We start from the raw sequence: 72,089 nt of genomic DNA, 5'->3' as shown, positions 1-72,089 counted from the left end.
TTAGCCCCACACCCAAATCCCTGTAGCACCTCATGACCCGGCTAGGAGCACTCCAAGCTATGTCATCAGTGCCCACATGGATGAGAAGCATGGAATAGTGGTCTGTGGGCTGGAGGAGCTTAAGGATCTTCTCCGCAATGTCTCGGATGTGGGCCCCCAGGAAGCAGCAAACTTCCTGGGCTAAGGGGTTGAGGCGGCAGATTACCCCTTCAGTTCCCCTCAGGACAGAGTCTCCCATGACAAACACTTTGCGTTCAGTCAACAGTCCAGTCAAATATCAGCCAAAAAATGTAAAATATTGCCAAGAGGTCTAAATAATACACAAATTTTCTACTAATAAATATATCAAAAAGCAATAAAAATATTCTGTCAAGAAAACTACAAAAAGTGTAGGGTTTTTTGTTGTTAAATTGCTATTATCTTTGGTCAAAAATATGCAGTCAGTTGACTGGCCAATTGATGGTATTTGAGCAGTGAATTGACTGGTGTGCCAACCTTAGTTTTTAGCCTTAAGATATGATGTCTCCAAATGTGAGCCAGCTAACGCTAATCAACATTTGAACAACTTTAAGTGCAACATGTAACAAGACCCTAAGAGTATTTTATAGACTTTTTTCTGAGCTAAGGGACTCCAAAAGGTACCAAACATTTTGCTATAACAATTTCAAGCTGCTCTTATCAGATAGTTCCCAAATGAGTACATGTGCCTTAGATTCATTTGGAAAATGCAGTTTGTGAAACCAGCAAGTTATTCATAGCCAAATTTTTTAATGTTGGAATGCCTGTGAGAGAAAAAGCCTGGAAAGGCCATATTACATCAACCATAGCATGTTTCAGCCAGTATATGTGGGATTTTTAAAGGTGCAGCTTAGCATTTTCCCACTTCTACTCAATGAAACTAACAGTAAAACTCATTGACTTTCCAAGGAAATAGAATAATGCCAATGCTAAGTGCTTTTAAAAATCCCTGTCTCAAAACTTACTCCTTTTGGAAACACAGGTGCACAGGAAAAGAAACCACCAGGTTTTAACTGCAATCCTGTCTTTCTGCAGTTGATTCTGAGATCCATCTTCTCACTCCTCACTTCTTGTCCCCTGAGTCTCCAATTCCTGCTCTTTTCTTTGATCTGGCTCCTGATGGATTAGTTTGTAGCTTTAGCTTATACATGGTCAAAATGGAACTCATATCCTACTCCCACACCCCCCATGCTCTATCATGTTGACAATGAGTTCTGCTGCTGTTACTGAGAGCCATTTTGGGGTCCTCTCTCTCCCCAAACCTTCAGCATGTAAACAAATCATATTCTGCCATCAGATATGGTTAAACTCTAATGGTATTTTCTCCCTTCACTTCACCTTGTTCTGGTCATCATATGCCATCCTAACCATTATCATCTCTTCTTTCTTGGCTCCCTGAACACACAGGTTGGAGAAGGCGAAGCTACACTTTGTGGAGACTGGAGTGGAATACTAACTTGATGTGTGGAGGAAAAGTTCTGATAAGATGAGGGGAAGCAGAAGCTTTAGATATAATATGGAGAAACCTAGCTGCAACATCTTAACTAAAATTGCACCATTTTGTTTCCCTGTTTTTAGGTATCAGGAGTTTGGAAGTGGTGGTAGGGTGGTAGCCAGACTGCCATGGTAACTTCAAATAATTTCAATCATTTCTATTTTAATTTGTATCACATTTTAGATATATCTGCTGCTTTGGAACTGGCAATGGAGAGGGAAAAGGACAGAGCTTTTGCTTTTCTAACTAACAAAGTTAAATGCAAAAAGTTGAAACAGTAATTAATACCAAGTCATAAACTCTTGCAAATACAGGTGAAAAATGCTAACAGATGCTTAATGGTAAAGAGCATAATTGTAGAGCATAAATAGTAGAAAAGGTAGATAAAACAGCAGCCTTCACACCTTCTTATTTCTGCATAGCTTTTGAAAGTTCACATGGTAAGAGCCAGCAATGCTAGCTACCAGCTCTAAATAAAATTGGCATTGTCAGGTCTCCAGGAATGAGGATATCATGAAAGAAACAAATGTCACGGTGTAATTCAATTCCACATATTTATCATGTAAAGGGACAAACCAGATATTTCATTATTAAGCTGGTACTGAAAGAAGAATAAAGTGACTTACAATTTCTGACATCTGCCTTACTCCAGAGGTATCATAGTTAATTTATTCAGCAACATAGTAACCGAGACAGCGGTTGTGATACCTCTGAATATCACTTGAAAAAAAAGTTTATCAACTTGGAAGCTAGGGCTGATAAAAGATGATGAAATTTTATGTGAAAAAGAAAAAAAAACAATTTAATAAAAACCAGAACGTTTCATAGAAAAATAGTTTGATGAAAGATGCATGAGAAAGTTTACTCAGATACAGGACTGAATTCCTGGTGAGAGGAAAATAGGACCCCCTACCTAAAGCCTGGCAGTGAGGACAACAATCTGTAGCAGGCTGCATGTTTCATGGGCTACAATTCAGCTGCAGGCTGTAAGTGATTGCAAACCTGCCTAGGAAGACTGGACCAGCTGATGGGGATAATTGGCTGGTCCAGAGGAAGTTACAAGCTCAAGGGAAGATTGCTGACAGGGTGAGGGCTGTGAGGCAGAGATTGCAGCACTGAGCCAGAGAACTCTCTCAGGGTCCAGGAAAGAACCTTTTACTGTTGATGGCTTTGTTTGTCTGAGGATTTATGGTTTATGTTTGGCCTGGTGCAGCAAGTTTGCCTCAAGGCAATAAAAGAGTGTGTTGCCACCTCCCATCTCACTATACCATCTTCTTATGGCTAGGCCAAATAGATAGGACTTCCACATTGCTCTAACCAGAGATTGTACCTGGTGCATAAAGAGTGTAAAAATCTTACTTCATTTCTGTATAACTGCCGCGCGGCATTCTCACATTTATGTGACCTTGTAGTCTTGGCTGTTAATCAAAATGAAAGCTTTGTAGTTTTCTACGCTTGTATCAAGCTACACATGCACATTTTATAAGTTTCTTTTCTTATCTGTAAGTGTCATACCTGCAGAAACGAAACTTATGTAGAAAATCTACCTAGTAACTATTGTGTAAAAGAAACTATCCTATCCCTGTATGCTTAGCTTATATCATAGTTAGTGTCATAGAGGCAGTCCAACCAACATCTATAAAGAGGCAAAGAAGCAGGAAACAGCAGAGATAACGACTGGACAACCCTTCAGGATTGATCACCCTGTAAGCCAGTCCTTAGCCTCCCCGCCTGGGCGTATCCCAGCGAAAACCAAGGCCTCGAAAAGCCGACAATCGACAGCGATCCACCGCATTACAGTTTTATTATTTTTCATCCTGTTCATGAGCTGTTGACCAGCCCTAGGACTAACTAGTGGGCAGCCACACCTATCATTGGACTGGTTCCAGTGGTGGAAAGCAAGGGCTTACTAGTGAACCCTGTGGGCCAACAGACTCCCTTTGTATCCGGCATACTGTAACTGAAGAAACATTGGAGACTCCATTTCTTGACTACCTCTTTTCGTAGCTTAGACAGCATATCTATGCTTCTGTACTTGTATTTACTGCAACTTCGTTCCAGCCGGTCTCCCCTCTTATTCATAAGAGGGTGAGGCCAGGTGAGTGAATAAAACAAATTTTTACTTTACTTTATACTCTGTAATAACTTCTATTACTAACATCCCATCTCAATGAGCTGTTGACCAGTTCTGGGACTTAAGGAGTCGGCAGCCGCACCTATCATTGAACTAGTTCCAGTGGTGGAAAGCAAGGGCTTACTCCGGAACCCCGTGAACCAACAGACATCTTACAAAATTATTATAAAAAACTAACAACTTACTCTAATTTGTCTACTTGTGCCAGCTTGGCAAACCTCGAAGGCGGTCATAAAGCTGCCTCCAATCCCGCCCCACAAGCCACGCGCTTGCACAGCTCCGTAAAGCCAGCGGCTCCCCAAGCAGTGCCGGAACTGCTAGCCCGGCATTTTGCCACAAAGAGAAACTTGCCTCAGTTCGTGGAGTTGTCTTTTTTAGTAAATGCTACAATATAAATCCCAACATAAGATTTCTCTCTATTCCTAGATGAAGTTTTGATTCCTCAAATAAAACCTTTTTATTGAAACTCCTGGCTTCCCTTTGTCCAGGTTGTCACTTGGACTTCCTTTGTATCCAGGTTGGAATTAGGGGGCTGTACTTTCCACAGTGAATTGGCAGAAATCAGACAGTAGTTTTCTACATGGTTCTCATAATTTTAACTGAGTGGCTCAGCCAGAATAATTATGGCATTTGTTGAAACCTCAGAAAGTTATATAAAATTTATTAGTGATGTATAACATTTTATAAATATCTTCATCCAACCAATAGATTTGAATAGTAGAGATACTGGAGATATACTTATCAAACATTGTAGAATTTGAATACTTCTTCGAATCCTATTTAATTTATATAGAAACCTATCAGTTAGAGTCTACAGGAATGACTCATAAAGGAAAATAGATAAATGGGGAATGGAGCCCCCTTTGTTTACAAACAATATTCAATCAAAGCCTCTATCTCTGACATAACACAGTCTGGAAAAATGTGACAGTCTCCTTTATCAAACCATATTTATTTTCTCTTCATAGCAATTCCACTGTTGGTCTGCAATTTCTTTTCTAATTAGTTTCTTGGCATGTACAAAGGCAGAGCTGTTTTAATTTTATTCAGGGTTTTCGTGCATGCTTTTCTACAACAACCTGTTTTTCTGTGTCTGTGTTTATTGTATTACTCTCAGCCATGGCATGTTTTCTCAGTAAGTAGCTTGCCAAATCTTCACTGATGCTTATCATGTTCCAATTTGTTCTCATATTTAGTCCCTTCCTTAGTTTCCTACACAAGTAGTATAAAGCTGACAAGCTCAGTAGCATTTTGTAGATATGTAGATGGAGAGTTGGTGGTCTTGCATGTAATATAACCAAAAATAAAAGGGGCAAAACACCATTTATAGGGGAACGCAGCACATGGCAAATATACTATTAAAGAGTTGTTTCACTCAAAAGCAAGACCATTAGTAATGACATTTCATTCTGAAAAGCAGATTTAAACAAAATAGTTTTTTTCTAAAAGATAGCAGTTACCAAACACTTGCATCAAAAAGCAGCAACACTTGTTGTTATTCACAATCTCCCACACTTTTTTGATTAAAATCCTTTGAGAAAACACACAGATTCTGTAGTGCCCATGATACATGAGCCAAGAACATTAACTATCTCTCCTGTTTTCAAACCTATTTAAAAACATATGTAACAAATGTCTCAGACATGCCTAAACCGCAAACTGGTTGATACAACCCTTCTCCTTCATTGCACTACTTGCAACTGTTTCTTTCTTCCTCCCAGGTAGACCCTCTCCACTTGTATCATGCATAATACTTATAATTTAAGCATTTCAAAGCAGGGAATCTATCTTCATTGTCTTATATGTCCTGAGAATACTTTGGTTGCTATAAAACAACAAAATACAAATATTATGAATTTAAGCAGCTTGTTGGGTTTATGCACCAGGCAGGGACAGGGAAATCAGCACTCCCAATAAAGGCTGCCCTCCAGTTCTTTTTGCTTTTCCATTAAAGCCTCAACACATAATAGTCCTTATTACCCCTAAGCACTTGTCTCTAAGCCTTAATACTCTGTATACCAAGTTGTCAGAACCCCTTTCTCCCCATGCCTACCTCCTAAGTGCCTATGCCTAGCTCTTTCCAACTCATACCAGGTGCCCCCATCTCACACTTTCTATTGATTGGTGCCATGCCCCTGTTCCTTCCTTGACCCTGTATTTCTACAGTCTAACCCTCTGCCTAAACAGACAAGAAACCTTATATGACAATTCTTGTAGGGCACATGTCTAAGGAATTATATGGCAGGGGGGGCTTGTTGCTTGTTACACTTAGGACATGTTTAGTTTAGATCATAGTAAGCAGTACTATAAGATAGAAAGTTTTCTGAGAAATCACATCATAAAGCTTACTAAAAATGCTTAATTAACAAAAAATGCCTTAAGCACTGGAGCCATTAAAGACGGTGTGCTGCTGTGTGCTGAAGGGTCTGGGACCGGGAAACAGCTGATTGTCAGTTCCATCCTCTGCACTGCACTCGAGGGGTTGGGATTGACAATCAGCTGTATTACCTCTGCAGAGCAGTTGGATGTTCAACATGTTAGGTAATATGACCTGGAGATGCTCCTTGCCAGAAAAGTTCAAATTTTGCTACACCATAATGCCAGGCACTTGAATTAGTGTTTTAAGTGCTGTTAACATGCCCTAAATCTAACATGCAACAAGACCCTAGGTATATTCTAAAAGGGCTCAGGAGGTATAATAGGTATACTAGAGCACACAGGTGTCCCTAAGTGCACTGTCTTGTCACACTAGATATTTTTAAAAAGAACATAAGCTATTGCCAGTACATGTAACCAGCCATGCCTTAATATTGTGCATTTCTATTACATATAAAAGAGATTTTTCTAAGGCTACCTTAATTTTCTTCATTTTTGCATTCATTCTATGTACAGCATGAGGCAGGCATGCCATGGGAAAAGCAGCATGGTCTCATGTTGTTACAGTCTATACCATAGTACAGACATAGAAAGGATTAGACTAGGCCCATATGAGGTACTAAATAAATGTGCATTAGGCTATACTAATGTGCAGAAGCACAAGTGCATGCTTTTTTAGTGACAAGCACATGCTTTATTTTACTGTGTGTTAGTATATTAGCTTTTTTTTAAAAAAAGAGAGTAGGATACTGTGCATTAAAACATGTGTGTAGATGTGCCCACCATGTATTAGAATACAGACAATGCATGCAGCATAAGTTGGTGGTTCGCAACTTTGGAATGCCTGGCACTGCAAATTAGTACTGTGCCTGCTGCTGCTTTGGTATTAATTATAAATAAAGAATTTATTTATTATTTTATTTAGCAAATGCAACTCCTCAAAGCCAAGCAATAGCCTCTTAATTAACTGATTTCAATGGATGTAATGGATCAGCATGTTGCACACCCTGTCAGTACCCAGGTCCTCCAGGGGAAACAAATGATCCTATTAGCAGACTGAGAAAAACTCAGAAAGAGCCTCCTCATGGAATCCCAGTCCCTTCACAACTGACAGCCCCAGTGTTGAACAGTCCCCTGGCTTTCTTCCAACAGGGCCTCCAACACTCAATCAACATCATCTGTCTGCAAGAGACACACATTGAAACTGAGAAAGCTGGTCATTATACATCAATGACTAAATAAAGGTAGTTGTCTCACAGGTAAAAAAATAGACTTTTCTTACCTGTAAATAATAGTACAATATAATGCAGTGTAATAAACTGTAAACTGTTTTTTAAACTGCCTCAGGCTTGCTGTTGCACATTCTGCTTTATGGTCATAATTCCTCTGTCTGCATATGGAACCATATATATGTGCCATGCTTTACATGTGAAAATAATAAGCTCTATGACTCAAACAGTTTTAACAGTCTAAAACCCCAATCCAAAAATCAGATCCACAGAGATAGATCATGAGCGATGACATAGCGTGATTCAAAACAATGTGTTTTCAAGCAAGGGCAAGGGTATACATGTAAAATAATGTCTTTGTTCAAAATAGTTTATTCTTGAGACCTATACCATGTTATTTCCTTTTTGTTACAATAAACATTTTTCAAAGGAGGTAGCCACCTCCGCACATTTCCTGCTACAAAGGATTTTTTTTTAAGTTCTCTCACCTCTATTCTTTGTAGCAGACCATTAGTATTTGGCAAAGAGAATACTCTCTGCTAAGCAGTGTGCCTGTTCACTGTCCCATGAAATTACATTCAACTTTTGCTGAGATATAAACCTTGCAAAATTGTCCTTTTCCTTTTCTTTTGAGTTCTTCAGAAAACTTTTGACAAAAAAATAACTAAATACAGAAACACTCTAGCCAGACTCAAGCAGCCACCAAAGCAGCAGCAGGCACAGTACTAATTTGCAGTGCCAGGCATTCCAAAGTTGCGAACCACCAACTTATGCTGCATGCATTGTCTGTATTCTAATACATGGTGGGCACATCTACACACATGTTTTAATGCACAGTATCCTACTCTCTTTTTTTAAAAAAAAGCTAATATACTAACACACAGTAAAATAAAGCATGTGCTTGTCACTAAAAAAGCATGCACTTGTGCTTCTGCACATTAGTATAGCCTAATGCACATTTATTTAGTACCTCATGTGGGCCTAGTCTAATCCTTTCTATGTCTGTACTATGGTATAGACTGTAACAACATGAGACCATGCTGCTTTTCCCATGGCATGCCTGCCTCATGCTGTACATAGAATGAATGCAAAAATGAAGAAAATTAAGGTAGTCTTAGAAAAATCTCTTTTATATGTAATAGAAATGCACAATATTAAGGCATGGCTGGTTACATGTACTGGCAATAGCTTATGTTCTTTTTAAAAATATCTAGTGTGACAAGACAGTGCACTTAGGGACACCTGTGTGCTCTAGTATACCTATTATACCTCCTGAGCCCTTTTAGAATATACCTAGGGTCTTGTTGCATGTTAGATTTAGGGCATGTTAACAGCACTTAAAACACTAATTCAAGTGCCTGGCATTATGGTGTAGCAAAATTTGAACTTTTCTGGCAAGGAGCATCTCCAGGTCATATTACCTAACATGTTGAACATCCAACTGCTCTGCAGAGGTAATACAGCTGATTGTCAATCCCAACCCCTCGAGTGCAGTGCAGAGGATGGAACTGACAATCAGCTGTTTCCCGGTCCCAGACCCTTCAGCACACAGCAGCACACCGTCTTTAATGGCTCCAGTGCTTAAGGCATTTTTTGTTAATTAAGCATTTTTAGTAAGCTTTATGATGTGATTTCTCAGAAAACTTTCTATCTTATAGTACTGCTTACTATGATCTAAACTAAACATGTCCTAAGTGTAACAAGCAACAAGCCCCCCCTGCCATATAATTCCTTAGACATGTGCCCTACAAGAATTGTCATATAAGGTTTCTTGTCTGTTTAGGCAGAGGGTTAGACTGTAGAAATACAGGGTCAAGGAAGGAACAGGGGCATGGCACCAATCAATAGAAAGTGTGAGATGGGGGTCATTTTGAAAATTAGTATTTTACAATATATATATAGGGATGAAACTCATTATTTATATTGCAGGTTGTCCTAGGCATTAAGTAAACATACATAAAATGTTCATAGAAAATTGGGTGGGAAATATACAAATGATCTAGTAAACCTCAAGCCTGCTTGAAGAATCAGCTTTTGGTAAACTACAGGTAGAGGACAAATATCAGGCTTCAGAAACTTTAGCTAGGTGCAAAAAAAAATCTAAATTATTTTTTTTTAACTAATGGAAAAAGAATGCAGGATGTACAATTTTGCATTGTATCCAGTCTTTGAAGGAAATAAAAAGCAAAGGTCCAAGCTGTCTCCATCTGAAAGGTCTATTGTGTTAGTGGGATTTAGGTGCACTGAATTCTGTAGATAGCAGCACACAAATAATAATGTGAAGTCACCTTTGACTTGCCAGCCTGAATGCCCAGGTATCCATTTAAAGCTAGGTCACCATAGAGAAAGACTTCAACATAGCAAGACTCAAACTCATTGCTTCCAACTTCAGCTGCAGCTCTAATAATAAATCTTATCTACTTTTGCTGCCATGCCCCAGCAACCAGATAAAGGCTTATTGAATGCAAACACTTCATACGCAAAATGATGATTATTTATTCAAGATATTGGTGATTGTTTTACTGTGGGCACCATGATAGTATTGTTTTGGTAGTATCGTATTTCCTATCCCATATCTATCACCTGTTCCCCAGTCTTGCTCCCAGGTCCTACAGCTTTGTGCAGATGGGAAGGATACCTGTTCCTCCCAACAAGCACTGCTCCAGGTTTTGTGGTCCAGTGAAAGAATGCTCACCTTTTCAGGCATTTTGGCCCTATCAGCTCACATGGATGATGGTGATTGATACACCATATTAGTATCTATTGCTAAAGAATATATGAGCATCCAGATTGATTGGTGTTGATTAGTGTGTTTTTAAAATATATTGAACATCAGCTTCTGGACCTGGATCAATGGCAGGCTGCTAACTGACTTCAGTAAGGGGTTGATCAGGTCTAGATTCCTCTTCTTTCTTCAAGACAAAACCTCCTTTGTACATACAGGAGTTTTAGCACATACCTGAGACTGTAAATAAATGGCCATGTATTAGGCAACATGTTAGACCCTAACTCCATGCAACACCCAATGACTAAGGAGACGATGATACAGGCTCATGGATCCTATTACCCATTAGCCAGAGCAAGCAGGGAGCAAACACCAGCACACATTGCTCGCAACAGCTTTATTCAAATTGGAGACAGCTTTGGGTGAGCTCCCTCACAAACACTCAGTCTATAGACATGGAGAGCAGCACTGAACATTAGTTTTTTCACATTTTATACACCTTGGTTCATACATATTAACATTCACTCCACCTTTGTCCCTCCTCAGGTTCCAGCCATTTCTCTTCCCATCTCAAGCTCCACCTCTGTTTACTGTTTGCTTCATTAGCATGGAATTGCTTATACATTTCCTTTATTTACATGTCTCTCTTCTAAGAGCACATGCGTAAGGCCATGAACTCAGGTACTCTCAGTCAATCAAGTTTTTCTGTTTCTTTCTGACTCCTTCTTCAGCTCCAAGGTCTTGCTCCTGCTGTATCTCCTGACGATAGTTGGTGGGCTGCATCTTGTTCTTCTTACACAAGGAATCATGTATCCTGCACACTATCCCATTGTTAGAAAACTACTTGCCTAAGCATTTGCAAGGTTATTTTAATATATCATCCTGCCTTGTGACCAGTAGCTCTACTGAGACAGGAAAAAGCCTTTTGTGGCAGGGCGGCCTCCAGGGATGCCGTGACCTACCCTGGGGCCCTACCTACCCGTGCCAACTCGGGTCTTGAATGCACCCTCTATCTTGCCCGCCACATCTTGTTGGTAAATATTTAATGGGAGGCTGCCTTCCTGCCCTCCTTGGCATGGTGCCTGCCTTGTTGTACCAGAGCCTACTCCAATATATGCGCCCTCTCCCGGGGCCTGCTCCAATATACGCGCCCTCTCCCGTGGCCTGCTCCAATATACTTGTGCCTCTCGCGCTCCCCGCCCACACTGGGGCCTCTGCTTGTGCCTCTAGTGCTTCCTCGCCCACACTGGGGCCCTTGCCCGCGCTTCTCGCGCTCTCCGCCCGCACTGGGGCCCTTGCCCGCGCTTCTCGTGCTCCCCGCCTGCACTGGGGCCTCTGCTAGCGCCTCTCGTGCTCGCCCGCACTGGGGCCCTGCTTGCGCTTCTCGCGCCCGCCCGCACTGGGGCCCTCTATGCCCGACTCAGGCTTCCCTGAATTGGGGCTCAGGCGGCCTTAGCCTCACCTGGCCCCCCAGACCCACCTCTTGGGCCTATGCCCCACTGGGGCTTCTGCCTACACTGAGCTCTTCCCGAAGCTGCCCACACTGGGCTGGGGTCGGGACACCCCCAAAACGCGGCACCCCCTGTTGTGCCAGGAACACCCCCACTTTACTGGGGAGCTCCTAATGAGGCCTCCTCCACCCCTACAGCCTCACCCGGTCCTCCAGTTGTAACAATAACCCAAAACCAAAATCTCTCTCTCCTGGGTTACAACACAACTTCCAACCACAACAGAAAACTCCCCCTTCTGGGTTCCAACACAACTTCCACGCACCACAGAAAACCCCCTCCCTCCGGGGTTCCAACATCAGTTCCAAGCAAAACCTGGCTCACACTCTCACGTATTGCCTTATCAGGGTCTCCTCCACTCAGTACTGCCAAGCAGCTGCTCTCCAGCCACCAGGCTTCTCTAATGTTCTGCTCAGCTTGCTCACACAGAGCTCCCTCCTTCACTCAGGCTGCCAGCAGGGGAACTGCCCTCTGGCCTCAGCCTGCTCTGCTTATAAAGGCCAGGCCCTGCCCTCTGGCGGTCAGCTGACCCAATCAGTTGTCATGGCAACTGGCACCTTCTGCCTTGGTGAGTGGCAGCTAGGCCCCTCTTTCTACTATTCAGGACTATTATTCCTACACCTTTGTATTCAGCTGCAAATCCAGTGCTCCCCAAAAATCCAAATTATTGTCACCTTAACACAACTTATTTTCCTCTCTTCCCTATTAGGACTGTGTGAAGTGGCTAGTATTCACTTCGGATTCAGATTCAGCTGATTCAGGGCCAGTAATTCCATTTGGTGATTGGACTCTCCTGAATTGATTTGGCTGAATTGGCCGAATCTCTAAATTGAACAGGCCTCAACCCCTGCCTGCTCTCCCATTCTTGTCAATGCCCCTAAATCCAGCTTTAAAAAACAAAAAAGCCCCCACTCACCAGATCCTGCCAGGCAGGGAGGTGATCCCTTCTGCAGCCTGCTGGCCCATGCTGCATTTGGAGGCTCTGCCACAAGCCCCCAGAAGCCCACAAGGTCACTGCAGCAGCTGGTGAGTGGGGACTTTTTTTTTTTAAAGAACTGGGACCTGGGTCCGGGCAGGGTAGCCATGGGTGAGGTGGGGCTGGGAGAGTGGGCAGGGGTCAGGGGGCTTGTGGCAGCAGAGCTTCTCATGCAGCGTTGGGTAGTGGGAGGCAGTGGGGATTGCCCTCCTCACTTGGCAGCAACCGGTGAGTGTGGGCTTTTTTTTTTTTAAAGAGCTGGGAGCTCAGGCTGGTCAGGGCAGCCATAGGGGGATGGGAGAGCAGGCAGAGGTCAGGGGGCACTCATGGAGGCTGGAGGAGTAGGCAGGGGATGAGAAATGGAAGGGGTCCCCCCATGGCTCCCTCCCTCCTCCTCCAGCCTCCCCTCCCCAACCCCCTACTTACTAGCACAGAGTCCAGCTCCAGCTCCTTGTGGCAGTGAGCAGGGACTGCCCAAATCTCTGAAGCTCTTCAAATCTTTTCTGAATCAATTCAGAGAGCTTTGAATCAATTTGGACCTTTTTATTGGTCTCTTGATTTGATTCAGATTCAGAGATTTGGCTGCTGAATTGGGCTGAATCTCCTCCAAATCGAATAAGCACCTGAAGCTTCACACAGCCCTACTCCCCATGTAACATTTACTGGCTATGTTTGATATAACATCATGCATCCTTCTACTACATTTCACTGTAAAATCGTGAAAAAAATGCAAGCTTTTAAGACAGCGAACAAACAATCTCATACTACAAAGTTGTAAAACTAAGCATTAAAAAAACCTGAAGTATTTGGATACCTGCTTTTAAAAAAGATTATTTTTTTATAGTACTTGCTTTGGGACTCCTGGTCAATCTTTCCCTTGCTCTATGCCCATTGCTTTAAGATGATATGTATCGGTAAAACTACTTATTTTTTGTTTTGAATTAAGTGTACAGTACATTGGCTTACATACAAAAGTTCTTTGACACACTCATATTATGCACAGATTTTGTTAATGAATGGAGCCCTTTTCAATTTAGCATTCAGTTGTGTTGTCTAATTTGATAAAACAGAAATCTGAAATCAAGTCAAAATCTAATGCAGGATGAATTTATGGTTAAGCATGTATGGACCTCCATGAAGTTCTGAAGTACTACAGAGAGGAAGATAGTGCCATGAAAGCAAGAAACAGCAATGTTGTGGTGAATGATAAGGATTCCTTTAAAAAGGAACAGAACAATCTCAATAAACTTATGAGGAATGAATAATCAAAATGAATATTATGAAGATGAAATAATACCCAAATGTCAAAGTGAAAACAAGATCGCTTTCAATGACTTGAGATCCCAGTATAATTCTTGGATTATAAATGAGTCTTTTTAACTCCTCTGGGAAGCTATCTAGGATTGTATATAAATAAAACAAGTAAAAGGAAAGAATTTGAATAATTTAGAAAGTTTTAAAGGTTATTTTTCTACCCAATATAACCAAAGAACTTTTATTATAATATAATGTAGGGACATAGGGAAAAATTCTGATTAACATTCTATATTTCAAACTCTCATGCATCTGTGAAATAACCAATTAAAGTACATTTAAATAACTTAACCAACAAATCCAAAGAGCTTAAAAGTTAAGACTAATTTTTCTGCATTGCCTCAAATTCCCTCCTTCTTTTAAAAATAAATCTTTCAAGTTCCTTACAATGAGTGGACAGAGCCAGGCATACAGTAGAGTCATAGATGTTAGGGTCAGAAAGGACCTTAGTAGTGTCGCGCCCCTAGCACCGGTGCACCCTTGACCTGTGAGCCTGGGTCGGCATGACCAGCTTGGCGCGAGGAGGGGGATTTATGACCGGGCAGGTGGGTGATAACAGTGAGCAGGAGTCAGTATGATTTAAACACAGCGTGATGGTTTCACAAAAGATTTATTTTACTTATGCTTCTGATGGCTTGCAGCATAGGCAGAGAAGCTGATTGATTTAGTTACAGCATGCAGAGATCATGTTACCCAGCATTTACAGGGTGGGTAAAACAGTTGCTTCCAAGCGATTCATATAAGCTGTTGCAGTCTGCAGATTACTAAGAGCTCTTGATAAGAAAGATAACGCCAAAGACAGAGAGATAAACTGACCGGTAAGACGAGATACGCCAGAAAGATAACGTAGGCGGAGAGATGCACGATTTGTTCTTCTTGAGTGTATACACAGTTCTCTGCTCACCATTCTCTGCTTTGGGTGGAAGTTCTTTCAAAGTTATACTTTCCGCAGGTGACCAATTACTATACACTAATCATAAATAATTAATGAATTGGCACTTGTGCTTTCTTTGTTTGCTCAGGTTTCATAAAAAGGGGGGTTATTTTTACTTGGGTGGTACTGGTTCTGTTTGGTCACAGGAAGGTGCACGTAGCATATTTAATTTTACAACTTCATTAAAGTAGTTTCATTTTTATCTGGTCACTATGGGTACCGATATCTCTTGTGCTGAACTGTCAAGGCCAGTTTCCCTCTCTCTAGTGTGGGAACTCAAGTGATTTGAAATGAGGCACAGACAGGGGTGTGTATATGCAGCACTGTTAATACAGAGGCATAAATTACAACCACAGAGTTTGTTGTGTTAGCCTCTGACCTTTTGTCATCTAACCTTTTGCCATCGGCATCTGAAATCAAAGACTTTGCTCTTTGACAAGTAGGTCATTGAGTCTGACCCCCTGCCCTGGCAGGAAAGAGCTCTGGGGTCAGATGATCCCAGCTATGCGCTTGTCCAGTTTCCTCTTGAAGACCCCCAGGGTAGGGGAGAGCACCACCTCCCTTGAAAGCCCATTCCAGATTTTGGCAACCCTTACTGTGAAGAAGTTCTTCTTAATGTCCAACCTAAATCTGCTCTCCATCAATTTGTGGCCATTGCTCCTAGTTACTTCAGGGGATGCCCTAGGAAATAGAGCATCTCCTATTCCCTGCTGCCCTCCCCTGATGAATTTATAGGCAGCCACAAGATCACCTCTCAGCCTTCTCTTGCGAAGGCTGAAGAGATCTAGGTCCCTCAGTCTCTCCTCATAGGGCCTTGTTTGGAGGCCTCTGACTATACGAGTGGCCTTCTGAACCCTCTCAAGTTTCTCCACGTCCCTCTTGAAGTGTGGTGCTCAAAACTGGACGCAGTACTCCAACTGAGGCCCAACCAGTGATGTATATAGAGGAAGCATAAAATGTTTGTCATGCATCTGCTAATGCATGATAAAGTGCAGTTAGCCTTGTTGACCAGTTTGTCACATTGATGAATCATGTTCATCTTGCAGTCAACTATGACTCCAACAATATTTTCTGCTGCTGTGCTGCTGAGAAGGTCCTCCCCCAGTCTGTAAGTGTGTTGGTGGTTCTTTTTGCCCAGGGGCAGTACTTTGCACTTGTCTTTGTTGAACTACATCCTATTTCATTCTGCCCATTTTTCCAACCTGTCCAGATCTTCCTGGATCTGTTTCCTACCCTCTGGTATGTTAAATTTGCCCCATAATTTCGTATAGGCTGCGAACTTGGACAGGGTACCCTCCATGCCCTCGTCACAGTCACTGATGAAGACATTGAATAGCACCAGTCCAAGGACCGAGCCTTCTAGGACTTCACTGCCCACACCTTTCCAGGTCGATATTGACCTGTCTACCACCACTCTCTGGGTGCAACTCCTAAGCCAATTTACGACCCATCTGACCATGTAATCATCTACATCACAGCTTGTTAGTTTATTTACAAAATGAGATACTGTATCAAAGGCCTTCCTAAAGTCTAATAGTTGACATTTACCATGACTTCTGTGCCTAAGCATTCTGTGACCTGGTCATAAAAAGAAACAAGGTTAGTTAGGCAGGATCTACCTGCAATGAACCCATGCTGATTTCCTTTCAGCATTATTTCCCCTGCTGGGCTCCCACAAATGTGATCCTCAATGATTTTTTACAGAGTTTCCCCAAGGATAGAGGTGAGACTAACTGGCCCATAGTTTCCTCCTCCCCTCCTTGAAAATAGGGACCACATTGGCCTTTTACAGTCCTCTGGGACCTGTCCAGAGCACCACAAGTGCTCAAACAGCCATGACAGTGGCTCTATGACACTGGCCAATTCTTTCAGCACCCTTGGACAAAGTTTATCCAGGCCCACTGATTTGAACATATCCAAGCCCTCCAAATGCCCCTTCACTAAGTCTGTGCTAACAGTTGGTGGGCTGGTGTCCCTCCTGTGTCTATCTATGATCCAACTGGGAGATTTGTCTTAGTCTGTGTCTAGGAATACAGATGCAAAAAACCCATTGAAGAGCTCAGCTTTGTCTCCCCTCTGTCACCACTTGCCCTAGTTTGTCCTGTAGGGGTCCTATGCTACCTTGCACCTTCCTTTTTCTCCCTATATACCTGAAGATGGACTTTTTGTTGTCCTTAATTTTTGACGCCAGCCTAAGTTCTAATCCTGCTTTGGCCTTCATAACTGATTTCCTGTAAGTGCGAGCCAGGGAGGTATACTCCTCCTTGGTAGCTATCCCATTTCCACAGCTTGTATACCTCTTTCTTTGCCCTTAGGCTTTCCTGGGCTTCCCTGTTCAGCCAAAAGGGCTTCTTGGTATCTTTGCCCCATTTTATGTGCAATGGGATTGTCTCATTCTGCACCCGTAGGATGGCTCCCTTGAGGAACGACCACCCTTCCTGGACCCCCATTTCCCCAATGCTTTTGAGCCTTAATGCCTCACTAACTCCAGAGCACACTGAAGTTAACTTTACTGAAGTCTAGCACTTCAGCCCTGCTGGGTAGTTTACCCTGCTGATTATTTAGTACTGTTTGACTTACAACTTACTGAAATGAGTAAAAAGATTTCCACTTCATTGGACTTGGGATCTAGCTTGTTCTAGTGTACAAGAGTCTGGAGTCTCAGATATTTTCACCCACACATCTCAGTCCTAATCTTCAAAGGCCTTCCACCATTCCCATAGTTTAGGCCAGTGGACATCTGTAGAAATATAGATACAATTTAATACCTTTTTACTTTGCCTAATCAAAGCATTAATTAGTATTCAGCAGATTCTGCAAAGGATAGAACACTGAGAAATTCATATTTATCACAATATCTAAGTGAGTTAGTTTAAAAAAAAAGTTCAGAAATCTCAAGTTATTCTCTTGGTCAATACCCTATGAGCTGCTGAATTTAATGAGAGCCATATAAAATGCTCCTCAGTTTAAAGAGACAATGATATAGGAGCATCAACAGGGGAAAGAAAATGAGGGAATGAACAAAAATGGGATTCCAGAGGAGTTCCAGGACTCTCTAACTAGCGAGTTAGTGAGATTTGGTTGTGGGTAGTGTGGGAAGCGGAGGGGAAAATAATAGATCTAAGCACGAGGCAGGCAAACTATTAAGTCTCTGTTTTTCTTACAATCTATGACCACTGTCCTCTCATGTCCTGATTATTTCTCTCTATTTTTTTGAATACCCTTATTAGCCATTGTGTCTTTTTTTTTATCAAGATTCATACCTTTCATCAAAGGGCTAGTCAACCTGTCTAAAATGCAAGCTCCATATCATCTTACGTGCCTTTCCACTATCTACAATCTGCCCAAGTGACCATCTCTTTTGTCTTTATCACAGACTGCCTTCTGTCCCTTGTACTCCTGAATCTTTTTTTATTAGTTGCTTACCTTTTGTTCATTAAAATTCCTCTTTAAAAAGCATATTTTTTCATGAAAATGACAAGTAAAGTCTGCCTAGCTTTGAGAGAAGATGTTCTTCTGCCCTTCTGGTGTTTGGCATCTTTCCTGGTTTGTCTTAAATAAAATGATCTCTACCTCAAAGATGTATATTGCCCTCTTTTTTAAAAACAGACACAAGTACATTGATAACATTTTCCGTAATTCTTTAAATCAACATTTCTGGATACAGCTTTCATTTGCTGCAGATTTACTGAGACACTATAAAATTATAATTGTGTAATAATTAGACACTCAGTACTGGAAGCTAAATAAATATTAACTGATTATGAAAAACATTCATTATAATAATAGTGTTTAATCCTTCTGAATGTGTTTTTAATAATACTTTTGTATTTAACATAGGCTGAATGACTTATCAAATGTAAATTTAAGATGCTTTATATTCTCAACATGTTTGGCTTTCATCCATTAGTGTTAATGGGATTTGAATGGCACTGAGTTCAGCCTAGACCCCAAGTACAAATGTGAGAACCTTAATTAGGTTTTTATTAACATCTTCAATTAAATGAGTTATTTCATATTTAAGATATTTGTTCACATAGTTTGATTTCAGCTAGATATTAAACATTTTTCAGTCCTTGTGAAATAATATATGGTCTCAGACCAAGTTGGTAACTGGGAAAATTACTTACATTATTCATGATTTTTTAGTTAATGTTTGAAAATATTTTAAGTGTGAATTATGGGACAGCATTTGCAAGTTCTAATTCTGGAACATCCAACTGGTTTGCTAAAATGTTACTGAGTAAGTTACCATACTTGGTTCAATTTCACCATCTGGAAAATGAGGAGTCATCCAGTACCCTTATAATATTGCAGTGAGGAGGAATTATCATTTTTACAACTCTTTCAAATAATGAAAACTGCTATGCACTATATTATAATGTAGCCTACTTTGCTCCAGAAGGGAGGCAAAGCCCTCCATGCACCCCTTCTTGCACTACTCAAATCTCCAAATCAAGTGTAATGGCATAAACAAATTCATTTCCCTCTTCCTCAGGCCAGGTATTGAGCAGGGGAATAAGCTCTGCTCTGACAATCTGGCAACTAGTACACCTAAGCCATGGGTAACTGGTGCTGCTTTAGTTGTGGGGGGGCATGTTCCCCCCAGCCCCGAGATCAGTCAGTGACTGCGAATGGGTCCCCCACAGTCAATCTTGTTGGATGGGGGGGTGGGGGGTGCCCTCTGTGGAAAAGCTTACCAACCAGTGAGCAGCTGTGCTGCTCCCAAAAGCAGCCACGGTGCTCCTAGAAGTAGCCATGGCGCTTCCGGAAGTGGCTGTGGCCTACATCTGGAGCTTACATTTCCTGGCTGGTGCTCACAGGGGGGGCACCGGTGCTCCCACCTGACCCCCCCTCCTGTCACCTGAGTAGGAAGCGTGACCTGAAAAGGGGTGCACCAGCACACTCAGGGGGTGCACATGCATCCCCATCAACCCTCTATGCATCGCTACTGACCTAAGCCAAGGTAGTGGGTGTCATAGTATAAGGCTGAAGAGGCCAACATAAATTGCTGCTCTGGAAAAAAAGGGAAGCAGAGAGGGAGCTTGTCATGGTGGACCTTGCCTCTCTGTATCCTTTTATAATCTCCCAAAGAACTGTAAATACCCCGACTTTCCTGCCTGCCATGTCTTGGATGTTATTATAATATGTTCTGCTTTATGATGTCACTTGTTGGGAGGGTTGTTATATATATATTTGTTGTTTTATTTTGCTCTTTAGGTGTCTCTATTAGGAATCCCGGTATTATAGAGGAAAACTTCACTCGATTATTCCCACACACTTGCCGATATATATATTCACAATCAGATGCAGATTATCACTTGTCTTTATCTTTATTCTTTACAACACTATACAAACTTTCATAATCTTTAAACAGCAGTGGTCCTTTTTTTTTTTTAACAATTATATCAACTTTGTAATTCTATCTACATACTGTCCTTATTTAACCTTTATCAGTTGGGTTGGACTGAACTTGGTGTTAATAAACAAAGTCCCTTTAACTCTGGTTTGTCCATTTATTTCCTTTTTTTTTTTTTTTTTAGAGCAGGCTTTTCTCTTCAATCCTTGTTATTTCTCTCTCTTTACTTTTGCTCTCCTGAGTGTGTACCTTTCATCTGGTGCATGCCTGAAGCCTTGAATCCTTGTGGTCAGCACTCAGTTGTTCTCACTAAGCTTGTGGGAGTGAGTCAATTCACTGTTCTCTTTTTTTTTTGTTCGTTTACTTTTCAGCGCTGCTGCCGGCCATGTCTCCAGTGCCTCTTCAGGGATCCTCCCCTCTTTCTCAGAGCTCCGCTCGCTCCAGTGGTGAGAAAAATCCCGAGGTAAGTGTCTTATCTCCTGGAGATCTTCTTTCTCCCTCACTTTCTCCTTCAGATGCCCTTTCTTTCTTCTCCCTTTCTGAGACTCCCTTCTCCTCGTTCTTTTCTTTTCCCGGAGCTTCTATCTTAATATGGTAATAGCTCCGGAAGCGGCATTCTCCAGCTCTTTTTGCTGCGTCGCTGTTTACTCTTTCACAGAGCTGTTTCATGGAGGTGTGTTTTGGAGGTGCAGTCTTCCTAGAGCACTGAAGTTTACACTGCATCATTTGATCAGATTGATGTAGTCTTGTATAAAGCAGACAAAGATATGAAGACATATCACAAATGAATATGCAATGTTCCAAAATAGGTATGTTTCAAAAACCTTTCCTGGTGAATACTACAAAAATAAGTAGTATTTTTCTTTACATTTTTAAATCACATGTTTACGAATAAATTTATTTTAATATAAAATCTCTTCTTAAATGTTATTCGCACTCTATTTATTTTCATTAACCAAGAGTGCTTCTGAACATTATTACTTTTCAAGGAAATTACAAAGCTGTTCAATAGTCAAATCCATGTTTCCATTTAGACACACTCATTAACAAGTTATCTGACCATCTTAAAGTGGTGATTGTCAACCAGGGTGTTGCAGCATCATGGGATTCCTGGAGATCCTTGCAAGGGCTATGGGGTACACGTTGTTAGAATACTCCTAGGTGTGAAAACATGATTCACAAGATAAATCCAGAGATTTCAAGTAGGAATCCACAGTGTTAAAAACTTTCTGACTGCTGCGGTCTCTCTCAGTTCTTTGTGACAAAAAAATTGCTCTATTATTTTCCCATCATCAAAAAAATCTGTGAAAACTAAGAGCCTGAATTTTCCAAGGGGAGCCTTGAGTCTAATGAGGAGTGCCTTGAGTATAAAAAAGTTGAGAACCACTGGCATAAAGGCTCTGAAGCAGTCTGCAACCAGTGGCCCCTATTGAGACAAAGCTGGACTAGTTCTGGATAATGGATTACTCAGCACTGAAAGGCAAATGTCCCCATAGCTAAAGGGGTAGCAAATGCTGCTGTACTGAGAATAGTAAACCCTTTCCCAGAGCAAATCACAATGCAAAAGGAGACATTTAGCTGCTTTGCACAGTGCAACAATTAATTGCCAGAATATTTCCTCTGTTCCTGTTTCTAGGACACTCATAATCACACAGCTGAGAATCCAGCTTTAGTTCTGTTTCTGCATCTGCCCTTAAAAATAGTCTAGTGAATAAGCTAACAGTTCATTTGTTCCATAAGTTAAAACTGAAGTTCACAAAATCAAGAAAAAGTAGATCATTACAGCCTAGGGACAACTTTGTGTTTGCAATCAGGATGTCATTGTGGGCAGTAGTTATGTAGGCAGAAACTGAGTCAGGTGAAAAAATAGATAAGCAAGTGTGAGAATCAGTTCAAACTGCAACTGAGATTTGTTAATAGAATGTGTGCAACAGGGAAAGCTAACCCAGATGCCAGCTTGGAGTCCAAGACACCCTCCTATTTCAGTCACAGTGGTTAGGTACAGACATTCAAGAAGCCTGAGCTGGAATCAGTTTAAGTTATGCAGTTTCCTGTAAGTGGTGCAGCTTAGCTCAGTAGCAAACAGAATACACATTCATCCTTGGGGAGGGTGGGAGGGCGCCAATCTTAGACAGGATTCTGCTATTTTTGATCAGTCTATGTGTGCTGAACTTCTTTTCTGTTATGGCTATAAACTGGTTTCCGATTACTTAAACTGGTAAAAATGTAATGCCTGTTCCTGGCCAGTACGTCCTGTCAGAAACCAAAGGAGAACTTAAAACCACCCTAGAACTGTGGCTAAGTAAACCTTTAGCACCAGGATGCTCAACCCCTACCCTGTGAACCAGATCTGGCACATAGATCCATGTTAGCCAGCCTACAGGTCTCTCATGTAATCTGCTGCTAAATTTCCAAGCCCCATGTAACTGGATTGGTCCCAGTGGAGCCAGGCCTGCATGGAGGGATCAGGGCCCAATCCAGCCCCATAGAAATGGCCTAGCCAGGCCCTGATGCAGCCCCAGGGGTGGGTTCAAGACCAGATGCAGCCTGGATAGACCTGGTTTCACTCGTCTGGTTTGCAGGCTGAAAAGGTTGAGCACCGCTGCTTCAGCACAATCTAACAGAAAGTGAGAGGACAAAGACAACTTGTATTCTACGCAATCCTAGTTTGATAGCAGTCAAATGCTTGGTGAAATTTTTTTAAGCAGGTGTGCTAGTAAGTATAGTTTTGATTTTTAATGAGTGGGGTCTAATCTTGGTAGACCTTATTAGCTATTACATATTAGTAACATATTATGAAAATACTTTGAGTTGATATTTTCTATTTGGTGTCTTGACCAGGAGACCATTCTTTCTTTCTACCCAAAACCCTAAGCTGTCAGCAGAACAGTTTAAACTTTTAATTTGCTAGAGTTTGCCCTTATCCAACAACCGCTATGAAATATAGGGAAAAACTCCCTTCAAGTAACTGAAGCGAGAGTCTCCCTCTGCGCGATTCAATTAATTCTTGGAGGCCTTATAATCTGTCTGGGAGAATCAGGCCCTTGCCATTTAAATAAATGGAATAAAATTAAACAGGCTACTAATGCTAAGTAAACCATCCTAAGGAAAGAAAAAGATAAAGATAATGAAGAAAACTAAAAAAACAAGGAAATTACAATGCATTATTAAAAAAAAAAAAAAAAAAAGCAAGCCACAGCACAGTATTTGGGGGCTAGAAAGAAGTAAAATGATATATTCTAACCAGTATACTCTTTCCATGGTATTCACTCATGTTTTCTAAATCAATCATGTTTTCCTTATCATATGAGTTTTTTTAAGTCCTACCATGTCACACATTAGGGGAAAGCAAGGCTTGGGACATGTTATTACTTCTTACAACATCTGGTACCTAACACGTTCTTCTTTGATCAACAGTATGTCATGTGTTATAGTGTAGCAGATTGTATAGTTCATCCTTACTGAACCTTCACCCTCAGGGCAGCATGTGAAAGGCAAACTCCATCTGCCTCAGAGAAGACCAAAATAGTTTGAAATGTAGAAATTCAAACTTGCTCAATAGCTGTGATCATGACCAGAATTCATATTAAATAAATTCACTTCTTGCTGCTTTGGCAAAATAGGACCAGACTTCTTTTTCACAAATGGACATTTTAATACTTCCATTAAAAGTAGGGTGAAAAGTGTTATTTAAAGAGACACTTAAAAAAGGAAGAGTGAATTTAATTCTTATGAGTGTGGGTAAGAGCATATGAAGCGAGTATTTCACAATCTTCCCCACAAAGTTCTACCCACTATAACTTCATCCTAACCATCTGAACATTAATATTGCACTTCTGGGTCCTCTTAAGACTAGTCATTCTGAACTGTTGTTTTAATGTTTGTAAAAGGCAACTAGGAAGAAATCACATCAACTGTGTATGAGCTTAGTCAGGATTTGAAGCATAGTTTCTAATATTGAAAAACTAGTACCCTTTCTTTTTTCTTCTCTCCATTTAATATTTATATATTTTTTACATTAAATTTAAACATGAGTCATATCCAACATATCCTGAGCTAAGACTGACTTATTTTACATATCAGTATTTTAGGAACAGTAAATTGCAAAATATATAAAAATTACTCTGTACATTAACATGTAAGACCAAAATCTATTTTCATCTACACTGGTATATATCCAGAATAGTTCAGGCTCACTGAATTCATTCTAATGGGAAAATGAGTCTTCAAAATGTCTTTCTCTTTTTTGCCCACAGTATTGAAGTGACCCAAACTTTAGTGAAATCAATGGAAGGACCCTTATTGGTGCTATGTACTTTGGATTAAACTCTACAAATCATACTATTAAATGAAATAAACCATGATATCTGTATGAATTTATGTAAGGTCTAATTTGCTCTCAGATGCTTGTACACTTCATGAAGAGCAGGCCTAAGTTATACCTAGGTTTCCAGGATCAATGGGTGCTGTTACAGGTTACCTTTAAAACATTTTAAATCTGTGGAATGTTATGCAGTCATAATGTTAGAATAACGTTAGGGGAGTCACAGGTTAAAGCTTAATGCCATCTGAGACCTACACAACTGCCGCTTACCACTAGGGGGCTTGGAGAGCATGGAAATGGACAGAAGACAGGACTATCAGTCTTCTGGGTTGGGGAAGAAAGGGGGAAGGTGCCATATAACTCAGAGGTGGAGAAGCCATGGAGGCTGTGGCTTTCTTCACTACACTGACAGCAGGTACTAGCCATAACCACAGGTGGGAAGGGAAAAGTCTTGAAAAAAAACAACTGTTTGACATGAATAACAAGAGGGAGATTTAAAAAGAAGTAAAGAGAAAGGAGTGTGTGTGTGGGGGGGGGAAGAGAATAATAAAAAATAAAGTACAAAACCTTGCATGTGTTTCACTGAATTGGGATTGGGTTAGGGGGTGGAGAGGGATTAGTTAGTTCTCACTCCTCAGCAAAGTTAAGATCCAGAAGGTTTGCTGCATCCCACACTGAGGTTGAGCTGAGACCCAGAAAGCTTGCTGCATGCTACTCTGGGGCAAGGCTGGGTTAGCATTCATACTAGGGCAGGGTTGAAACCCAGCAGTTTCACTGCATGGTCAGCATAGGTCCACATTGCAGTCTTCTGGGTGGTTTCCATTCTCTGGTTCATTCTCTTCTCCAATGTAGGTCAGGATTGCTATTGTTGTCTGCATGGGGGTGCTAGAGCAAACAGCAAGCTGGTGAGCTGCACCTGGGTGTTCAGTGTGGTCAGGGTGTATTGGGGTTACACCCTAGGAGTGGGACAGAGTGTTGGTTTGGGGCCAGCATCACCTTCAAAGCTAGTACAGTTCAGGAGGGTTGAAAGTTTGCCCATGGAGCAAAGGAGTGGAGAGGGCTGGGAATGGTGCATCTTGGGATGCTGGAGGAATGAAAATAGAGCATTTTCTCTCCCCAGACTAATGGTATCCTGGAATGGATCAACAATAACCCTCACTTGAATTGGCATAATTTTAAAAAGGTTTAGAGGGTACTTATCATGGGTGAATGTTCCTTTATGATGGATTAAAGGCAACCTGTAACACTATCTGTGGTGGTTCTGCTTATGTTCGAGCTTTAGCCCTCTTTCTGTGATGTTTGGGTCCCTGAAGTATATTTTGACTCTTTCCTGCCATGTCTTGATTATTTCTCAATGTTATTAGTCGGGAGTTGTTACTTATTTTCTACCACAGTCAGACAATGGCAATCTATGTGGGGATTTACTGTGTCACAAGCTCTCTAGAATCTCTTCCAGACAACACCTGAAATTTAAGTCATTGATTGAATCATAGGTTTTTCTAGGTTAATCACTTTTCTTTATTTTTACTATTTTTTTAATCATTTTTTACACCTATAACTAACCCACAGTTAGACAGACTGTGGTTACTGTATGCTGGTCAGGTACATCTTAACTTTTGACTTCATAAGTCTTCAGCTGTCTCACTTCACTCTCATGTAATACACAGTATAGAGTAATTGAAACTTAATGGTTGAAATAAACAGGAATTTCTTTGTGTGTGTGTGTGTGTGTGTGTGTGTACAGGACACCCTGCCTCTAGGGGAGATCTTATTGCACCAAATCTCTCTGGATATTCCTGTTTCTTTAAGGGTGAGGGAGTAGCTGTCCCTCAGGCTCTCTCACCCATGAAACTCTCTAGAGTCTGATTAACTTTACTATACATCCACACACAAATAAGGAAACAACAAACACTCATTTTGTTTTGACCTAGAAGGTAGCTGGGTTTCTTTCCCCACCGTTGCATCAGCCAACATTCCTGCGCCATTTGGAGCCTCTCTTTGGAGATGAACCTTCTGTTCTGTCTACTCCTGGCTTAACAAGACCCAGTCGAGTTACTTGCTTCTGTCAGGACTGGTCTTAGGGGTCCTTTTCACTCCAGCAGCCTTGCTTCCTTCCTTTTATTTTTTCTCCATTACTCGCTCGGCATGCTGCCCCACCCTTTTCTGGGCCGCTCTATCTTAAACAAGCAGCTTCTTCAGAAGTGGCATTCTCTTTTTTTTCGCTGCTTCTCTGGCTTGCTCATTTTCGATCCCTCCAGCAGGTATCCCCCAGTTAGCTGGTGTCTCTTCACACCACCCCATGTACGTTCCTGTTATTATGTATAGTGGTGTGTGTGGGTGTGGGGGTGTGTATGTGTGTATGCTCCTGCCAGTAGATGGGGTTACTTTGTGTTGTATTTGTCTCCTGTTGATGATTCCTGTTATGCCTGAAGAACATTCATTCTTTTGATCATACAATAAAGATGACTGGCCTGTTACTTCTTATGTGATCTTCCTGGGAAAAAACCCCCCCATGCAATACACAAAACTTGCCATCTCAGTCTTCTGCTCTTTCTCTTCCCTTTTTTTACTACATGACAACATCAGGAGAATATAAGGATTCATTTGGAAACAGGTTTTGTGGACTCCAAAGGTAAAATTTCATAGTTTCATAGTTTCTAGGGTTGGAAAGGACCTGAGCAGATCATCAGTCTGACCCCCTGCTGTGGCAAAAAAGAGTACTGGGGTCAAATGATCCCAGCAAGGTGTACATCTAGCCTCCTCTTAAAGACCCCCAAGGTAGGAGCCAGCACCACTTCTCTTGGAAGTTGGTTCCAGATCCTAGCTGCCCTGACAGTGAAGTAGCGCCTCCTGATATCTAGCTTAAATCTACCCTCTGCCAGCTTGTGACTGTTATTCCTGGTCGCTCCTGGTGGTGCTTGGGGGAACAGGGACTTCCCCAATGCCTGCTGGTCCCCTCTGACTAGTTTGTAAGAGGGCACTCAGCCTTCTCTGGTGGTGGCTGAACAGATTCAGGTCCCGTAGCCTCTCCTCGTAGGGACTGCCTTGCTGCCCCCTGATCATGCGAGTGGCCCTCCTCTGGACCCTCTCCATGTTGTCCACATCCCTCTTGAAGTGTGGCACCCAGAACTGGATGCAGTACTCCAGCTGTGGCCTGACAAATGCCACATAGAGGGGGAAGATCACCTCCTTGGACCTGCTTCAGATGCATCTGTGGATGCATGGCAAGTTGCGGTTGGCCTTCCTGACTGCATCCCCACACTGCCAGCCCATGTTCATCTTGGCGTCAATGATGACTCCAAGATCCTTTTCTGCCTCTGCACTGATGAGAAGGGAGTTCCCCAGCCTGTAGGTATGGTGCCGGTTGTTCCTCCCGAGGTGCATCACCTTGCACTTGTTGGTGTTGAATCCCATCCTATTCTCATCTGCCCACCCCTGTAACCTGTCTAGGTCCGATTGCAGCCTATTCCTCCCTTATTTGTATTTATACAAATACAAATGGCTCATGTACAATACAAATTGGATTTGTACAATTCAATTGTAATCTTCCATTTCACTATAGTCTCCTAGGTAAACATGATTGAATTATAAATTATGCTTTGCAACAGAAAGAAACTGATTAAGAACTTCAAGGCATAGCTTTTGAATTTAAACGCTTTGCAGAACACTCCGTTACAGAAAAAAGCTGATAGTGGCTGATACAAAGCAATTTCAGAGCATCCTAATTTAAGGCTAATGTAACCTTTTTCACTCAAGATTTTTCTAATCAATAGATATATTACCAATACATGCTGACTGATGTTTCAATATAAAGTTTATATTTACAGTACTCAAGCATATATATCATTTCCTCTCAGATTATAAAATTATCACATAATGGCTAGATACAGACATACACAATTCCAGTGTGGAATTGATCTAAATTACACAATTTTCTGTAAGCCGTGTAGTTTAGATCAGTAGTGAACAGAACATAGATTTGCTCTTTAGTGGGGCAGGGGAGAGGATGGGAGGGGGAAGGGGCAAATCTTAGACTGAGTTCTACCATTTTTAAACTAGTCTATATGTACTGAACTTCTGTTCTGTTCTAGGTATAGACAAGTTTCTGATCATTTAGTCTGGTAAAAGTGCAATGTCTGTACATGGCTATGAATACCATACAGTATATTATTGCTCAGAAGAAAAGCGGGGAATGCAGAAGGGCAGTTTAGTACTATGCTTCAAAAAGTAACATAATTTAAATGTTTTAGCATTTTTCTTAAATCTATGCAATAAGTAGAGCTGTTTCTTTGATAAAGACTTATGTCAATAGCATAATATTCAGCTCTACTGAACTCTGCTTGGTGGAAAAAAAAATCCAAAATGTAAATCAAGTACAACCAGTTCAAAGGATCTCACTGATGGAAATCACATTTGGTTGCCATTTTTTTAGTGCTGTTCACTGTCATATTAGAAACAAGCGGCATTGTTTGCTGTTCAATATTTTGTTATTCAAACAGGTTACAACACATTCAGGTTTTGAATATTCATCTTTTTAAACAATGGCATGCAGCATGAGGTACTATGTTAGATATTATGGCATAATTATCTACGTTAGTTAATTCTGGCTCATGCTTCCAACCAATTTTTCAGTACTATAAGTGCATCTACAATGATAATCATTACTATATCAGCAACTAGAACATTTTTCTTCCTGCAATGTGCAGTGCATTTGTCAACCTCTACTAAACAAAATCAAACAAAAACCACTGAATGTATCTTCCTATTATTTTCATGACTTGGATTATGCTTTGGATTTGTTGAGTTGTTTTTCATGATTCATTCATGATGTATTATTCAGGATATCTGAAAGCAACATAACTCAAGCACTCATTAGCTGAAACCACTTCATTACAAATTCTAATGTAGTATTTAGACACTTCACTACCTTCTAAACCCTTCTCAGCCCTGGGTTATTTTTAAGTCATAGGACATTAACAAAAAAGAAGTGTTTTCATACAGCTCATAGGTGAAGTTGAACTTTAGGTACTGTGCACAAAATAGTCTAGTTTTGCTAGTAGTTGTAATTATTACCTTTTAAAAAGCAATATTTCTGGACCTAGATATTGTTATATGCCTTTACAGAGTACAAGTCTTCCCCCATCAATTAGTTAAACACTAAACATTTTTTTTCTTGCCAGATTAGGAGAGTCCATCATTACTAGTATTTGTTATAATTTGTACAGCAGTAGCACTTAGGAGCTTCAGTCACGTAGTGGGACCCCATTGTGTTAAACATTGCACAAATGCTTGACAAAAAGATGGTACCACCCCAAAGAATTTACAACAATCCTTGCCCAAGTACATAAAGGTAATGATTTGAATCTTTCCACCAGATGGTGTTTTGTTTGTTTCCTCTTGATCTCCTCATTATTTGTAAAGTAGGTAAAACACTTGAGCTCGGATCCCACAATCATATTTATGTGCTCAACACCCCCCCCCAAGTCAGTAGATGAGCTCTGTGGAGGTGGAAATATTTTTGCAATCAGACTTGTTTACCCAGATCAGCTGGTATTTTTAAGAGAGCTCATGGACCAAGCACCCTGGTTTGTTTTTCTTGGTAGGAGTAAAATGTTCTCCAACATGCAAGTGTACTTTGTATTATTTCTGTTCTTGACATTTTAAAGTTTATTCTACCTCATACCAGTGTTCCAGAAATTATAAAACCAACTTTTAGTGTGTTCAGGATTAATATGATAAAGTATAACCTCCCTGGTTAAAACAAAATAAAAATGTCTAGAAAAGTTAACATTGTACTATGATTGCATATGCAAAAATAGGACAAATTGAAGTTTCAAATTAAGTTATCTGCAACTCCTTTAATGTAGGAGTGCACCAGCTTTTGTCCAGATATTAACACTGCTGTGACTAGAAAGCTACAATGATAAATCTTCCTCTTCATACACAGTTTCAAATCAAGTCTCAGTTTTCAGAACAAACCTGATGTTCTTCATTGCCTGAAGCCAAATAAAACCAGAACATAAGAATATTGTTCCAGTTTCTTAAAAGAGTTTCCTCCGTTACCTTTATTTCTTGGTCTGTCTCAGTCCATCTGCGCCTATAATCTTTCATTTCTTACTCAGGCCTGTGGCTGCTCTTTTTGCTCTAAATGCGAATAATTTCAGCTAGTGCTTCAGATTGGCTGCTAAATGATCCCCTTTGGTTTTTTTTAGCCTCCTTGCTGAGTTTCTAGTGCACTTCTTGCCAAGAACATACAAAAAAGGTCCTCTTATTCACTTACTCTTAAGTTACAGAAACTTTTAGGTACAGCACAAAATAGAAACCATGTTTTTATCGCAGATATAATAGAGCAGCCAAATTGATACAGCCCCCTACAAATAAGCATATTTGGTATCACCATCTGGTGATGTTCCGAGGTGTACATTTAGAGGCAAGCTTTTCTTCCTTACTAATATATATAATTAAAAAAAATTAAGCAATCCCCAACTTCAATAACAATGGAATGGCTCATTAGCTGTTTCACTGCATGAGCCCATTTTAAATGGATAGCTAATAGAATGTTCCATCACATGCGAGAACTGAGTGACTGAATAGTTTTTTTGCTGCAATACAATAGCACTAAACCAGCCGCTCATTAAGAGAAATTCAGCATACAGCACTAGATATAAGCACTAGATGTAAGCACAGACACAGAACACTAGACCTAATGCAACCATCTCTTCCAGTAGATAAAGACCTTCTTCTATGTCAGTTCACTATAGCATAAACAAACGTCTATTTAAGAACCAAAGTTCATCATCATACCTAGAGAGAAAAAAGGAAACAGTAAAATCTAACATTAATTAAAGGAGCATGACTGAAATCACACATCAGAGAAAGTGGATTTGTTCTATGAATATTTGACTAATAATTTCTTTGCATCGTTCACCAAATTAGCCTGAACTACTTCATAGCTGTACCCAGCAGAAGCAACGTTAGCAACTATGACCAGTTAAATTGAATGGAGGAGTCTGTCACATTACTAATTTGCCTTCTGTTTCCTCAGTTGTTCATATGCTTAAGTAAAATTATAAGCAGTGGTGTAGCAGAGAAAATGACATCGAAACAACAGAGATCTAAAGAATATGACAAAAAGTACATTGGGATAATTATATAAAAATGATAGTATTTTATGTGAAAACACCAGCTTTGTCACCAGTTTAAGCTGTGACTTTCAGTGAATTTCACCATGAAAAATACAACTAAGCATGAAGGATGAGTTGAATACAAGTGGAAGAGGTAGTTTCTTTGAAACCATGACTTGTACAACTAGAATATATACTTCTTTATACTAGAATAGAGGGTTTTTTTTAATTGACTTCTCTTTAGGAAGCACAGATTAGTCACCCACAGGCAACTCGTGGAATTATGTAGTATTTAAAAACAAACAAACCTGAGAGGGTTCTTCACACCTTGCATATCTAATGACAAAAAAGATGGTTACTTTTCAGTCTGCATTTTTCTGGTTTTCTTTCTTTTAAGGGTCATCATTATTGTACTTTAGTTGATTCATTAAATTGGACAGAATCAGGTGAATTAAGACCCAAGAAATTGGAGCCCTTTCCTTCTAATCTCAGAGGTGTACTTATTTGCAGGAACTGGGAGTGTTTACACATGTAATTAATGCAACTGAATAAACTCTGGTGAAATTTGAGCCATTTAAGTGCAGTAATTTACTCCCACCATTGGATAGTACATGTGTCTGATGGGACTTTCCTATGCCAGAGTAAATGACCTACTCTGCCCTAACTGAAGCACACATGTAGACAAGCGATGCTTTACTATGCAGTAAATTAGTCTACTGTGCAGTAAATCACACATATAGATGTGCCCACTGAGTTCCAGATAGTGGGGTGAGTGCAGAGGAAGGGGAGGGTAAGAAAAGAAGATATATAAGATAGCAGATAGCATTTCCTGTATATTTATTTCTTGCGGATGTGGCTTTCATTACCTCTGCTTTAAAACTGAAGACCTGTTTAGTTTTCCTGGATAAAGACTATTATGGAGAGGATGCCACTGTGGGAGGTGGTATTGCAAAATTGTTAATGCATGAGAAAAATCAAGCAACCTGTTCCTTGGTGTTCATTCAGCCTTTCCCCCTCACACTGTTCTCATTACTGAGGTTACACGAAGAAAAAGAGCAACTATTTCCCTAGCTATGGCAGACCTATTCATTACTTTTAACAATGTTCCAAACTACACAATTTTATAGACCAAAGATATGGTCAGTTGTCTGAGGAATTTATAATCTCACTTTCACATGACTATGAGTTAAGATAGGGACCCACTAACAAGATCACATAGTTAATGCATGAAACCACACTACTACTTCTTTAATTTAAAGTAATAATTATAATTGACTCAGTTATTTGTTGTTGTGGAAGCAGTGAATCTGAAGGAAGGGTTTCAGAGGGTTTGGATATCCTGATGAAGCCACAGCTGGAGTACTGCGTCCAGTTCTGTGCACCCCATTTCAGGAGGGATGTGGACAACATTGAGAGGGTCCAGGGGAGGGCCACCCACAGGATCCGGGGACTACAGGGCAGAGCCTACATTGAAAGACTGTGGGACCTTAACCTGTTCAGCCTTCACAAGAGAAGGCTGAGGGGGGACCTGGTGACTGTCTATAAACTCACTAGGGGGGACCAGAAGGGCTTGGGGGAGACACTGTTTCCCCTAGCACCCCCTGGCATGACAAGGAACAATGGACACAAATTATTGGAGAGTAGGTTTAGATTAGACATCCACAAGAACTACTTCACAGTCAGGGCAACTAGGAGCTGAAACCAGCTTCCAGGGGAAGTGGTGCTGGCTCCTACCCTGGGGATCTTTAAGAAGAGGCTTGATGCCTACCTGGCTGGACTCATTTGAGTCCAGTTTTTTTTTCTCCCGCCCAGGCAGGGGGTCGGACTTGAAGATCTACAAGGTCCCTTCGACCCTACTTCTGTGTTTCTATGATTCTATGAGAAAGGTGTTTTGTGTGTACCTCTCAGCTGCAGAGAAAAGAATGGGCTATGTTATAGAATTATAGAAAAGTAGGGCTAGAAGTACTCTCAGGAAGTCATGTAGTTCAATCTGCTAGAATCATCCTTATCAAAACCATCCCCTACAAATGCTCATTTAACTTGCTGCTAAAATATACAAGCAACTTTGTAACACAACTGCAGGGCATATTATTCCAAAACACCAGGACCCCCCTAGCTTGCTACAAGTAAAGCAGGACAACTAGGGCACTGTCAATGTCCCACTTCAAGAGTTGTTACAATACATTTAAGTGACCCAAGGAAGAGGGCCATGGCTTTCGCTATGGAAAAAGGTAAAATACCCCACAGTCCACACTAATATCTGGGTTCCTTTTCATTTTAGTACAAATAATTAGAAGAAAACATTTCCTCCTGATCTGGATTAGATTGGCAAGGGGGGGCCTCTTTCTTTCCTCGCTTCGTCTGCTACCTGAATATTTGGAAACAAAGCTCACAGTAGGAAGATGTCTTTGGGCTGTGCAAACCTTTTGGGAGTCTTTTTCAATATTTACATTTATATTTTCTTAAATGTGATTAAGAAAAATTGTTTGAGGCTATTTGCAGATGAGGAAGCCAGATAATATACCGCAAGGGACATCTATACAAATCCAATACAAACTGAGATGGTAGCAATTTTGCATGTATTTTATTCAGGTGTAAATAACTGCTTAGGATGAAGGGCAGCAGAGAATTAGGCCCAGATACTGAACTGCTGGGTATCAGGCAACTACTTTAATTGCTGTGGTTAATGCCCTGCCTGCCCTCTTAAGGCATACCAGGGACTGAAGTGAAAACTTCCAGAGCAAAAACATGAGACTCTACCTGTCAGCTGCAGCAGATATACATTCTTTGTGCAATGGGCACAGAAATGGACAGAAAGGAACAATTTGGGGATTAAATTAAGTCTCTGAGTTGTATCACTATGAACTGGAGCAGGCAGACTAAGCAGAGAGATTGTGTAGTTAATAGAGCACTGTATTTTCACTCCTGACATTTGTAGGTCCTGACTGCTTCACAATTGTATAATAGATTATACAAAATAATTAACTGCTTTTATGCTCAGTGTAATATTTTATGTTCTATTATTTCCCTAGCACTCTGTTTTTTTTCTCCTTTTTAAATTTTATCACAACCAGGTCAAGGGATCTATTCGTATACCTCTATAAACAAACTTGAAAAGAATCGATTAATTAACATAAATTAGCTGATGCTTGTGTAATGCTTTGTGAAAGCATAAATCAAGTACTAAGCTTTAGCATAGTATATTATTGATGGTCCTAGTACTAGAGTTCTTGGGGTTCTTATTCCTACTAAGCCATTTCGTTCTACGGTTGGCATGTAAATTAGATTGGCCAAAGAGTCTTTAGACCAACAAAATTACTCCAAACATACATATAATGTCAGGGCTAAGGGCTAGAGCCACAGTTTTAATCCTCTGATTAAGGCACAGAATCCAGAATTCTGAGATAGGCATCGAGTCCTCCCAGGGAGGTGTTTGTTCAGGACTTGAAATGGCCTTGTCTGGTCTCTGAGAGTGCCTACTAAAGATAGCCCAGGGTGTGGATTGTACGCAGGGAGAGGAGCTCAGCCCTGTACTGCTCAGCCCTAAACTGTGTAATGCTTCGGTAGACACCACCAAAGTTATCAGTATGCCTGGGGTTATTATGAGCTAGTTAGCATAGAAACAAGGTGGTGTCTACCTCTCCGAGCTTCACTACTTAACTCCAGAGAGGTTCCTATTTTCACTTGGGATTCACATCCTAGATCTCCCTCCTGAAGGTATGCATCTATGCCCTTTCTTTCAAAAAACAAAACAAAACAAAATGTTGCTGGTTTCTTTTCAAAAACAGACAAGATGGGGATCCCTTCCTTCCCCCACTCCTTTCTTCATAGTTGCATAGTTGGAAGGGTTGGAAGGGACCTGAGCAGATCATCAAGTCCGACCCCCTGCCATGGCAGGAAAGGGTACTGGGGTCAAATGACCCCAGCAAGGTGATTGTCTAGCCTTGTCTCAAAGACCCCCAGGGTAGGAATCAGCACCACTTCGCTTGGAAGTTGGTTCCAGATCCTAGCCACCCTGACAGTGAAATAGCACCTCCTGATGTCTAATCTGAATTTACCCTCTGCCAGCTTGTGACTGTTATTTCTAGTCACTCCTGGTAGTGAACAGGGACTCCCCCAATGCCTGATGGTCCCCTCTGATTAGTTTGTAACAGGCCACTAGATCCCCCCTCCACCTTCTCTTGTGGAGGTTGAACAGGTTCAGATCCCATTGCTTGTCCTTGTAGGGCCTGCCCTGCTGCCCCCGATCATGCAAGTGGTCCTCCTCTGGACCCTCTCCATGTTGTCCACATCCCTCCTGAAGTGCGGCACCCAGAACTGGATGCAGTACTCCAGCTGTGGCCTGACCAGTGCCGCATGGAAGGGGAGTATTACCTCCTTGGACCTGCTTGAGATGCACCTGTGGATGCATGACAAGATGTGGTTGGCCTTCCTGACTGCACCCCCACACTGCTGGCCCATGTTCATCTTGGCATCAATGATGACTCCAAGATCCTTTTCTGCCTCTGTACTGACAAGAAGGGAGTTCCCCAGCCTCTAGGTATGGTGCTGGTTGTTCTTACCCAGGTGCATCACCTTGCACTTGTTGGTGTTGAATCCCATCCTATACTCATCTGCCCACCCCTGTAACCTGTCTAGGTCTGATTGCAGCCTATTCCTCCCATCTGGCATGTCCACATCCCCCCACATCTTAGTGTTGTCAGCAAATTCAAACAGGGTGCTTTTTACCCCCTTGTCCAAGTTACTGATGAAGATGTTGAACAGTGCGGGCCCAAGGACTGAGCCCTGGGGGACCCCACTGCCCACATCCCTCCAGGATGAAAATGACCCAACCACCACCACTCTCTGGGTGCAGCCCTCCAGCCAGTTGGCGACCCATTTGACTGTGTAAGTGTCGACACCACAGTCCCCCAGTTTTTTAATGAAAATGGGGTGAGATACAGTGTCGAAGGCCTTCCAAAAGTCCAGGAAGACTATATCCACTGCTACCCCTGCATCTAAGGATTTGGTGACCTGGTCATAGAAGGCCACCAGGTTGGTCTGACAGGACCTGCCTCTAATGAACCCGTGTTGGTTGCCCCTAAGCATAATCTCCCCTGCTGGCCCCTCGTGGACATGTGCCAGAATAATTCTCTCATAAAGCTCACCCAGGATCGAGGTAAGACTAACTGGCCTATAGTTTCCCAGGTTCTCCTTCCTCCCTTTTTTGAAGATGGGAACCACACTGGCCCTCTTCCAGTCCTCTGGCACCACACACTTTCTTATTCTTGTGTATATCGCCTCATGGTTAATACATTTATTCAGAAGGGGAGATCAGCTGTCTACATAATCTAGGCAATTGGCTGGTCAATACTGTGAAGGCGGAGGCACTTAAGGGCATCTAGATAACTTTAATGCGGGAAAGAGAGGCATCTGTCAAATACCTACCCAGAAAGACTTAGCTTACAATGAATGACAAACAACAATAAATTTCCTAAATGACACCTGAACATGAAAAAACTCCACAACACACCAAGCACTCCTGATTCCCTGACTGTCACCATTTAGAGTAAACCCTTTGACTAATCTTAGTTCCCATTCACATTTAGGTGTAAGTAACTTCCTCCTCCTTTGCCAGATATCACTCCAACCAGATACACTCAGGAGCTGAATACCTCTGGGCAAGACTGAATGGGGTTTCTGCCCAAATTCCATTTAGGTGTTTACATTCGGTTTTGGATCTGTCTCTAAATCATTTTCAGTTACCAGATCAATATGCCACTAAGAAAAAAAAAGTCTGGGGGGGTTAGGTGTGCCTTGATTAACCCAGGAATCCTGTTGTGTGCTATTATTTCTACAAAAGCAATCCAGCAGGGAAACCAAGAAAAAAGTTACAGTAGAATTCTAGGTAGGTTAATTGCAAGTCAAGAGATGTATTTTGACTGATACCAACAATGGCAATTTCATCTACTCATTCTCTTGACTTTATAAACATTTCCCATATGGCCTTGTTTAATCTGCTGGAAGTTTCCTAGTATTGACTTGTCAACAGGAATTCAACAAGAAACTGAGCACTAAATCCTTATCATGAAGGATCTGATAATTTCATGCCTTAAAGATAAAAAGCTTAGTGTACTAACAGGAAGGAAAGGTGCTGAAGTTCATTTTGTAATTAATTGTAAGCAAAGTTTTCAGTTGATATCTTTTAAACAAAATAGTCTCCATGCTAGTTACACTAGCAATATCCTGTATTTTTCAAATAAATGGTTGGATGATTTGAGTCTTTCAGTCATTTACAAACATTCAGGGATCTGGAGTTTCAGGGAATCTCAATCCTAAATAAAATCATGAGGGATCTTATTTTTTTATCTGCTTTCATTCTAAAAAAACTTTAAATCCTATATTATAGTAATTTAATTACCAATTTGGCTAATAAAAAAATTATTGCAGGCCACAACAGAGGCCTTGCTCTAGTTGTTTTACAGACAAGAAGTTAGAGTTTCTACAAGAAAGAATTTACTCATAGGCAGAAGAGAAGGGAAGCATTATCTTCCTGGATTTACAGTTCAGATATAAGACACAGAGGTTGCATCCAGATGTGTGAGTATGTGTATGTTGTGGCCTCTTGAAGCAGTTTGAGACACTACCAGAGGAATGCTAGGAATGAAAAAATGTTCCCTGTACTGCAAATTTACAGTGTGATCTCTAAATTTGATACAGGGAAGTCCCAGTATCAAAAAAAGAAAAAAAAATGCTGGGAAAAAGCAGAGCAGGGTGTGCTTCTGGAGACTGGGTCCTCCAAAGAGATTCTCTGACACTCAGCTAGAGCATCTCTATGCCTGCCACGTGCCCCTGCTTCTCCAGCATACTGCCTCAACATGCTGGAGGGAATACAAACAGGGCAAGGGTAGCAGCAGTGGCTTGGACCTAGGCTCTGTCCCTGGTAAGTGGGTGGAGGGGATTGTGTGTGTGTGGGTGGAGGGGGACTACTTGGGAGGGGTGGGTCACCCTCATGCCCCCTGGACAGTGCACATTCTGCCTCCCCCACAGCAGCAGCAGCAGCAGCAGCAGCAGCAGCAGCCACCTGGGCCATTGGGGTGCTCATGGCCTGCTGCAGGCACAGCCCTGCTGTAATACGGCATTGCCTGAGACCTGGGAGCTGCATGTGGTGCATGGAGCTGACCTGGCCCAGTGGCACAGACCTTCAGACAGAACTGGGCAGGCTTTTGCTACCACCAGGGGCTCCCAGCACCACAGGCAGGAGCCACATGCCATTGGGCTGGGCCAGCTCCTGCCACCCAGCCCAGCCCAGCCCAGCCCAGCCCAGCCCAGCCCAGCCCAGCCCAGCCCAATGGCATGCAGGGCACATGCAAGCCGAAGCTGGCCTAGCTCAATGGCAGACAGCTCTTGCCTGCAGTGCTGGGAGCCCTGGGTGGCAGCAAGAGCTGGTCTGGTCCTGCCTGAGTGCCACGTGTGGCTCCGTGCACCACATGTAGCCCCTGGGTCTCAGGCAGCACAGCATGCTGGTGGTGGGGACTCTGCCAACAGTGGGCCATAAGCACCCCAGCAGCTGCTGGTTGCTGCTGCTGCTACTGCTGCTGTGGGGGGGAGGGGCTGTGCACCATGCAGGGGGGAGCAGAAGACCCACTCCTCCCAAGTATTTCCCTCCACCCCCACACTCCCCCCAGACCCAAAGAGCCCACACCACCAAACCACCCCCACAAATGCTCCACTCACATACCCACTCACAACCCCCCCTACAATCCACCCACAAACCACACACCCCCAACCCCCACAGAAGCCCCATCCCCAAACCTCATCCCCACAAATCCTACACCCACCCAAACTTGCCCCACGAGCCCCACATCTAACCCGCCACACCCTTTCCATCTCCAAACCCCACTTTCCCCCCACAAATCCCACACCCTGTATGCTTAGCTGCCAGATTGGATGGGACCTGCTGGTGGGAGCTGCAGCTGCAGGGCCAACTGCCACATTGTAACCCTGCCCCATACCCACACTAGTGCTGGGACATGTGGTGCCAGCTTGAGGGGGGAGGATCCTGGTCCCAAGAACCCCTTGGGGATGTGATGGGGGGGGCAAGTGGCAGCAGGGGTGTGTGTGAGAGAGATGGGGGTCAGGGATGGGGGAGTGCTCTGGGAAGGAGAGGCTGCCAGAGCCAGGAATAGAGTCCCCTCGCCCCTTGCCCTTTCAGCCTGTACAGAGGGAGGCTGGCCTGGAAGAGAAGGGCTTGTCCAGCCCAGTCTCTGAGCCCTGTTTGAGGGCTTCCCAGGAACAGTGTGGGGATCGCTGGGGCCTGGGACAGGCACAGGGAGCAGAACAGGAAGGGCTGGCACTGCTCAGTGTCACAAAGCAGTGAGTGGGATAGCTGCAGCTGGACTCATGTTCTGGTGCTGGGATGGAGCTGCTGCTAGGAGGGAGCTAGTGAAGACAGGCAGGGGTGGTGGGGCTGTGGGTTGGGAGTGAAGGGTAAGGGTAGGGGCAGGGCACCAGCATATCAGTGCATATCAGTGCTGATCAACACCCTACATCCTGGTGAGAGAAGCGGGCAGGAACAGCTCTGATTTTTCTATGATAAAAAAAAAAACACAAGCAAATGCTGAAGTGTATAGATATTCAGAATTCATTTTCTTATCATGATAGAAATTCTTATGGTCTGACTGCTCGCATACGTTCCTAGCCAAAATGCAGGATCTCCATCTAACCCAGGAGGTGCACAGCCCTACCAGGGGAGATGCCTTGTTGGACCCGGTGCTGGCCACGGGTGACAACCTGGTGAGGGGGCTGAGGGTGCTTGACCACCTGGGCGACAGCGATCATTGCCTGCTGGAATTCACCTAGGCCAAGGGTTAGTGAGGAACTAGTTAGGGAACTTCTGGAAGGATTGGATGTATTCAAATCAGCTGGTCTGGATGATCTCCACCCTAGAGTACTGAGGGAATTGGCTGAGGTCATTGCAGGACCCCTGGCACTTGTGGTGCTCTGGTATGGTGCCAGAGGACTGGAAGAGGGCCAATGTGGTTCCCATCTTCAAAAAGGGGAGGTAGTAGGACCCAGGAAACTACAGGCCAGTTAGTCTTACCTCAATCCTGGGCAAGCTTTTTGAGAAAATTATTCTGGTGCATATCCATGAGGAGCCAGAAGGGGAGATTATGGTTAGGGGCAATCAACATGGGTTCATTAGCAGCAGGTCCTCTCAGACCAACCTGGTGGCCTTCTATGACCAGGTCACCAAATCCTTAAATGCAGTTTAGCAGTGGACATAGTTTCCCTGGACTTTCAGAAGGCCTTTGACACTGTCTCTCACCCTGTTCTCATTAAGAAACCAGGGGACTGTGGTGTTGCCACCCACACAGTCAAATGGGTTGCCAGCTGGCTGGAGGGCTGCACCCAGAGAGTGGTGGTGGATAGGTCATTTTTGACTTGGAGGGATGTGGGCAGTGGGGTCCCCCAGGGCTCGGACCTCTGTTCAACATCTTCATCAGTGACTTGGATGAGGGGGTAAATAGCACCTTGTTCAAATTTGCTGATGACACTAAGATGTGGGGGGATGTGGACAAGCTAGCAGGGAGGAATAGACTGCAATCAGACCTAGACAGGTTACAGGGGTGGGTGGATGAGAATAGGATGGGATTCAAGATTCAACACCAACAAGTGCAAGGTGGTGCACCTGGGGAAGAATAACCGGCACCATACCTAGAGGCTGGGGAACTCCCTTCTTGTCAGTACAGAGGCAGAAAAGGATCTTGGAGTCATCATTGATGCCAAGATGAACATGGGCCGACAGTGTGGGGTTGCAGTCAGGAAGGCCAACTGCATCTTGTCATGCATCCACAGATGCATCTGAAGCAGGTCCAAGGAGGTGATCCTCCCCCTCCATGCGGCACTGGTCAGGCCGCAGCTGGAGTACTGTGTCCAGTTCTGGGTGCCGCACTTCAAGAGGGATGTCGACAGCATGGAGAGGGTCCAGAGGAGGGCCACTCGCATGATCGGGGGCAGCAGGGCAGTCCCTACAAGGAGAGGCTACGGGACCTGAACCTATTCACAAGAGAAGGCTGAGGGGGGATCTAGTGGCCTGTTATAAACTAATCAGAGGGGACCAGCAGGCACTGGGGAAGTCCCTGTTCCCCCGTGCACTACCAGGAGTGACCAGGAATAACAGTCACAAGCTGGCAGAGGGTAGATTTAGGCTAGATATCAGGAGGTGCTACTTCACTGTCAGGGCAGCTAGGATCTGGAACCAACTTCCAAGAGAAGTGGTGCTGGCTCCTACCCTGGGGTCTTTTAGAGGAGGCTAGATGTACACCTTGCTGGGGTCATTTGACCCCAGTACTCTTTCCTGCCATGGCAGGGAGTCAGACTTGATGATCTGCTTAGGTCCCTTCTGACCCTAGAAACTATGAAAATAACTATGAAACTATAGAGGCAATGGTAAGTTTCCAAATTGCTTTAAAATTGTAAATATATTAATAAAACATTGACCAACTGATCTCTCTCTATATAGTTGAGTTTCATTTTAATCATGGCAGAACACAAAGTTTGGGTATTTTAATAAGATAATTTAGGGTTTTTTTTATCAGAGAATTTGCCATTTTTAAACAGGGAACATTAGGATCTCAGGCAAGTAGTGGGACCCAGCTAGAGAAGCCCACCTAATGCCAGCACTGGGGACCCAGCTAGAGGGCAGATGAAGTGATTAATGTTCTAGCCATTTGACAGTTCAAAGTGGGCCACCACAATGAGCATATCTTCTGGATGATAGCTGCCCATAAGGTAAAATGGGGGTACCAGAAGACATGATAACAGTGCTGTTCAAAGGTCAATTGTGCAGCCATGGCTCACTGGCAACTAGCCCAGAGGTGCAGTTAGCTCTTCAGTGCCTATACCACAGCCCAGGTGGCTGTCCAGTCCCTGTCTAGGTTTGGTAGGCACACAGTCATGGGTACTCAGGTCCAAGTACATGAATGCTGTTGTAGGTAGCAGCAGGTCACAGCCAGGCAGCAGCCCCTACTGCCAGACTGCTGCAGTAGGTAAAGGGTGTAGGGAACCCTTAGGGCTGCTTCAGTAGTCCAGCTGGCACAAGGGGCTAGTGTCCTCAGATACCAAGCATCCAGAGAGTTCATCTACATATGTAATTAATGAGAAGCAATAGATTGAAGAGCAGTTTGAGCTGGAGTAAACTACTCCTAGGTGCAGCATCTACACATGTGCCCAGGACAGCAGCAATTTGAGCTGGGGCAGAGCAGGCCCAGGCTGTCAGGAGGCACAGGGGATTAGCTCCAGACTCTGACTGGCAGCATTCAGTGACAGAGGGGATGGCTGAGGAATGAGGGTGCTGCAAGTGCAAAGCTATGTTACTAGGTGGCAGGCAGGAGTCTGGACTCCTGCTGCGTTAGCTGACTGGGCATAAATTGTACCCACGGTCTGCATCTACACATGCATTTAATCACAGTTATTTATTCCACTATAAGATACTGTCAAGGACAGTATTATCTTATGGTGGTGTTAATTAGATTACTGCAGCCTAATACCACTGCATGTCTAGATGGTGATGCTTTAGAAAATTAATCTATTCCACAGTAAAGCACAAGTATAGATGCACCCTGAAAGATTAAAAAGATTACCCAAGTTCATAGAAATCTATAACACAACCAAAACTCAACCCCTCTCCCTCCCATGCCTTAGCCAATACTTTAATGCACCAACCTTCCCTTCTTAATGGGATTTCCAACCAGTAATAATTACATGGATACAATCTCTCTTTTGATTCACGTAAAACGGAAAGCTGGTTGATTTACTGTTTAAAATGAGTATGTTTACGTTGGTGAACTTGACTCTATAGATATGGAACTTTTGCATAAAATCTAAAACAAAGAGATGGATTTGCATTTGGGTCTGCATGCTATGAAGTCTGCAATCATCTTAACCTTTTGCAGAGTTAAATTCCGTGGCCTATTTCTGGTTTCCGGTTTCTGTTTGTGACCTTCCTGAAAGTCTTCTCTATTTGTTGTCAATTTACTAGATCCAGACCACACTGGTCAGGAAGGGAACCTACAAAACCTATTTGTGTAGGGCAGTTGTCTGCAACAGGATGGATCAGGGTGTTTATCAGCAAAAAAAGAATAAGTTACCGTGTTTTATGCCTATGACATTTACCTGTATGAATATTTCATTAATGCATTTTTCTAGCTATCACTGAGATTATAGGTAGCTGTTGATTAGACCTCCTGCAGATCTGTGATTATGTTTCTAAAGCAGCAAAGATATCTTATGCCTGTGGTGGGCAATCACTATTTCTGATTTTTATCAGCTTTTAAGAGTAATCAAGTGACAGCTACCAAGTATTATAGCTGCCTTGCTGACTCAGAGTTACCTGCTATGTATTTTAATTATGTTATGATCCCACTCGCTTCCTGGGGTGCCAGAAAACCTTTTTACTGAGTTTTCAATGCCATTTTATTAGGTATGTCAGTTCAGTTTAAGTAATCAGACACAAATGCCTTTCACTTACATGCACACCAACAGGTAGTAAAAGCCTTAATGAGCATAGATTTTAAACTGTAGTCAGTAATGAGTGCAGAGTGCAAGATACAGCATAAAACTTTACAGTAGTTAAGATTATTTTTATTCTGGGAGTGTTTTCATTTGAAAAGTTCAAAATACATTTAAATTGAGTTTGTGTGTGTGTGTGTGTGTGTATGGATTTAACTTTAATGGAGTGCTAGATTTTTAAAAAGCCGGTATAAAGAGGGCGGACAGAAATGACATCTGAAGTTGAAAATAAAAAGTAAATACCAATTATTTTGGTTTATACCAGTCATAAAAATATAACAGAGCAGATGCTTTCATGACTTCTTTTAAAAGTCGGGTGTTTACTGTGTGCATATGTTCAATATCGAACATTATTCATTTTCGTCTATTCATCTTAAATTAAGGGAAAAGACAAGCATCAGCAACTCTACAGAGAATAACAACAACAAACGCTACAGAATGTGAGGAAACGCAGAATGATCTGAAACAGAAAAGTAAAAATGTGTAATATGAAAGACACATGGCAGGTTAAAAACACACAGAAAATAAACTGAGAAGAATGTGAGGTAAAAAACACAAGAAATTAATCATAAAAGGAAACTGAAATATGGCTATCATGGCTGTAATTGTGCTGCTAAATTGTGACAGTTCTCTAAGACAGGTAACTAAGACATTTTACCACATGTTTAAGAAACAGTTATTTATACACGTCAGATATTATTATAATGATTTTGTACCAAGGTGATGGACACCTAAGACCCAAGACATGGATAAAACATTCTGATATAGGACTAAACTATGCCTGCATAGGTTAGGGTGCAGGGAAGTTTTCATATTTTGTGGTGGCCCATTGGCATCTGCATCAGTGAATTTTTGTTTCCTTTCCAGTGCAAAGAGCGCTTAAATGACCTTTTGCTTTGTAGAGGCTGTTCACCACAGAATAGTGGTATTCTTCAAGAACAGAGCCACTTAATGAATCCCTTTTCTCCCTCCTGTACTACCTTGCAGCAGGCAGAACTACAAGGCAAGGGTTCAGGCTTTTGTCCACAACAGGGGTGCTCAACCTCTGGCCTGTGGGCCATATCTGGCCAGAGGGCCATATCATTTGGCCAGTGGGTCTCCCCAGAGGTCCAAAAATTTGATGGTGGGGAATGGTGGCAGTATTAATTGCAGCTCTCCTATTGCCAAAACTCTGGATCTTTGGGGAGTCCTGTGTGGTGGAAGACTGGGTTAGCTGGCAAGTGGTGGGGCTGGCACATATCCAGATCCAGCAGGTGAGATCAGGCTTTGCATGGTGTTGGGCCAGCATGAGCCATGGACAGACCCCATGTGCCAACTCCATGCTGGATTCAGCCTACAGCTTGACCCCAATGGATGTAGTCATTTGGCTTGTAGAAGCAGAAGGTTGAGCACTGCTGGCTTCATAGACGATGCCCTAGGACACTGTCTGATACAAGTACCTACAGGTCAGGGCACAGGTGCCTCAGGATCACAAAGTGACAACAAAGGTAGCTTAGATGAGAAAGGGTCAATGATTGGGTGCTCATTCCACTGCCTCTATTCAGCTGCTTTTTTGGGTCTCAGAGCAGATTGAATATTCAAGGTCATGTCAGAATATGAGATCAGGCTGTCCTAGGACAGGAAAATCTGACTGATGATTCTTTCCAAGATAATATTTGCTTTTGGACTGGAGCCCCTGGAAGAGTGGCTGGAGAGGAATATTAAAATCCTAGCCACCTCTAAAGTCTGAGAAGGAAAAATCCATGTTGTTAATTTGAAAATGGTATTTTGGTTATTATTTCTGATCAGTTTACAACAAAACATGTTCTGTATGTTAGGCAATTGGAAAATAAGAAGAAAGGCAAAGATGTTATATATGATGCTGTGCTAAGTCTTAGGTAATCAAGATTCTATCTGTGTATTAAAAGCTGCAAGGACTGCTAATACCAAAAAGAGTTTTATTTAATGAAAAAACTAAAAGGATGACATTATGGTTTCATAGATTTATGGTTTGCTAGGGGCTAGAAGGGACCTTATAGATCATCGGGTCCAGCCCCCCTGCTCTAGGCAGGAAGACAACTGGGGTTAGGTGACCCCAGTGAGGTGACTGTCTAGTGTCCCCTTGAAAAACTCCAGGATAGGTGACTGTACTACCTCTGGTGGGAGTTTATTCCACAGTCTGGACATCCTGACTGTGAAGGAGTTTTTCCTGGTATTAAGCCTGAAGCAGCCTGGTCTTCCCTGAGGGTGTCCTTGTGAATAGTTGTTCACCAAGTTCCTGATGCACTGACTCCTCCGATATAGCAGTAAGCCGCTACCAAGTCTCCTCTCAACCTTCTCTTCTTTAGGCTAAAGAGGCCCAGGTCCCTCAGCCTGTCCTTGTATGGCTTGCCTTACAAGTCCATGATCATATAGGTGGCTCTTTTCTGGACCCTCTCAAGTTTTCACATGTCCTTATTGAACTGCGGTGCCCAGAACTGGATGTAGTACTCCAACTATGGTCTCACCAGTGCTGAGTACAGTGGGAGTATCACTTCCTTAGTTTTACATGAGATGCATTGGTTGATGCATATCAGTATGTTGTTTGCCTTGCTAACCACCACCTTGCACTGATGGCTCATATTCATGCAATGGTCGATTATTACCCCTAGGTCGCTTTCGGCTGTGGTGCAAGGCAAGTTGTCACCACCAAGCCTATATGTATGTTGAGGGTTGTTTGCATCCAGATGGATCACCTTACACTTGGAAGTGATAAACTTCATCTGGTTCTGGTCTGCCCAACTGTCAAGCCCATCCAGGCCCACCTGTATCTGCAACCTATCATCTGGCATGGCCACACTGCCTCATAACTTGGTGTCATCCACAAACTTGGCCAGTGAGCTTTTCTCTCCCCCATCCAAATCATTCATAAAGATGTTGAAAAGCACCGGTCCAAGCATGTCCCTGAAAGACACCACTGGCCACTTCACACCAGGATGATATAAATCTGTTCATGAGAACTCTCTGGGTCCTACTGTGTAGCCAGTTTTCCACCCACTGAACTGCTGAGGAATTGAGCTCGTAATCTTTCAGTTTTCCTACAAGGATATTGTGGGATACTAGATCAAAAGCCTTTTGAAAGTCTAGGTATATAATGTCTACCATGTTACCTGTGTCCGTGTGGTGAGAGGAGACCTGATCATAGAAGGAGATGAGATTGGTAAGACAAGACCTACCTGTGACAAAGCTATGCCGGCTGTCATTTAAAATCTTACCTTCCACAAGCATATTGCACATAGACTCTTTAATGAGTTTTTCCAGGATTGTCCCTGAGATGGAGATTAGGCTGATTGACCTATAGTTTCCCAGGTCCTCCCTCTTCCCCTTCTTGAAGATGGGCACAATGCTGACCCTCTTCCAGTTGTCAGGGATTTCCCTGGTGCACCACAGATTCTGAAAGAGCTTTGCTAGGGGTTCTGTAATGACCTCAGCCAGCTCTTGGGTGAAGTCCATCTGGTCCTGCTGACTTTTAAATGTCTAGCTTTTCTAATTGGTATTGCACCCACTCAGCATCCACAGTAGGGAGGTTGTCAGTCCTGGCATGTCCCCTTCAGCCTTCTCTCACTTGAACTTCCCCTTGGTCCAGTGAAATACCGAAGCCAAGTGGGCATTCAGGAGTTCAGTTTTTTCCTAAATGTCGGTTACCAGATGTCTAAAGGTGTTAAGCAGGGGTCCCACACTTCCATTTGTTTTCCTTCTACTGCCTACATACCTAAAGAAGGACTTATTATCCTTGACTTCCATAGCTAACCTAAACTCTATCACCCCCTTGGCTTTCCTGATCATTTTCCTTCAAGTGATGGCCACTGTTGTATAGTCCTCCTTGAGGACCATCCCTAGTTTCCTCTGTGTGTACACCTCTTTTTTCTTTTTTAAGAGGACCACAGTGTCCCTATTAAGCCAGCAGGGCTTGCCAGCCCTTCTGCTGCCTTTCCTCTTTGCAGGAATGGCTTTCTCTTGTGCTTTGAGGATTGTATCCTTAAGCAACAATCACTCTTCATGCACCCCATTCACCTTCCCTTCCTGATCCTGCATCGCCTCCCCTACTAATGCTCTGAGCCTGTTGAAGTCAGCATTTTGAAGTCCAGGACTTCAATCCTGCTGGTTGATTTGTCAACCTTGTGGCAGATGGTGAACCTGATAATTTCATGGTCACTGTTGGCCAGGTTATCCTCAATGTTCAAGCCACACACCAGATCATCTCTCGTGGCCAAGACCAAATCTAAGAGAACGTTACTACTGGTTGTCCCTTGCACTTCCTGGGTCAGGAAGAGCTTCTCAATCAGTCAAGAAACTGACCTAGCCAAGTGTTCCTCCCAATCTATGTCCAGGTGATTGAAGTCCCCCATGACAACCAAGTCCCTTGCATGCACAGCCTCTGTCAGTTCTCAAGAGAACTCCAGATCCAGCTCCTTCCCTTGATTTGGTGGCCTGTAGTAAATGCCTACAGTTAGGTTTCTAGTAAATGCCTACAGTTAGGTTTGTTTCACCTCACCTGCCCCCACCCCCCTGCCCCGTAGCTTGACCCAGAGGGTTTCAAGCTGCTTATCTTTGGAGCCAATGTCAGCCTCCATAGAGGTGTACTGCTCTCTCGCATAGAGAGCTACCCCTCTGCCTGTTCTCCCTACTTTGTCCTTTCTGTGCAGGGTTTAGCCCTCTATGACTACATTCCAAGTGCCACCAGGTCTCCATGATCCCTACCAGGTCATATTGCTAGAGAGCAGGAGGGCTAGCTCCTTCACTGAAGGAAACATAAGTTGTGACATTGCATTGATTTCAGTGAATCCAGGATTTCCTCCCTAAGTTCACAATTCATTCTCAAAAGACAGGGATCCACAAAACCAAAATATAACAATTGTTCAGAGCATAGTAAAGACGGCATGACCATTCTGTCCTACAAGATAGACAGCCCTTCCTGAGACACTGCTTGGGGATCCTGGTAACATGGCTGACAGACTAGTATCTAGTCTACAAAGAACTAAAGGCATTTCAGTCTATACAAGGTTGGCAGTTTGGTTCACTTCTCAAGTACTAAGTTCAATGTAAAATCAACAATGGCTAATGTATGACACTTCCACAGAACTCTGAGAAAAGGCTGAACTACTGAATTCAACCCTCCTGTATTCAGCCTAATCGAGAGTTATGTACTCACAGTGTAAATATATTCTAGACCTTTTGCCAGTAACACAAACAATTTATTTCACTCCTTTGCTAATGTTTTAAAAGTAAGTTAAAGACTCTCTTTAATATGGCTTTTTTTACTCAGTTGATGTATAATTCCTTTCAGGGTAAAGTGCCTTGATTTGCTTTCATGATAAGGTACTGTATAAATTAGATTGTAATGTACATACAATACAATTTGCAATAGAGAGCTAGTTTTGTCTTTTTTTTCCTCCACTGATGCTCTGTACTTCATATAAATGTAAATGTTTTAAGCAAGAGAGTTTCACTATTAGAATGATATATTTTGAGAAATGTTGTTTCAAGAATGGAAAGTTTACTTTCCATCATGCCAGTTGAAAAACAATCCACTAAAAGAGAGGCTTTGAGGGTTTTGATAATTGATAATGAAAAACAGTTAATTCTAATGTACACAGTGATGAGTCAATATAACAAATTCCACTGGACTTCCAAATGTGGTTCATAATAGTAAAATTTTGTCAGACTGAAATTTATAAATTTTGAAAGAGCACTCCTCAAAGGATAGATACCTGTAGTATGAGGCAGCTATGCCTTACGGATGATAAAAATGAATGTGCAGGAACATAATATTAAACAAGGTTAGAAACATAAACTACTTAATTTACTTACTACAATGTTTTAATACAAAACACAATTCCATACAATTCTCAATTGATTTCATACATTGAATAAATTATTTTCTTCTGCAATACTGATAAAATATATGCATGCTTTTTTAGGTGTTGTTGGTGTATCTGCTCACTTTAGGATTTTATGCAAGGACATCGCAGGGACATCTTTGAGCGATAAAAGGTACCTCTGTTATTAACTGTGTATTGTCTGCTTCTTCTCTCTTTTATTTCTCTTTCCTATTCTGTGTTTTTATATCTATTCCATCAATGATGGAAGAATTAGACACTCACTAGCACCACAAGAAAATCCTAAAACACACTGATATAATATACAGTGTCAATGCAGGGGGAACTTCAGTTTTCCACGAAACCTCTATCCAGTCTTGTAATATATCAGGATTCTCACAAATTTGTTCTGGCAAATAGTCTGTCATATCATTGTTGAGGTTGCCTTGGCAGTATGCCCACTTCAGGTCAGAAATTTGTAATGACAGATTGGCTAATATTTCTGCTTACAACTGCTGCCATTTGAATGGTGTGAAGATGATTGATATTTGGAGAGTCGTTTATTATTAGGTTTACTGAAACTTTATCAGTCAGTCTTAATCTTAATTTTTCTTGGTAACCTGAGTGATTCCTTGACCCATGTGGCTGTACCACACAAGTGCAGTTTGGTAGAAAGATCTCCACCATTTTCACATTTTCTGATGTGTTGGGGGCTGAGAAATGGACAGACCAGTAATCCATGACTGAAGAAATTTTTGGGGCCTAGTGTCAACACTGAGAAGCCATTATTTGAACAGCTCCACAGTCACCTGAGATTTTGTGTTTTTGATAAATTGTGAACTGTTTGCATTGTAAACTTGGTAAAGCACTCCAGGCATTTATATTTGCTAGTTACTAATGGCCTAAGTTACTTTCACTGCAGTGCAACAGTAGAGTCAGTCTCCATTTTACTCCTTCACTCTAGACAGTTATCATTCTTTGAGCTTGAGGTTTATTGGGCATCAGCTGGTAAAAGATATAAGATAACCTGTCTCTTCTGCATTATAAATATAATATTGAGTAACTTTTCAAGATTCTTTGCAGTTGGCTTACCTATGATGAGGCAGAGGGGTCCAGAGGTGTATCTGCTGTCTCACTGCACACTGTTCTTTGTGGAATGCTGTAACATTCATGAAAATGATGCAGTCAGGCAATACTGGCTATAAAATTCGTAGCAACAAGTTCATTTGCAAATACCAAACATTTTAGCTTGTACTGTCAATCCACTTTTTCAAAAAAATCACTGTTACAGACTTGCTTCATGTGTTCTCTAAGCATACTGTTTTGAATTTTGCTTTTAACTTTATGCGTGTCTTCAAAAATATTAACAGTGTTGAAAGGTCTTTTGTATTGTATTCTGTTTCTATAACTCCAGTCCTCAAGGCTGAATTCTTTCCATTGGATCTTTATATCCTTCTCTCTATTGACAACATCTCCCAACTTTAGGGTTATGGACAGAAATTATGCATAAAGCAGTATAATTGATCAGAAACTAGTTCAGATCTGTAATCTGTAAAATGGCCTAAACTGGTTTAAGATGAACCTGGATGGATGTAATATCAGATTTAACTGATTTAGGTTAAATCAATTTTTTGAACTTCTGTCAACGAACCCCTCCAGATTCAAGTTAACGCACAGTTCCCCAGCAACGCAGGATGCTTTGCACCTGTACTGCAACCCCCCCTTGCAGGTTGCTGCTGCTCCAACTGAGCGGGGGGCATACTGTAGTCCCCCTGGCTTCTGGCCTGAGCCACTGTAGGCATGTGGCTGCCTACAGTGTCAAATCACTTGCTTATTGGTTCAATCTACGTAGTTTAGACTATTCTGTGAAGATTGAATCAATTCAGCCTTGGGATTTTTGACTGTCTGTACTTAGCCCATATAAGCAGTCTGTTTCATCAGTATGCCAAAGTTGTTAAACATGATCAGTCCCAAAAAGAACCAAACAATTCCACTACTAATTTCTCTCCAGCCAGAGGATTCCATTTTCATTATCATCTCTTTTCTTACAATTCTTCTATTACTTCTGCCTACTTTAACACTACTTTCCCATGTAATATGGTATTAAATGCTTTTACTGAAGGCTAGAGATGAGATCAACCACATTTCCTTTGTCTAGAAAATCAGTCTGGCATGAGCTACAGGTTGCATTTTCCCAATGTCTTTAATTATCCTTTCTTTCAATCTAAGGTATTACATATTACTGTGGTTCCCTTTCGTTGTGGATGGTAATTTGCATTTTCATACACTTATTCCTATAAGCTATCTTTCCTTTCCCTACATTAACTACAAACAGATTCCATTTGATATACTATATTTACAATGCTGAAGACTGAATACAGTGGTTCCTGTTTTTATCTAAGATGTTGTGGCGGGGCAGTGTTGGTGCCTGCCACTTTAAGATCTGAGCCAAGCAGCCAACAGATGCCTGATTGTGGCAGCCGTTTTAGATCCCTGGCTGCCTATATACATGGGTCAGTTCCCTACTGGCAGGCCAGGCAGTAACATTGCCTGGCTGCAAGGCTCCTGGTATCATCCTGGAGGTAAGGGAGGAGACATAGGGGATAGTTTAGGAGGTTTCTGGTCCTGGGCATGACCTAAAAGTGCACCCTGCGAGGAGTGGGTGGCCTGGTGGGGCTTTCAGTTCTGTGGGAGCCCCCAGGAAATGCCAGGCCAGTTATCAACCCAGTGAAAGGTGGGTTGGGATGCCTTAACCTTAGTTCCCACAACCAGGTGGGTCATTTGTTACTAGGGCCCAGAGGGCAGACCCCAGGTGTGACAGTGGGGCTAAAGTGGTACTGGCCTGACGTAAAGTACCCTTGACTGGTCAGGGCAGGGGCCAGGACCAGAATGGTCAAAAGGGCCAGGGGCCCACCATGAGGGATGCCCAGAGCTAGAGGCCTGGGGTTCCAACCTGGCTTGGAGGCAAGGCCAGGGCCTGTGTGGCTAAAGGTCCTGGGTGGACCACGCCTGAGAGGGGAAATGGTTCCAGGGAGCCAGGCAGTCCAAATGAAGGTGGGGTAGGCCACCTGAATGGAGGGATCTTAGGGGGTCCTGATGGGAGAATTCTGAGGCCCAGTGTGGGGCCGGTGAGAGTAACAGCTGGATGCCATCTGCAAGGCATGGGCTGCAGTGTAGGGAAGGCACAGAGCCACAGATAGCACCCCCTGGCATCGGGGCAAGAAATGGGCAGCCTCCCACTTAGTTAAGATAGTTAATTAATTAATAACAAGGCATGGCAGGTGAGAAGGCAGGTGGTTGGCCCAGAAACAGGAGGGCGGGCCAAAGGTAAATTGGACCTGAGAAGGCCTCCTGCTACAGATGTCTAAGCCTTTGCCTTTATCAGCCCAAAAGCATAAGTCTTACCATAGGAGTGTTCCATTTCTCTCCTATTCTGTCAATGATCAGCTAAGCATTCTCTCAGATCACATGCTGTTCTACTATTTAGGAAGGGAGGGAGCCCTGGTTGTAGTTTCTACTCCCAAATGCTGATTTTGCATCTTACATTGAATAGTTATAGAATAATAAGCAGGGTTCAGAGGCTCGCTGCTGCTGCCACCATTGCAAGGCCTGAGCCAGCTGCACTGTCATGACCACCTAGGTGAGATGCCCCCAACCTGCCACCACAGTGGGGGTGGCTTGTGCCCCCCCTGCCAGCTGTGATGGCAGGCACAGGGTGCTTCACCATGGTGGTACAGCTGGTGCAGGGCTCATGGCAGTGGCAGCAGCAACCCCCAGTGGCAGCAGCACAACCACCCCCCCGACAAGTTGCTCATGGCTTTGTCCCACTCACTGGGTGGGCCCCACAGCCATGCATTCCCACTCTGGCCCTGGGGCCCAGGCATTGCACATTGCCCTACCTGAGCAGCATCACCAGCCCCACTCCTTCCCTTACCATGTGGGCTCAGTGAAAGTTGCTGCCTCAATCTCCCAACAAGTTGTGTCCCCTCCTGCACCCCCATGCGTTGCCTATACCCTCCCCCACATAGATTTACCTGCAGGGAACTGCTTGGCACCACACTGCCTGGGGCTGTATTACTGGTCACACGAATATATTTTCTTAAAGACTTAAAATATTTTAAATTTCTCTAATGGTACAGAATCTCTTAGACAATTCTAGTTTAAAATGACAGCATGACTCCAGAATAACTGAGTAACAAATATTTTCCAAAACCCATACATTTTGTAGGTTGCAAAGAAGCAAATGATCCAGTGATAAATGGAAAGGTATCTACAAACCCGAACTTGAATATTTGTTTTGTCATATAGGATGTATGGTTATGAGAAGTAATAACTATTTCTCCACTTAGAAAAATGAGGATAGTAACATTTACTTGGTGTAGACAATGCCTTGAGAACTTTAAGTAAAATGTATTATATAATAATAATAATAATTATATAATAATTATATTATAATAATATAATATATTATAATAATAGTATAATATATTATGCATGTACCATATAATGATAATAATAATATTTATTAATAATAATAATAATTATTATATAATACATTTTACTTAAAGTTCTCAAGGCAGTGTCTATACCAAGTAATAATAATAATTATTATTATTAGGTTAGATCTGTATTTTAAACTGTAAAACTTCCCTACTGACCCATGCCAACAATATAAATACTATTCAGTGAGACAGAATAATGATAAGAAGTAAAAAGATTACTTGGCTATTCTTTGCACTACCATGACACATTTGTGTAGAAGCTAATATTAAAAGTTAGAGTTGATTTAATTAGAGATTGAGAGAGAAATTGTTGAAGGCCACTTTTATTTTCTGAGACAAAACTCAAATCTGGGAAGGCAAAAAGACCTACTGCTCTGCAAACAATATTTTTGTTCCTTATCCACAGGATTGAAAAATACGGCAATAATTGATTCTGTTAAACCATAGTCGGGGCATGATATTGCAGCTTACTTTAAATGGAGTCTGATTTTACATCAAGAACCTGAAGCTTTGGATATAGCTAATTTAAAGCCAAATTTCCCTTTTATATACTACACAGCAGATCTCATCTCTGATCATTTGCTTTCTGTGTCACTCATGCATAAAGTTCTCTGTATGTAAGAAGAGTATAGTATTGGGGTCAAGATCTAAAAGAAAAAATTCTTTAAGGAATGTATCAGATTGCCTTGCTCCCTTGAAGGAAACTGTGTGTTCTTAAACAGGGTCTGTTTTTTTCAGAGTTTAATTAGATTTTCAAAGGCCTCAGTTTGTGTATGTTCCATCTTTTCCATTTAATTTATTATGCAGTGCTAACAAATTACAGACACAAGGAAAATTACTATGCTGCAGATATACAGAGTCAAAAATGAAAAAAACCAAAACTGAACTAAAAAAACAAATCTATGGTGATAAATGTTTTACAGTGTCTATTAGTAGAATGAATCAATAAAACCATAAAAATATAAATAAAAACAATAGACGACACAAGAATACAATTATATATATTGGATTAGAGGATTCTAAATTTAAGAGTTAGCGTGCAGAAAATTCATATATAATTGCATTTCTCTTTGTATTGAGATACTGACAATTTTAGGCTCAATGGATTATATGATACCTTTTTACAATAAGTAAACCTGTAGTGAAGCTTTAAGTAAAAAAAAAAAGAAGCTTTTAAAGCAACAGTTAAGAGAATTTCAAATAATTTTGCTAGGATTTTATTAAAGATTTTGCAAAAACAAAAATCTGTCTTCAGAAATAGGTCTGGAAAAAATGAAGAGAAATACAGACACCAAGCTAGGTATGTAGTTCATGACTAAGGCTCGACTCAACAATCATTATTCACGCATCTGAATATGTGCTAGAGGATTTCTTGTACAGCGCCAGCCCACCTCTGATGTGAACTGGGTCATTCCAGCCTGTCCCTGGGAAGCTGGATTATAATACTTTAGCTATGGCTTTAAAATACAGAGTAAACCAGAATAAATTACCTCCTGTTTATTTATACCAAAAAAAAATAAAATAAAAAAATCAATTAATATATCCAAGCATCACATTTGTTTCTTTCTTGCAACAGCATTATGTAGTTAGTTTGTAGTCAGTTTGTATTCCTTTGTAACATCTAGATCAACTGCTGCCCTTGGCAGGGATTCCCCAGTTGTATTTGTGAATTAGATTTTTCTTCCTAAATGTACTGCTTTCACTTTGTCAAATTCCTGACTGACTTCAGGTCATTTTTTCAATTTATCACACTCATTTTGAATTCTAACCCTGTTGGAGGACAGCATTACAAAGCTACCCCATTGGGTGTCACCCACAAAAATCTATAACTGAATTTGAGTGGATGAAACTCATGATGTGGTTTAGACATAACCTAGTGTGGCACTCAGGATACAATCATGTAAAGGTGTCATGTAAGTGAAAAGAAATGAAATTAAAAAAAGTTTTTATGCTAATTGAATTAAATATATTTCCAATTTTAAAAATAGCATTATATCCATTCAGACTAGTTGGACCATTTAGATATTAATGATATGTTTGGTTAATCCTAGGGCAAGAAAGGAGCAGGTTTGTGCTGCTGCCATTAGACACAATATCAAGTAGCAACAAATATTAACTAAATTATTTTTTCTTGTATATAATAAAAAAATTCATGAGTAGATTGCAATCTGTTTTTGATATCTGTAATTACTTTTATGGGATGTCGAGAGGGACTTTTTTGAAGGTACTTGGTATCTTATACATGCAGTTCAAGGTCATCTTTTCTGATAAGATGCCACTTACTTGTTAATCATTTGCATGGATATAAAGCTTAGAATCTGATATTCACCATGAATATTCATGTTTAAAAATTCAAAATCAACTCTACAATATTTGCTTAAACTTACCTTTTCCCATGAATGGTCCTCCCTAATAAACGTAATTGTTAGATTAGTCAAAGAAAGGAAACAAAAAAAAGACAAGAACACAGTCAGGAACACTGATAACCATGCTCATTTAAAAATTTGAATTAGTGTCTTGTGACATTTTGTGCAGTGGTTATGCACCTCTAATAATGGCATTTTTGGTCTTGCATTTTTAAGGAATGTAATTTATAGTACCAAGTACTGAATCTTTTTTAAAGCTTGTAGGTAAAGTTAATGATGTGGGAAGACAGAAATGTAAGGTGGAAGCATTATACTTTTAATTTAAAACCAAAGGAGGTCAGTTCCTTGCTTAGTAAAAGTGAAATTCCATATGGAACAAATATAAGCAAAACCCAATTTTCTTCAGTGTATTGTAATACTTACCCTGAGAGATGTATATTGTCATAAGCAAATACAAAAATGATTCAGGCTTTTTGTGGGACTAGGGTAGAAAGGGAATGCAACAAAAGAAAGGGAAGAAACTGAAGACTCAAGATATGAGACCTAGAAAGAATTATGGAATCAGTTCTATTATGCCCAGGTAAAATTAATAGGTGATTGATAGTATTTTCTTTAGTAGAATCAACCATATATAGTTAGGTACAGACCCATATAAGATGCAGTATCTCTCAGAGCTCCTTGAACATTAACCACCAGTGTGATGCTATAGCCAGCAAAGCAAATAACCGATACATCACAAACAAGACTAAAGATGTCATCCTCCCGTTTTACTCAGGATTGGTGAGGCCAGAACTGGCATACTACGTCCAGTTCTGGGTGTCCCGGTTCAAGAGGGATATGGAGAAGCTTGAAAGAGTCCAAAGGATGGTCACATGAATAATTAGAGGCCTGGAAAATATACCGTATGAGGAGAGGCTGAGGGACATGGGACTGTTCAGCCTGGAGAACAGAAGACTCAGAGGGGACTTTAAGTATGTAAGGGGAGAACTTCAGGGGCTAGGAGAATATTTGTTCACCAAGGCACCCCAGGAGAAGACTAGGAATAATGGTCATAAACTGACAGAGGACCACTTCAGATTAGATATTAGGAAAAACTTCTTTATGGTTCATGTGTCTAAAGTGTGGAATAGACTCCCCCCCAGAGGTGATACAGTCATCTTCCCTGGGGATCTTCAAAAGATGACCAGACATACACTTTGCTGGAGTTATCTGACCTCAGCAGTCTTGTCTGCCTTGAGCGGGGGGCTGGACCTGATGATTTCTGAGGTCCCTCCCAGCCCCTAACTTCTACAACTCTATGAAATTCACCTGTGTGCTCTTCTACAGGACCCCTTTTTTTAGCTTCTTTTTAAAGTGGCTTGCATCCAATGGGGCACTTACGTAGCATGGGAACTACAACTATGACCTTTGGAACTGGAAGAAAAACTGTTGATTAATTCATTTAACACAACCCATAGCATTTTGGATTTTTTGCAGGGGGGCAGAAAGTTATGCTGCACATTCTAAAGTCTTCACAAGAGAGAAAATGGAAAAAGTAGAAAAATATATATGTAAAGTACATGGGTATTTCAGAAACTAATAGTAAAATGGCTGCTCATGCTGTGTGTCTGTGACAAAGTGGGAAACTGCACAGCATGGGGAATGCTGATGATGGCATTGTTGAACACACCTAGTGTTTTACTGTGAACATGTGATGCCAGTGAACATGTAAATAACATGGCTGTGCAACTGCCCACATGCACGAAAGAACAATGTTCTATCGTTCATTTTCTGTGGGCAGAAGGTGTGCTGCCTAGTGAAATTCACTGTAGGATTGTAGCACGATACAGTGAGAACTGTATGGCTTAACAGAAGGTCTACAGGTAGGTGGAGAAATTAAAATGACTACATATTCATAATGGACGCACCAATATAGCCATTACAGAGGACAACGTTGCTGAAGTCAACTGTGCTGCACATGTAAACAGGTAAGTGATCATTCCTGAACTAGTGGTGGAAGTAGGCAGAAGTGCTGACATGTATACAGACCATTTTGCATTATTGCCAGTAGTACTGGAAAGTGTGTGCCTGCCAATTTGAAGACTTCACATATATACCAATCCTTTAAAGTAATGGTAGTTCAAAACTTTGAGGCATTAGGAATGTGCAAAATTACTCAGCTTGTAATAGAGAGAAGTTTATTTTACTCGTTGTTGTGTCTACACCTTTAAACTAAAAAATGGTTCCTTTTTATTAAAATCACAAGATCTATAAAGGTCCTATAGTCAGGAAAAATGTTTATAGTCTTTAACTATTGAAGTGCATTGTCTCTATGAGTTTAATAAAGGTAAAGGTATACTTCTATAGATTAGTGATTTGTAGGTTTTAGATGAACAAATATTACTCAAGTTTTTCATTCCACTTTGTCTTTAAAATATTAATACAAATGTCAAATACTTGAGGCAGTGATATATATATCACTGCCTCAAGTAATCTTATCTGTGATCTTTGGGGAAAAAAGAAAGATGCACCAAATTGAAATATTTTTATTAAGTAGATATCTGGACAGGAGGCAGAAGATGTGCCCCTGAACTACAGAGTGATCCTTCTCAACTTGTACACTTTTTAGTTATATTTATTTAACATAAACTTCCAGTGTACCTATACATGCGCGGGACACTTGCTCTGACACGTTCCAATTCAAATGCGTTGGAGCAGACTCAGTTAATCTTATTAGAATGCTCCAGCAGGTTTGCTATCAAATGTATTCAGCATCCCCATGTTTCAAAACATGAGCGGGGGTGCTTTAAGTAAAGCTTATCAAATGAGCATTAGTTAAAGCATCCCCACTGCCATTCTGAAGCATGGGATGCTGAATACCTGGGATGCTGAGGGCATTTTAATTGGAGTGTGTCCTGAAGGGACACAAGCAGAGGCCATGGAGTGCCCTACTATGGTGGGACCTGAGGCAGGGCTGACATGCCCAAAGAAAGAAATGAAAAGCACCAAAAAGAGGGCACACTTTTAGGAGAAACAGAGCCACATTAAGAAGACCTGCCAGTGCAGTTCATTAGCCACTTTTATTGCTGGCTGGGAATGGTGCTGGCTGATGATGTCATCAAAAACCACTGCCCAGATGATTTAAAAGCTGGTGGCAGGGAAATGGAAGTCAGGGCATCAATGCTGGAGCCAGAAGGTGAAGCCGATTCCTGGGCTGCACATCAGCAGTGTTGGCAGCTCGGCAAGGGGCCAAACAGGGACCCACAAGAGGGGTTCTGGATCCATTAAAGAAAGTACCCACCCAGCTTGGCAGGGCAGCTGGGCCAAGAAGGATGGCATTGAGGGATCCCAAGGACCCCAGATGCCAGATCTGTGAGTGGGGCAGGCTGAGGCCTGTACCCCGACTATTCCTTTCTTCTTTTTTTATTTTATTCATTATTTCAGAAGGTGTACAGAGCTTGGACCAGGGAAGAAATCCCCACATGACCCCAGATCAAGAGAGATCTGAGGCAATGCAGCAGACCATGACGTCTCAGAGGGAGAGCAGACGCAGAGATGAGGACAGTCACACACCCCACCATCATGAAGGGTAAAGGGGCTTCAAAGGACTTGGAAGGAGAGAAAACAGTAGGTGAGAACATCAAGGGGACAGGCCAGTGACCCACCATCTGGCTGTCCTGAGGGCTGGTGTATGGCTGGGTGTAGGGGAGGTAGAGCCCCAAGAATGCCCGTAAAGGGCAGCACCCGGTCTGCAAGAATCTGCAAGAAGGAGCCCCACCACTGAAGAAAAGATCAAGTCATGACAGGTGAGAGTAGAGGCTTCCCTCAGTGGTGAATGTAACCCAATCCACAGGTCCCAGGGACACACCCTATGGCCAGAACTGGGTGTGCACTCTAAGGTTGCTAGAGAGCGCTTAGATGAGTCCAAGTGGGTGCAGAGTGGCTCCAGAAAACAGCTCTAATTAAAATGCCTCCACCTCAGAGCACATTTATTGATGCCCCCTGACACAGTTAATGGCTTCACCTTTTTTTAGCATGCTCTAAACTTGTGTTCTGTTTCACCCACTTGGGTAGCTCCAAATTGGCTCAAGGTAGTTGAATGGCCTAAAATTGTATTTAATCTCACATGCGATTATTTCCCATTATTATTTTTATATATTTAAATTGTGGTTATACCATTCAAGTTCATTATGTAAAGACCTGCCCAAACTCACACAGATTCCTATCTCAAAGAAACTTTCAAAATGCTTAAAAAATAATGCAACATTACAAAAATAAGCACTGCAGATTTCTGATAACTTTTTATCTAAGATCTTAAAATAAGCTTTCTCTGCTTCCCCTCCCTGCAAACAATTTTGTTACAATAGGGAGTGCTTTTCTAAAAAAAACTCACACACACTTTTGTCTGCTGCTGTTTGCAACAAGACTTTTCCTTCAATACAATTTATCTGTATTACAAGTTAATAATACTTATAATTATTACAAGTATTGTTACAAGTATTGTTACAAGTATTGTTACAAGTAATAATATTTGTAACACTTCCTAGTATGATAGAACTCTTAGGCTAGAAATACAGATTGCTAAATAAAGCAGGTCCCAAAACAGCTGATCCACTTCATTGGGTAGAATACACGTTGATCATAGTCCTACTTGTTGGCTGTATGAGACAACAGGCAACATGTTCCCAGCTTACAGAGATGTGCCCCAGGAACCTCCAGGGTGCATAGTTGTAAGCAAGGAAAGCTGGTGTTTTCCTGTATAGGGATGCACCCTAGCAATCTCCAGACTGCAGCTCTATGTGAGGAAACCCAGGTTTCTCCACATACAGAGACATACCCAGGAGACTGCATCAGTGTGAGATGGACACCCATGCAATCAGGAGTTTTAGCTCTGGGACCACACTGGAGTATCAATAGGTGCTTGGGGAAATCCAAATGGAGGAAGCCAAGCAGATGATCCTGGGTCTTCAGGAACTATATTCAGCATGCCCTTGGAATGGGCCTCAGGATTGGGCCTCTGAAGCCCCAGGAATGCCTGCCTAGGGTGGCTGGAGAGTGCAGGCAGCTTGGGTGTGCTTGAGCTCTCCCACCATACACTTAATAGGCATCTGCTGCAATAAAGCAGTACAAATTGATACTACCTGAACTGTGGCCACAAATATTGGGCATTTGTGGCATGACAAGAGGTACAGACATCTATTTACAGGGACTTGGTGTCACCATAACATTTATTAATGGTGGCACAAAGGCAACATCTTTTTCCACCCATAGGCAACACTTTCCTTGCCTAAGATTCCCTGGTATTTCATTTAGAAGTAGATAGTAATGTAGGAATATTCGAATTGCTTTAGTGGATTACATATCTGGTTCATTTGTTTTGGAATGCTTCCTCCAGTAATTGCCAATACCCAATGTTTCAGAGAAGCTTTACATTTTATTTCTTATTTTTTATTAAATTTGAACTTAGGAACTAATATGTTTGTGTGAGGGATTTCTTTCTAACCGCAAGCAGTCATTGTCCTATATCCTAAAATGAGGGTTTATAGCACTTTAATTGTTTATCCTGTTTCATCTACCTACACATATAAACATGCATTCATGGGGGGGAGGTTTTTTTTTTTTTAAGTGATGAGTGTCCAATAGTGAATCTGAACGTGACATCCTTTTTCCTTAATACTAGTGTACAATGAAGTTCAATTCTATTGTTTTTCAGGTTTTTTTCAGTTTTTAAGTAGCTATGGGGTTCAGCTGTACTGGGTGACCCTCTTAAGTTTTACTTAAGAATAAGAAAGGGTAAGTAGACGCAGTTGTTGACTACTACTTTAACTTCAATAATCATTTAAAAAAAAGAAAAACGTATCAATTTTACATTGGATAACTAAGCAACTCCTCCATATTGTGCTGCTGTCTAGAGATCTAAGCAATGTTTTCTCTGCTTTTGCCATGTTATCTAAAGTAAGTGCCAAGCTTTTAAGGTGACCACATTAAAGTGCACAACAAAGTGTTTTGGACTCCTTTTTAGAATTGTTGTTTTCATTGAGGATGTTTTTCAGAGAGCTGATCAATAGTAGACTCTCTTGTCCCCCACCTTCTAATTATCTAATTACACACAGAAATGTAACATGAACCACCAAGCTGATTTTTTTTTCTCCTAACTTATTACAGCTCTTCTCCCTAAGTAAGGTTATCTAGCTCCCTAAATTTTAATTTATTAAGTGTTTCACCTGAAAGCAATTGCCCTTGCAGTCAATTCCCCAAATAAAACATCTGCCTTTTCAATTCAGACAGACTATAAATGAAGAAATACACCAGGGAAACAGAATTATGTTCTCTCTTGGAAGGTAGAGACATTTTACTGAGAGAATATTCTGACATCAGTCAACCTGTTCTGCATTATGAATAAGCTTATTTTTGAGCTGGGATAGGGGCAAGCCAATTAGCATACATTTTCCCAGCTCAGTTGCTAAGTTTCTCATGCTTCAGATCTTCCTTATTAATCCTTCTTCCTATATTAATTGACCTTTACATGGGCTACTCGAGACCTATAAGTCCTTCAACTGATAGCATTCCTGGTCTTAAAATTTTCCTGAAAAATGTATTTACATGACAGTTGTGGTTTTAGTGCTGTCTAAAAGAGCACTTCTTACAATTTTACAAGGATGAGCTCTTAATAAATTACTCCTTCTGAGGCCTTAAGGTTCTGCCTTGCATTTGAATAGTCTCTAAATGTTTTAAAATAGGAGTGATGCATGAGGCAAATCTCATCACAGCAGAAAAATAAAAAATACCTGTTTCTCAGGTACATACAGCGCCAAGGAATGCATATGCTAGGCATGATCTCCTATTTATTTGTGAATTTGGCCCATACTTTAATTTCCTCGTGTGTTTCCTTCCTTATGCGTTCATATGAGTTAACCACCTCAGATAATCATGGGAAGACCTCTTGGGATAACACTGCCACTTATTACAATAATTCTACATCATAAAGGTGCATACTGCCATCTTTATAAAGCTCTGGGATCCCACTTCATATAGATTTTTTTTTGTCTTGCCATATCTGTCTTTTTTATATTTTTTGGAAATCATTAGAGAGCTCAATATGCATTTCTAATATTTCAGGTCTTCTTATTTTTCAGTGAACAAGATATCACCGGGTGAATGTCAACGTTTAGCCAGTACTGTCCTGTAATTTAACAGTGAAAATATGGATTGGGGTCTGACTCTCATTACTTTGACACTTTTCTACTACACTGTTGGAATGAGGATAAGAGGAGTTTAGTCATGACATTTCCATACCTGTATTTCACTGCAAACTGTGGCCCCACTGTCAGACATTATTAGGTCAGGTATACCCTATCTAGCAGATAGGGACTGACAAGAACAATTATTTATATTAGGTTTTATCAAAGCCATCTCTGCAAAATGAGAAGAATAAATGTACAAGAGGGATTGGAAATCTTAAGGAGCAGTGGGCCATAGGCTGCCGATGCCTGATCTATAAGAAGCCTATAGGTTTATGTATAGTTGGTGAGAAGAGCTTTGTTTACTTCTTTCCAGTAGGCCAATTTACTTCACTCTACTCCAGCATGCCATTTTTTCCAGCAACATAGGCCCCTTTCACCTGAGTTAATCTACACACTTTTGTCAGGTGGATTAAGCTTTAACATTTTCTCCAAATCCCAATATGTATTTGAGGCCACTTCTAAGACACCTTTGGCTTTTTTTAAAAAACCATTTTCAGTCTCTAAATGACCTTTTATGTATCCTTTACAACATATTTTTCTGTTACACCTTCAAATGGCATCTTGATGCCTTTAAGTTCTGGCAGTCAATAATCCATTTGTACCTAGACAATTGTTCATGTGTACAGTATCCTAACATCTCTGTGCTTTTGTCCAGTAACCTGAAGAACATGTCTGCAGTCACCAAAACTGTCTGAGATATGTATTTAGTTTGCAGTCATACACTTGCAGGTGAAAATATTTTTTCTGTTTTTAGGTGTTGAGGGTTGCTTTCCAGGCCATATTGGGTCACATCCACAAAGTCAATATGTGGTTTTGTAGCAAGTTTTAGTCAATATTACTTCACCGTGAAGACAGATAAGGAAATTTTATACCCATGAATATGTCCAAACTCCCATCTGTTTGAGTGCGTAGTACTTTTAGTCTACACACATAGTTAATGGGACTATACTAATCTCTGGTTTGAGTGTTGTGTCACCTGGTAACATTCATGGTTATTTGCTCATGTTTTTACATTTACCACCACATTAACTTGTGTGTGTTTCTGTTTAACATTAATACATGTCCAGCTTTCTTGCAGACCAATTTGCTGCAATATTGTCCATAACTACAACGAAAAAGGCCTCTGAAACATGGTTGCTGTTGTCATTCTCCTTGTCCATGCTACACATGGTGTGCTGGAATTTGCCAGCTTCTGCAAAGTGATGGAATACATTGCAGTATTTGCAACTTTCCATATTCACTGGGCATTGCTTTGATTTCTGTTAGTTCTCATAGCACATGCAGATCTATGTGATGCTTTTAATTGGGCTCTGACTTTGAAGTCAATTGCCTCTTTTCTTCAAGCATTTCAGGGCCCTTATAATATCTGCAGTGTCAGAGCACTCTCCTTTGTTCAAAAGCTTTAGTTTGGACTAGACAACTTCATTTGCTTGACAAGTTATAATTGCTTTGTCAAAGGTTAATTCTAGGTCTTTCACTATTTTTTCCTTAGAGTTTTATACTTCCCCCCAATCCTAAGGCAAACCTGGTCTCTTATCGAGGATTCAGTTAGTTCTCCAAAACTGCATGAGCAGCTCTTCTGTCTTAGATCACAAATTCTTTTGTAGTTTCATTTTCCTTCAGTACTCTTTTTAAAGACATATTTCTCATACGTTTCTTCTTTGTGTGAAGCACATATGCCTCTGATCTCTTTAATATTGTTAACCTCCTTTGCTTTAGTTAACTGGAAACTGTTTAACACATCAAGTGTTTCAGAACAAGTTATTGTCAAACTTACGGCTATGTTCTATCTGTCTTTGTGGTGGCACTCCTCACTGGCAGATACAGAGTGAACTGCTTTTAAAACTTTTTTCTGGATGTCCTCCACATTTCCATACAGTTTTAAATCTGGTGGGGCTTTTAATTGCTCCTTCTTCTATTTGTGGCAGTTTTTTTTCCAATTGCTTTATTGCAACTTGGGGCGTGTTAAAAAGAAGCTTGGAAGAACTGTTCTATTTAATATCCAATCACAACTGGCTGTGAATTTAAAAAAAAACAAGAACTTGTAGCTCAAACTTTCTGTGTTTATCTATACTGCTACCCCACTGTCCTTAAAAGCACAGCTAAGCAGCTTGGTTCCTTTCTACTTTACAGGTGCATCTACACAAGATGCTATGTGAACATAGTGATGAACTACATCACTATAGCTTGGTACTATGGTGGCGTAGCATTGGCAGACACAAACCATGACACTGATACTAGTGTGTAGTAGCAATGACATACTGTGCAGCAGCATGGGAAAAAACCCAGGCAGTGCTGGGACTGAGCAGTAACAACTGCTTAAGCAAGCAATAAATGACTGTGCAGTAACAACTGTGCAGTCTGGTGCATGTGTAGACACAACTTGCGTTTGCCAAACCTAGAAATGAGATGGTGAAGTTACCCTCAGGGTTACCTGTGCTGCTACACTTTAACTGTCTGTCTCAGCTGCACTTGAGAGTAGCAGTGGAAGACCAGGAGCATAACAGAGTGGGCAGCTGGAGCAGCAGTCTTGGGCTTTGCCTTTGGAGGTGGGGATACAAATAGAGCAAGGAGAAATAATCTCAAGTTGCAGCAAGGGAAAAAACTCCGTCCCTGAGGATACAGTAATCAAAACCACATCTGCGCTGCTCCTATATGGTATTCAACGTGGTCCTCCTGCCACCAAATCCCAAAATTTTCCAAGCCATTTCTGACTGCTGACATATCCACAGCTGCTCTCTATTCCATATCTTTACTTTTCTTGCCAGTGGGTGCTGAGTATAGGAATAGAGATTGTAGATGATAAATTTTATCTTCCCTGTTTTCAGCAACTACACTGATTCTAAATGAATTTATAAAAATAATTTCAGCAACCCTTGCTCTAAATGAAGGAATATATTGGAATACGAGAACTGACAGAAACAGTCTCTAGTGTCTATTTTAATGCACACTGAATGTTACTTCCTTAGACTGCCCATTGAATTATGAAATCTGACTATAGACAGTGTCTCCTCTAGACAAACAATGATCATTTTCTTGAGTTCATTTGTTCATGAGCAACAGACTGATGGTTAAGTAGAATAATTGAGGATCTTTAGAAGAAAAAAAAATAAAGCCATGAACAATCTTCCTGTACAACTGGGAATTTGATTTTTATCCTTAGCGTAGAAGAGAAAAATCAAGTTCATCATTGCCTACATACCATTTGCCTTCATTCTAGGCATTAGGAAGTAATTGTTATTGTTTTGTTGTCTTAAGAATGTGCAGATAAGTACTTTTTGACCAATACCCCTAGAAAGACATTTAGGTAATGGGATAGAAAGGGAGATGTTAACCTTAAGTAAGGGTTCTTGACCACTTTTTATTACCTACAATAGAACACAGAATGGAAAGAAAGCACTATCTGTAGTTGCAGGAAATTGAACTTGTGGATCACCCTGGTAAAATGTTTCAGAGGAACGTGAACAAATTAAGTTCAATGATCCTGATTTTCCTGTCAGTTATAATAATTTAGTCAGGAATAACTGAAGTTAATGGAGTCAGAGAAAAGGATTCTGTTATTTCATTTTAAAAACATCACAAGGCTCTGACCTAGTCAAGGTTCACATGGACCATTCTGTCTACTTAAAAAAAAGAAAATATTTTACACTGATTTTGGTGATATTTTGTTCAACAGAAAACTGAAAAATAAAGCGGCTTAAAATCTCAGAAATGGGTGTTGTTCTCTCTAATGATTTCCAGAAATATAAAAACACAAGGTAAGACAAAAAAAATCCATATGAAATTTGGGATCCCAGAACTCTACCACTTTATAAAAATATTGGTGTGCACCTTTATGATGTGGAATCATGGTAGCAAATGGTAGTGTTATCGGGGGAGGTCGTCCCATGCAAATGCAGGTAGCAAATTTACTCATGATTAGTTACTGTGCAGTTTCACGCATGTAGACACAACCTGGAAGCCAGCTCGCTCCTGGGTCAGCCCTGCCACTAGGGGGCTGGCCCGAGGCCAGCCTCAGGGCTCTGAGCCAAGACAGCTCCTGTCTCAGACCTTTAAAAGTCTGCAGGCACTCAGAGCCCCGGGGCACACCAGCAGGGAGCTGGAGGCCCGTCCAGGCCACTGTGACCCCCTAGGCAGGCTGCAACAGCTGCTCTAGCTTGCCTGTACCCCAGCACTGCTGCTTGGCATCACAGTGCCACAAAGCTGCTAGGCCCATGCTGTCCAAGCCTGCAGTTCCTCCAGGCTGCAGCAGGTTCCAACCAGGTCCTGCCAGCTCCCAGGCCCAGCTGCAGGCAGCTTTTGGTTGCTGGGACCAGTTCTACCTGCCCACAGCCTACCCTCAGCAGTTCCTATAGGGCACTGCCATGCACATGTAGATGTGCCCACAAAGAAATAAAATTATGGTCCAAATTCATCAGTACTTGAGTTTACAGGTGCTATGGGGCATTGCCTCTGCTGCGGGGCTACCAGTCCCATGCCAGGCCCCTGCGATGGGCACTGGTGGGCATGGCCAGATTGAGCATGGCAAGAGCCAGGTGGGTGCCTGCGGGGAGGGAAGGCCACATGACAGTGTGCTGCCACTCCAGGTGTGGCCGAAACTGCTCCAGGAGGTCCTGGAATGTGGCCTAGGTCATGCAGAATGCCTCCAGCCACTGTTCATCATCCCAGGTGTGCTGAATGATGTGCTGCTACCAGTCTTGCCCAGCCCAGCAGGCCCAGCGGTGGCAGAGCTGGAGGCCCAGAAGGGTGATTGTGACCCCAGTGTTGGCATCCTGGAGCCTGCTGTTGGTGTCTGTGCCAGGGTTCAGTCAGGTGGACAGGGTGGAGGTGGCAGGTATGCAGTGGCAGCCCTAGGATGTTGCATGGTGAGTGGGCAGATAGTTGCTGCATGTGGGGGACCCAGGAGGGTCCAGATGGCCTTGGGCCAGGTGGCAGTAGGTGCAGTGGGCCAGCAGAACCAGTGCAGTAGCCAGCAGGAGTGTGGGGTGCTGGTCACCACTGCTAGGGGCAGGGGTTGGAGCAGCCATAGCACAAGGAGCACAGGCGGGGAGAAGAGTGCTGCTTCTGTGCTGCGCATGCTGATCTTGGCCAGGGAAGTGGCTGGATAGACAGCAATGAGTGGGGCTGCCTTTTGAAGAGGGCTGTTGGCTGCTAGCAGTTGCAGCTGGAGCCTGGAGCTGCCCCTGGTTGCAGTAGAGATCCACTGAAGGACCTTAGGAAGTAGAAGCTGATTGGCAGCAAATCTGCTCCCACTTCCCTATATGTGTAGATGCTTTCCTAGCACTGTTTACTTGTGAGTAATTTATTTGCTAGTAAACTGGTGCCACATCAAATGCACTTGTAGAAGTGCCCACAAAGAAACAGAATATGGTTCAGATTCATCAGTTAATAGGAGATAATGTCTAGCATTCCCTGTAATAGTTTTACCTTAAGGTTTAGCTCAAGATCATGGGCAAGGTTCAAGGAACTTTAGTACAAAGAGCTTTGAAAGCACTGATATGCAGTTGTGCGTCTTGTGCCACAGTATCTCAAGAATATTCTGCTTCAGTTCCTCTATAAATGGGAAGGTCTATGCTTCAGGTATCTCTAAGCAGGCTAGTTTCTGTAGCCCGTGGTGGAAAATAAAATGTGGATAATATCACAGCTTGTGACTCCCAAACCAGGTACCCATTTTCAGCTTGGTCATTTAGAGCAACCTCTGGCAGAAATTCAGAGCAAGGCTTGAACTTATACCTCAGGTATCACCATAGCTTCTGTGCCGTAGCATCCCAAAAACCATGGTGAAAGGGGTAGAAGTTTGGTAGGTATTCCTTTTAATATCCGTGAGCCCTCTACAAGTGCTTCCTGTGCTCTGTGTTTGTTTTGGAAATTATCCAAAGCTTATGCTATGAGGCTAGGTAGGCCTCTCATGTCTCCCTGCAGTTGGTAGAGTAAGAAATGTTATGTAGGTTTTTTTATATTACTCTTACATTAAGGGGGAAAAAAGAAATCCTGAAGGTGCTATTAAATAGATGCTATGTTGTACCCTGGAGGTGGCTGGAATTTAATGTCAGGTGAAAAGATTCATACACATGCCATTTAAAAATCTTAGAATATCATTTAATATGCTACAAAATTTAAATCCTTACTGCTATAATTATAAGAATTTTATCATTACAGCCCTTATTATTATAACACTTTACATTACTGACAAACTCATTTCTTTTATTCCCCTCCCCCCATTTTTGCTGGTGTAATCTGTAAACTGTAACAACTACAGTTCATATGCATAGCAACCCATATATAACTGATTATATTGGTAAGTAATATGGCAGCCAGTCATCTCTATTCCCCTCACTCTCAACTTCTTTTAAAAGTATATACTCATGTGTTTCTACTGCACTATGTAGGAACCACAGTTAGTCATAGAATAGTTCTCCATTGTTTAGGTGCTATTCAACCAGAACAGAAGGAGAGAAACCTTGAGTGCAAGAGCTTCACCATAGTTTCATCCCATGCATTTTACTAATCCACTGATCCTGCATCATTTTTAAGCAAATATCCCAATATATTTAACTGATGAATTTCTATAGACATTATAGCAGTGGTCCATCAATTCCAGTATACTGTCTCTGATGTGCTTAATACCAGCTGATTCAGAGGAAAGTTGAAGATGGCCTGCAGAAGACATTTCAATAATAATTCATCCACAGAGCCCCCAATAATTAGTTTGGTTTGAAGAATTATAATCTCTTTCAGATCCTTTGAATACCCCAAAACATCAAAGCTGACCTCAAATTTCTTACATACAATAGCTATATTCAAAGTGTTCTACAAACCTATGGCATCAAGTCTTCAGATTCTATACCATTTATTTTTTTCTCCAGATTTGATAATTTATCCAGTTTCTCTCTACATGCTTTGGAGATAATTATTTGCATTTGTAATGTGTGCAAGCACAACATCTGCCTCTGAGTCAGTTGCTGTGTTCACTACTCAATGAAGCAATGGTGCATTTGAAATGCAGAAACATCCCTCAGATGTCGTTTCAAGTTAATGATTCTTCATGCTTTGAATGTTGCATCTTTTGCATCCCGTGTTGATTAATCTTAAAATGATACATATTACATGGATGTATTTTTATCAGTCCTCTTTTAAAAACAAAGCCACTTGATTAGAACCCTTCCAGAAAGCATCTGTTCAAGCAATAATATGTATTGGACATTAAAAAGTGGGTTATGTTATGCTTCCTAGAGCTTTTCTTTGTTTCCTCTGTTAAAGGACATATAACTTAACAAGCTAGTTACAGTGACTCAAACTTCATGCATAACTTGAACTTCTATAAATGTCTTGTAAGTCTTCCCATCCTATCTCTTTCTTTCTGTCTTTTTTGCATCTGTGTGGGCACGTCTGCGTGTACAATTCATGCAACTAAAAATACTCTGGCTCAATTTAAGATGGAGTAAGCTAATCCCAGCATCACTGTCTTTATGTGTGTTTAAGCACAGTAATTTACTACGCTGCCAGATACCACTTATATCTGATGGAACTATCTGGTAGCGCAGTAAATTAAGCTGCTGCACCTTAATTGCCATACACATGTAGACAGTGATGCTTAGTGTGCAGCAAATTAGTCTGCTGCTCAGTAAAGTGTCTCACATAGATGTGCCCTACGTGTGGCAGGTTTAGTAGGATGAACAACTGAGCAGATGTAAATAAAAGTCATGGAGTAAATCTACAACTGTGCACTAGCCAATTAACAGAAAATTTACAATCTGGTCAGAATATGGGTGCAAATAAAATAGTGAGCTGGCCTTCTGAATAGGAATAAAGAGTTGGAAAACTTTTGAAAGGAAAATATTTAATCTAAAATGCAAAAAGTAGATTTTTTTTTAAATGACAACAATTAGTGGATGTTAGCTAAGAGATCATCTTTCATACATTATTAATTGACATGAATTTTACATTTTTATTGTTAAAACGAGGCACATCTTACAGTTTAAGCTATGTGTGTATGGAACACAACATCTAGGTAAATATGAAAAAGTAGGTAGTAAAATATTTTGTTAAACTACACAGTTCTGTAGTAACCTATATAGAATAGTCAGGGGAGT

At 41.6% G+C, this 72,089-nt stretch overlaps 1 long non-coding RNA gene across 1 annotated transcript; it reads left to right on the top strand.

Moving 5' to 3' along the window:
* Window positions 1-20,448: 20,448 nt before the first annotated feature.
* Window positions 20,449-62,544, top strand: LOC149869054 (uncharacterized). The gene is made up of 4 exons (XR_016441070.1): window positions 20,449-20,531; window positions 50,008-50,080; window positions 60,197-60,383; window positions 62,466-62,544. It is a non-coding gene; the product is annotated as an uncharacterized LOC149869054 (long non-coding RNA).
* The last annotated feature ends 9,545 nt before the right edge of the window (window positions 62,545-72,089 follow it).

Source organism: Crocodylus siamensis, chromosome 3 (assembly GCF_052110815.1).
Source record: "Crocodylus siamensis isolate JL-2025a chromosome 3, ASM5211081v1, whole genome shotgun sequence".
NCBI classification, from domain to species: Eukaryota; Metazoa; Chordata; order Crocodylia; family Crocodylidae; genus Crocodylus; species Crocodylus siamensis.
The sequence above is the reverse complement of the archived record's forward strand: the minus strand, read 5'-3'. Positions and strand labels throughout refer to the sequence as shown.